Raw genomic sequence first — 65,344 nt, forward strand, 5'->3', positions numbered from 1 at the left:
CCATTAGCGCGTATTGATGGTATTGTACTGATTATGAATAGATTCGGAGCATTTGGAGGCCGAGTCCAGAGGCAAGAGCATTGCGGGGTAGAGATTTGACCGGTTCGAGGTAAGTAACGATTGTAAATCTAGTCCTGAGGGTACGAAACCCCGGATTTTGTATCATTCTACTTTTGTTTTTAGTGACGCACATGCTAGGTGACGGGCGTGTGGGCGTGCACTGTTGGGGATTGTGACTTGGTCCGTCCCGTAGCAACTGTAAAGTTGCATACTTTGTTGAAACTATATGATACTTATATGTTTTAGAAAGAGTTTCTGTAAATTGGATTGAATGCCATGTTTGGGCCTTGCGCCAGTGCTGTTTGGACCCTTAGGGGCCTTTTCTTACTATCCTCTCATTGTTTTTGATTGAAAATCTATACTCAGTCATGTTTATACTTGTTTAACGTATAACTCAGTTTTATGACTCTATTTTGATGCATATAAATATTTTGGGCCGAATGCCATATTTTACTGAAATGCCCGAGTGGCTTGAGAGGTTTATGACTGAGTGAGGCTGAGGGCCTGATTTGTGAGGATATTTATGGGATCGGGCTGCACGCCGCAACATGTTTGATATCGGCTGAGGGCCTGATTGTGAGGATGAGTGTGAATCGGGGCTGCCCGCCTGCAGCATACTTTATTATTATAGCACGTGAGTTGTCCGTGCAGCATGTGAGTTATCCGTGCAGATTATAACGCTTGAGCTGAAGGAGCCCCTCCGGAGTCTGTACACACCCCCAGTGAGCGCAGGTACCTACTGAGTGCGAGTGCCAAGTGCTGAGTGACTGGGAGGCATGAGTAATTATGAGGTATGCCCGAGTAGCAAGAGTGATTGTGAGGTATGCCCGAGTGGCACGAGTGACTGTGAGGTTTGCCCGAGAGGCTGTATATGAGTGATGTTTTGCCCGAGGGGCTATTTATGATTTCATCATTTTTGCTCACCTTTGCATTTTTCCTCTGTCTAAAAACTGTTGAAAAATATCTTTAAATGATTTTTACTGGAACTGGGTTTGAACGAGATGTTTTGATTCAAATCCTGATTTTTAAAAGCATGTGGTATTTTACTGAGATTTCCTGATATGAATGTTATATGCTTTGTTGATCGTCACTACTGCTCAATCTTTATTTATTGTTGTTACTTACTGAATTGGCGTACTCACGTTACTCCATGCACCTTTTGTGCAGATTCAGGTGTAGCTGGACACGGTAGCCGTTATTGATTGTTCTGGTTGCAGATTTTTCTTGGAGATAGCAAGGTAGCTGTTTGGCGATCGCAGCCCCTGCTCTTCTCCCTCTTATCTTCCTCTAGTTGTATTTAGCTATTTTTCAGGCTGAGTTAGCCTTGATATTGTTAGACAGATTGTAGTAGATGCTCATGACTAGTGACACCCTGATGTCGGGCTTTTCCTTCCGCACTTTTATTTTGATTGGAACTCCTTACGAAGGTTTTTATGTTAAATAAAATTAAAATTATCTTTGAAATGAAAATATTGGTTTGTTTTGAAAATGAGTCGGTTTGCCTAGTTCCACAATAGGCGCCATCACAACAGGGGTTAGTTTGGGTCGTGACAGGTCGTTACATGTTGCAGGTGTAACAAATGATACAAAACTTTGCCGATGCAGTTTTGTATTAATTAGATATTTATCATTTTGCTTAGTAATTATGTGACACCCAAAATCATTTTTCTTCCAGTTTTAACTTTCTTTCTCCACATTAAAACTCAAGGTCTTTAAATACATTTATTAATAAATATTATTATTATTATAACAAATAATATATTATTTATAAAGAACATTTAAACGAAATGAAATGCAAGGGGATTTAACATACATTACCTTTTTCTTTCTATCCAGAAGAGTCTAAATACTTTTCCTCATCTTTTCTTCTCTAATGTTTTTTTGAATTTGATTGAAATTCAAAAAGTACACATATATTATGATTGTTCTTTATCGCCTACGTTAAATAAATTTTATATGTGTGAGCACCTAATTTTTGACTATATTTAAATTTTTATCACTTTCTACTATGTAAATATTTTTATAAATTTAATATATATATTTTTAGCATTGTTACACTTTTTTTTATATAGGGTAAAAATTAATAATAATTTAAAAGGTCAATTATTACTATTAGTATTATTTTTATTTTTATTTTTATCTAGTAGTAAAAAATAAAATGAATTAAAAAACCAAAAAAAATATTATTAAAGTTTTTAAAAACATTTCGGATGGGAATTAAAAAAATAAGAAAAGTATAAATATAGAATTAAAAATTAAAAATAAAAGTAGGTGGAAATTGTTTAATAAAAAAGTAAAAGAAAGTGAAAGATTTTAAAAATAAAAGTAAAAGAAAGTTGAAATTTAAAAAATGAAAAGTAAAAGAAATATGGAATCAAAAAATAAAAGTAAAAGTAGCTGAAAAAAAAAGTGGGAATTTAAATATAATAAAGTAAAAAAGTGAGAAATTAAAAAATAAAAGTAAAGGAAAGTGGAAAATTATTTTTTAAAAAAAATAAGAAAAATCGAAACTGGGAATTTTTTTAATTAAAAAATAATAAAATAATAAAACAATTTTAAAACAAAAATCTGAAAAAATGTTGAAAATTTTTCTATAAATAGAAGAGAAATGTGAGGAAAAAAAGAAGGAGAGATAGAAAAAAAATAGAGGGGAGGAATTTGAGAGAAATATTTTTGCTTCTTCTATGTTAAGAGAATTTCTATTCGTGTCATTCTTTGTTCGTCTTTCTTTCGGAAAAAGAAGCAGCATAACCACCCAAAAACCATCCTGAAACCCATAAAAATTCAGCCAAGACCCAACCTCGCTCTCCCGTTTGCGTGAGGTTTAAGAGGTCCTGTTCGAGGTCCATTTTCAGCGAGGTTCTCGTTTATCCGAATCCGGTTCCGTCGAGGTTGTTCGAATTCCATTCGACGTCCTGTTCTCCTTTGAGTTGTAGCTGGCAATTTCCTTCTATAATTCAAACTTGAATTTTTTTTTTATCAATATAGTGAAGAAAGTTTTTCACCTCAAAGGTTTGTTTCTTTTCCATTTCAGTAATATTTATTGCCATGCTCCAGTCATATCTCTTTGAATTATAGTTATTTGTTGACTTTATTTGGTATGAATTTTTATTATAATATTCTGGTTTAGTTGTTTTTCATGATTAGTTGATGTTTTAATTTTCATTATCAGGTGGTTTGATTGTTGAGCAATTTGGGATTAAAGGTATTTTATTTTTGATTTATATGAATCTAAAGTCATGTGTAGTAGTAGGAAGGCACGTATTCTCTGTTTAAATTTGAGATAGAATAATTTGCACATGTTAAAGCAAAGATGTCTTGGTCAGCACATTTTGTATAGTTGGGTCATGAGTGTTAATTAGATTTAAAGGGAGTTGGGTTTGTTTAATGAAGTATGTACTACTGAAAATGGCTAATTGACAGTGGACTAATGGAGTAGCTTGGTGAACTAGTAACTGAGCCTACTTTTTAGTTGGTTTTAAAGGACCAATTGTACTACGATCAATTTTAATTTATCTAGGCCAAAATAGTTTCTGTCATGCCTAATTTAGTAAGAGAAAAAGCTAACTCATTTTTCACAATTGATTTTCATAGCTCTTGATCTTACAAAGATCTCAAACTCGTAAGGAAAAATAAATTATGAACACATGCTAGTTGCTTTAGGCGCGATTAATAAATCATCGTGACTATGGGTACGGTTCCCGCGGCATGATCACAATATGTAAATCTCAATTCAACTGCGCGTTTCTCGCGACTTGACCATAACTTCAAAAATAATAAAATAAACATGTTGTAAATCGTGGGTACGTTTCACGTGGAGCGATTCGCAATATGTACTAAAATGATAAGTGTACGACATCGTAACTTGTTCAAAAAAAATTAACTCCATAAATACTAAAAAGCGGTTAAGTAAATAATTAAAAGCAGTAAAGAGTAATATGCACAATAGGTCTAAACATGTAATAAATCAGATAATTAGGCCAAGTATTAATTGTTAAGCGACCGTGCTAAAATCACGGAACTCAGAAGTGCCTCACACTTTCTCCCGGGTTAACAGAATTCCTTACCCAGCCTTTTGTATTCGCGGACCATAAATAGAGTCAATTTCCTTGATTTGGGACTCTAAAATAAACTGGTGACTTGGGACACCATAATAATTATTCCAAGTGACGACTCTTATTAAATAAATAATCTCATTTTGAATAATGTCATTTAAATTGAAAAAACTCCATATCCCCTATCTCTCGGGAAAAAGGAGGTGTGACAGCTCTAGCGACTCTGTTGGGAAACCGAACCTAGAATCTCTGGTTTAGGGTTCAGAATTCGAGCTTAGAATGACTGTTATACTTGGCTCTTATTTCTTATCTGATTTTTTACGTGTTTGAGCTTAATGTGCTAAATGTCGCTTTTTACTGCTTTGATATTATGTGAACTGTATATAAACTGCTACGAAACCCTTCTTCTCTTTGAATCTTCTAAATCCTCTGGGAAGTGTGCGCTTCGCGTGGCTTCTTTTCTGTTAGAGTCATATCCTAATTTTAGAACGAGGTTCGGACAAGTTGCAAAGCCGGTGAAGCTTCTGTATTCCTGGTACGCTGCCCCTCCCCCTCCCCCCGGCTTGAAATGTCCGTTCGAGTAAGTCAGGTCTAGAACAATACACCCAAGATTCAAACTTAGAATGATATAGCCTCATGCTGAATCCCTAGTAGGTATGTTTGTTTGCATCACGTGCATTTAACTTTGGGGACTGAACACAGGGGTTGGGTCCGTCTAGGATAGGTGTACCCAAAAATTAAAAGACCATCCTGATATATTTTACGTGCTGCCTGTGCATTTATTTGCTTATGCTTGTATGTTGACCGATTTCTAGAATAGGGAAAGAAAATCAAGAAAAATCAAGAGTGAGGTAGGAAAGAAAAATGCCCGGTTATGAAAATTTTGGTATTCAAAATATCCCGAAACTCTACCGAAATTTTGTAAAAAAAAAAGTTATTTCAATATAAGTCATATTTTCCTATGCGTCAAAACTTACCGAACTACGCGGGTTTGATTCTCACAGGATGTGAGATACGTAGGCAACCCTCTTCGGGTCCAGCCCCACTTTTGCAAAATATAACAAAAAATATGAAAAGATGTTGTCATTTTGTCATAAATAAATTTAGGTGATGCCGTTTTTGTCCAAATAGCCAGAAATATCCTGATGGGACCGAAAGGCCGCTTTGCAAGAATAGCCACATATGGCCCTTTTCTAATTTTGGCCACTTAACAAGTACAGCCCTAAAATCTTCCCTTCTGAAGTGCTGAAAGGTCGTATTTGCAAAGGTGGCCTTGAGTTGTTTTAAGTTATATTTCTGCAAAAATAATTTTTTTGGTCAGCAATTAAGCAAAATTCACATGTTTTTAACTAGTCACCCTAATTTAAAATGTGCAGAATGAGCATCGTTGAGAGTATACCTTTTCGAGTCGTACATGAGATTCCACTAAGGCTCCACATATGGTGGGATGACCTGGGGGAGGACAGCAAGCGTTCTGTGACCAAAGCTCTAGGTGGGCTCATCGGTCTTCTGAAGATTAAGCCCGGGGTTGATATAATTGAAGCTCTGGTACCATTTTGGGACCCGACATACAATGTCTTCCACTTCTCCCACTTTGAATTGACCCCTACACTGGAGGAAATAGTAGGTTACGCTGGTTTTGACGGGAATCTCAGGCACCAATATCAGTAGCACCGAGAATTGTAACCCCCGCAAGTTTTTGGACCTTTTGAGCATTAACCGGCAGGTTAAAGATGAAAATTTGGCCAAAGGATTCTGCACACTCCATTTCTTATATAGTCGGTATGGAGACCCCCGTGGATTTGAGGCTCTAGATATTGGTTTAAGTCATCAGGTAAGGAAAGACAAGTGGAAAGCCCGTAGGGGTTTAGCCTTCGTGGTTGCATTCTTAGGCACACTGATATGCCCAAGGATTGATGGACACATAGAACTGGGACTTGCAGGAATGGCTGACTTTATGGTCAAGAAGGCCAACGGTACCCTTATACTGATTATTCTCGCAGAAATATATCGAGCTTTAACCGTCTGCCAAGCTAGTGCAAAGTTATTTGAAGGTTGTAGCCTTCTTTTGCAAATGTGGCTGGTAGAGCATCTCTGTCGTCGCCCGAGGTACATGAATCACAGACTGACCGGACTCAATTGCATTGAAGAGTATGAAAGCAGGGTGAACAGCTATGAGTTATCGGAGGGTACTGAAATATGGTTCGCATATCTGGGCTCTTTAACCGCAAGGCAAATTGAATGGACTTTCAGCTGGCTCCCGGTTAATGAAGTCATCTACATGTCCGCCGAAGTGTGTTTTCTCTTATTGATGGGTCTTCGAAGCATTCAGCCATATGCTCCGCACCGGGTCCTCCACCAATTAGGAAGATATCAGACAATCCCTCACGATGAAGATTTGAGTGCACAGGTCATTGAGCTAGGCCCAAGGGCTGCATTCCCAGAAGAAAGGGTTCGCCAGGTTTGGCACCAATGTAGGTTTTTGGAGCCACATACTCGGGTGCGGGATTTATCTTCTGGTGAAGCCGAGTCTAATTACACGGCATGGTATGGTAAGAGAGCCCGGGTCGATCAAGAGCCGGAACAACCTGCCAAAAGGCCTCATGTCCAACAATTCACTGACGGAGCGCAAGAATAATGGGTTTGGTTAGCTAAAGAAAAGGAATACAGGACCACTATAAGCAAACTAGAAGAACAAATCAAAAATATCAAATTTGATAGTAGTTTGAAGGATGCTGAGGATAAAGGAGAAAAGAAGAGGTTGGCTCAGGAAAATGAAGTCCTCTGAGCTTAAATCCAGAAAATGAAAACATTCGCCGAGACGCCGGTAAGAAAGTGAGAGAGATAAAAGAATTATAACCAATCTGAGGCTGAAAGTGAATGACTATGGGGCTGATTTGACAAAGGCTGAGGAAGAATTAGCTAAAGCTCAAGCAAAGTTAACAAAGAATGCAGAAGAACGGACAAGGTTTGCTCACCTGTTAAAGCAAAAGTATGACAGAGGAGTCACAATCTTAAAGGGAAAACTAACTACCCTCGAAAATGAAATGGTTCAGCAAACCAAGGATTTCAAAAAAGAAAGGGAACACTGCTAAGCCTTGATCTATCAATTAGAAGAGAGTGTGCAGAAATTGCAAGACCAAGACAACACAACCACACAGGTGCTAGAAGCCCGAACACAGCAAATTGGGCGCTTACTTCAAGAAAAGGGTGTCATCGGAATGAGAATTAAGAAAATAGCCGACTATGTTGCGATGAAGTGTCATGAGTGCGAAGATATGACCAGGTCTATATTTTTTGCTTCCGTGATGACCTTTGTTCGCCAGGTGATGGCTGACCTAGATCACCTTTAGGAGGAAATTACACGCAGGCTCGCACCGAGACATGCTGATGTCCCGCGGGCCCCCGGAGTAGCAGTGAAGGCTCTTATGTATTCTTACTTTTTTCGATTTTTGAGTCTGTATTTTAATTTTTCTTGAGTCTGTTCATTTTTGTCAAGTCTGTTTTATTGTTTTATTTCTAGGCTGTATGTTGTTTTAGTCATCAGTACTTCCAAGTCATTGTAATAGAAAAACTCAAAAAGATGTCTTTATTAATGAAATATTGAAAAACCCAAAAAAATTGCTTTTCTTTATTTCGCATTTATTTTCCGAACTACGTAATGATCTGATTCATTCAGTGTCATAATACGTAGTCAATTCCCATAGGATTCGATCATATCCATAAAATTAAAAAAAAAAGAGAAAAGAAAGTGAGTGAAAAAAAAGGGAAGAAAAGAGCAAAAAATAGTAAAAAAGAGAAGGAAAAGAAATTAAAGGTTGGAATTTGAGAAAGCCTGGTCCAATGGTAGAGAACTACCAAGTTCAATCCATGGGTTTCCTGAACTGATCCCCAGGACGGGCGCAACCACCAACATCCTCATCCCCGTGACTAATCCATTTGTCCCTCTCGGGTACCCCCACTATGTCAGCCAACTTTACCGATATGCCTTCTGAGGTCCGCCCCCAAGCACCGTTTACAGGGGTACCCCCAATATTGCTCACTACACCACCAGTTTTTACCATGGCACAACCTTCAACATTCACCTTTCGAGGCCCGCAATTTCAGCCAGATACAACTCATGTTACTCCCAACTCATACCCTCAGCATCCGCAATATGAATCCCCAATGGAACAAGAAAGAATAATGAGAAACGCCGAGCAGGAAGAAATGGCTCGGAAGATGAGAATCCTAGAGCAAAGCCTAAAAACATGTAGGGCTTGAGTGGCCAGAAGAGTGTCTCCTACTCCGATTTGTGCATGTCTCCACATGTTCACCTGCCAGTTGGCTTCAAAACTCCAAAGTTTGAAAAATATGACGGGCATGGAGATTCGATCGCTCATCTGGAATGATACAGCAACCAGTTGAGGGGTGCTGGTGGAAAAGAAGAGTTATTGATGGCTTATTTCGGGGAAAGCCTGACTGGAATCGCTTCAGAATGATACATGGACCAGGAAATCTCCCACTGACACATATGGGATGCTTTGGCCTGCGATTTCATCAGACAGTTTTAGTACAATGTTGATATAGCTCCAGACACGAACTCCCTATCTAACTTGAAGAAGAGAACCATTGAGAGCTTCCGTGAATAAGCTATTAAATGGCACGAGCAGGCTGCTAGAGTAAAGCCGCCTATGGACGAGACCGAAATGGTTACAATGTTCTTGCAGGTCCAAGAGGCCGATTATTTTCAGATATGATGTCTACCATGGGCAAACCGTTCGCAGAGGCAATAAAAATCGGAGAAATGGTAGAAAATAGTTTGGAAAGTGGCCGGATATTAAGCCAATCTTCTTTGAGAGCTACCTTCCAAGCCATCCAGAACGGCTCGGGAGGTTTGGCTAACCGAAAGAAGAGGGAGGAAGGAGCCATGATGACTTCAGGTTCAAGAGGGCCCCGTCGATCACGTGATCACTCTTACATGACGCCCAGAATTCCACAACACTATTATCCCCACCAAGATACAGTCTATGCCGTGGCACCGCCTCATTATGCAGTGATAAATGCCCAACCCTACACACGGCCACAGCAGCACTACAACCAAGCTCGAGCTCCACCTCCCAGAAATAACCACCCTTACCAAGCTCCATATAGCCCCCCGTCCACCACAATACAACCACCAACATAATCCACGCCCTCGTGAGCCACCTAGGAGAAGCAATTTAACCCCTATTGGTGAAGCCTACTCTAGCCTGCTCCAGAAGTTGATCCAGGTGGGTCTGTTGCAACCGGTGCCCCCTAATCGACAAAATCCAGAATCCCCATCATACTGGGCAGGTACCAGGTGTGCTTACCATTTGGGGGTAGAGGGTCATGATACAGAGGATTGTTGGACCCTAAAAAGGGCGGTTGAAAATTTGATTGAACAAAAACAAGTTATGCTAAGGGACGAGAAAGTACCTAATGTGACTAACAACCCACAACCGACTCATAACAATGGACCGGTCATTGGAATGATCTGTGAGGATAAGGAATTCAATCCAGTTTTGAAAGCCATCATTGCCATTGCTAATTCAGAAACAGGACCCAAAGCTGTGGTAAAACAATCCAGAACTGAGAAGAAAATCACTTCAATTCCTCAAGTTGTAGGAAAGGCTGTAGAAACAAAAGCTAGGGCGACACCTGCTAAGAACACAATTATCTATGTTCCTAAAGCCCCAAGGAAAGAACAACTCACCTTGAATATTCCCAAGAAATTCGAGCCAATAAAGGTCATGTTGAATATGCCGAAGCTATATGTACCAAAGGGGACTTATGTAGCGTGGGGGCCGATAATTTCACCAAGGCTGACTGAGTTCGTGGTTATCAGCCGCGCACCACAGGGGCCCATGAGAGACCCCACCGCAGTTCCCTGGAATTACAACAAAACAGTGGTCACTTACAAAGGCAAAGAAGTCATGGGAGAGGTGAACGAAATGAGTCAACCTGGGAAGTACCACAACCCAGAAGAGTTAAAGTTGAACAAAGATAAACGGTTTCCACCTAAAAAGCCTGTGAGCGCTGAGGAAGCAGAAGAGTTTTTATGAAAAATGAAAACTTCAGAATATGCAATAGTTGACCAGCTCTGGAAGACTCTTTCCCAGGTCTCGCTTATATCTCTGTTGTTGAGCTCAAATGAACATCGGAAAGTACTCTAGAAGACATTGAACGAGGCATACGTCCCAGTTGAAACTTCTGTTAAGCAATTGGAGAGAATGGTTGAACGATTCTTTGAGGTCAACAAGATTTCTTTCAGCCGCGACGATTTTCCCCCAGAGGGAGCCGCCCACAACAAAGCCCTTCACCTGACCGTCAAATGCGAAGGCTACTATGTGAAGAGAGTCATGCTATATGGTGGCTCTGGAGTCGATATCTGCCCTCTTTCAACACTCCAGAGAATGGAGATTGGAACGGAAAGAATTCGACCTAACAACGTCTATGTATGGGCTTTTGATGGCATCAAGAGAGATACCATAGGGGAAATCAATCTAATTTTGACCATTGGCCCTGTGGATTTCGAAGTAACTTTCCAAATTCTAGACATGGACACCTCATACAATTTTCTTTTGGGAAGACCATGGATTCACGTTGCCAGAGTTGTTCCCTCCACTCTCCACCAAATGGTCAAATTTGAGTACGAGAATTAAGAAATTATTATCCATGGGGAGGACGAGCAGTCCATCTACAGGGATCCTTCAGTCCCGTGCCATGAGGCCAGGGAAGGCAGTGAACATATTGTATACTAGGCTTTTGAGATTGTGGTTGTCGGTCAATGTGAAGAAGGGACCCCATGCCCTCAGCTTTGCTTATCTAATGCCTCAGTCATGATCTCCACTGAAATGATTAGACATGGGTACAAGCCCGAAAAGGGGCTCGGGGTATCTCTACAAGGCATCACAGAGCCTGTCACTTCGATCGCCAATGAGAAGTTTTTCGGTGTGGGTTTCCAAGCTATAGAAGCTGACAGAAAATAGGCAGATGAGCGCAAAAAAGAAGGGTGGGTCCTACCCCAGCCTATTCCACTTCTCGCCTGATCATTTGTCAAGCCCAAATATGTGAAAGAAGAAGAAGAGGCCTTCACGGCCGAAGAGATTGATGATATTTGTGAAGCCATGAAACAAATGTTGTATGAGGCTCACATTGTCCAGCCAGGGGAAGGCACGAGCACTGTCGAGGTGCAGTATATGGGGCCAGATGCCAAGCTTCGGAATTGGAAAGCTACCTCATTCCCTATCAGACGGGAATCTCGGTAGTCCAATCTTGCCATCTCTTCTACATTACGAGTTATTTTAGGGTGTAACTCGAATGTTTTTACTTTATTGTATTTTAATTTGGATGTAAACCCTCATATCTTCAATTCAATGAAATAAAATCAGTATTTCATCATCTATAGATGTCTCTTTTCTTTTATTCTGATATTGCTATTTTTCTTATCTTTTCCTTTTTAGTTCGAATAATGCGGACTTAAATAACATTACATGCTTGCGGACTTCATGCCCGGATCCTAAAACGTTATCTAACTGTGAAATAATGAATCAAGAACCAGAATATGATGAAGATGAGGCTTTTAGGGAAATAAATCGAGAATTGGAACAATTTGAGAATAAGCCATAGCCAAACTTAAATGAAACTGAGCCAATTAATTTGGGCAGTTCAGAAGAGATCAGAGAAACCATGATAAGCATTCACACTGAGGAAAGAACTAGAGATGCATTGATCCAACTTTTGTTTGAATTTAAGGACGTGTTTGTATGGTCCTATGATGATATGCCAGGACTGAGCGTCGATTTAGTGGTACATAAATTGACGACCCATCCCGGCTATCCACCTGTCCAATAGAAGCAGAGAAAGTTCAAAATAGACATCATTGATAAGATCGAAGAAGAAGTCACCAAACAACTAAAAGTTGGTGTGATTCGAGTGGTCCGATACACCACGTGGTTGGCTAATGTGGTTCCAGTGCCGAAGAAATATGGGAAAACCCGAGTGTGTGTCGACTATTGGGATCTGAATAAAGCAAGCCCCAATGACAACTTTCCATTGCCAAACATCCACATTCTTGTTGACAACTGTGCCAAACATGAGATACAGTCTTTTGTGGATTGTTACGCTGGGTATCATCATGTTCTGATGGATGAAGAAGATGCAGAAAAGACAGCTTTCACCACACCGTGGGGCACTTACTGTTACAGGGTCATGCCATGCGGTCTGAAAAATGCCGGGGCAACCTACATGAGAGCTATGACTACCATCTTCCATAACATGATGCACAAGGAAATTGAGGTGTATGTGGACAATGTGATCATTAAATTCAGAATGCAAGAAGACCATGTGCGAGATCTGAGGAAGTTCTTTGAGCGTCTGTGCAGGTATGATTTGAAACTGAACCCAGATAAATGTGCATTCGGAGTTCCATCTGGGAAAATTCTGGGGTTTATAGTCAGTCGTAGGGGTATTGAGTTAGATCCGACAAAGATAAAGTCTATTCGAGATTTACCACCTCCGAAAACCAAGAAAGAGGTCATGAGTTTGCTAGGGAGGTTGAATTACATCAGTAGATTCATCGCTCAGCTTACTACCACGTGTGAGCCCATATTTAAGTTTCTGAAGAAAGACGCGTCGAACAAATGGACAGATGAGTGTCAAGAAGCTTTTGATAAAATCAAAGAATATCTGTCAAATCCGCCAGTGTTGGTTCCGCCTGAGCCCGGAAGAACTTTGTTCTTGTACTTGACAGTCCTGGAAAATTCTTTTGGCTGTGTCCTCGAGCAATATGATGTAACCGGGAAGAGAGAGAAAGCCATATACTACCTGATCAAGAAGTTCACCAGTTATGAAGCCAAATATACCCTGTTGGAAAAAACCTGTTGCGCTTTGACTTGGTCGCCCAGAAGCTCAGACATTATCTTTTGGCCTACACCACCTATCTCATAACCAGAATGGATCCTTTAAAGTGCATATTCCAAAAACCAATGCCCACGGGAAGGTTAGCAAAATGACAAATCCTGCTCACTGAGCTCGACATTGTTTATGTCACCTGCACGGCGATGAAAGCTCAAGCCTTGGCGGATCATCTAGCTGAGAACCCGGTTGATGATGAATACCAACCCCTAAGAACTTACTTTCCATACGAGGAAGTAAACGCAGTTGAAGTAATTCCAAAGGACACTAATGCTTGGAAAATGTTCTTTGATGGAGCTGTAAATGCAAAAGGTGTCGGGATTGGAGCAATTCTGATTTCGCCCACAGGTCAGCATTATCCGGCCACAAACCGCCTTCGTTTCTTTTGTACAAACAACACCGCTGAGTATAAAGCCTGCATTATGGGCATGAATATGGCAGTTGATATGGATGTAGAGAAATTGTTAATCATGGGGGATTCTGACTTGATTATCCGGCAAGTCCAAGGCGAGTGGGAAACTCGAGATATCAAACTTATCCCGTACAAGTAACATGTGAAAGACCTTAGCAAACGGTTCAAGTCTGTTGAACGTATATTCCTCGATTCCACAATGAGTTAGTTGATGCACTATCTACCTTGGCCTCAATGTTGTCGTACCCGGGAAATATCCATATTGACCCGCTGGAAATCCAAATTCGAGAAAGACATGGTTATTGTAATGCAATTAAAATAGAACCAGATATTCAACCATGGTATCATGATATCAAAAGGTTTTTGAAAACAAAAGAATATCCCGAGCAAGCTAGTGGAGATCAAAAAGGAACTATCAGAAGGCTTGCCAGCATTTTCTTTTTGAGCGGAGAGGTCTTGTACAAAAGAACTCCAGATATGAATCTTTTGAGGTGTATAGACGCCCGAGAAGCTGAAAAGATCATGAACGAAGTGCATTCTGGAGTATGTGGGCCTCACGTGAATGGATATGTCCTTGCAAAGAAAATTCTCCGGGCAGGTTATTACTGGATGACCATGGAAAAGGATTGTTTCAGTTTCGTCCGGAAGTGCCATCAATGCGAGATATATGGTGACCTAATTCATGCACCGCCTTCAGAGTTACATCCTATGTCAGTGCCTTGGTCATTCGTTGCTTATGGCATGGATGTTATTGGGCCAATCGAGCCGAAAGCTTCAAATGGACACACATTTATCCTGGTTGCCATTGATTATTTCACAAAGTGGGTCGAAGCAGTCACTTTCAAAGCCGTCACTAAGAAAGCAGTGGTGGACTTCGTGCATTCCAACATTATTTGTCGTTTTGGTATTCCTAAAACTATCATTACAGACAATGCTACAAATCTGAACAGTCAATTGATGAGGGAGATATGCGAACAGTTTAAAATTACACATCGCAATTCTACCCCTTATCGGCCCGAAGCTAATGGCGTCGTTGAAGCTGCAAACAAGAACATCAAGAAGATTCTCAGGAAGATGATTCAGAGCTCCAGACAATGGCATGAAAAGTTGTCTTTTGCGTTATTGGGATATGGCACAACCATGCAAACATCAGTTGGGGCTACTCCTTACTTATTGGTCTATGGCACTGAAGTTGTAATACCCGCAGAAGTTGAGATTCCCTCTCTTCGGATCATTGTTGAAGCTGAGATCGAAGACGAGGAATGGGTCAAAACCCGGTTGGAACAGTTGACTATGATTGATGAAAAGCGGATGGCTGCAGTTTGCCACGGTGTACCAACAAAGAATGGCCCATGCCTACAATAAGAAAGTGCGTACCAGGAAATTCGAAGTGGGTCAACTCGTTCTGAGACGTATTATCCCGCATCATGAAGAAGCAAAAGGAAAATTTTCTCTAAACTGGAAAGGTCTGTACATTATAAGAAGAGTATTGCCAAAGGGAGCACTGTATTTGGGAGACATTGAAGGAAATGACCCCGTGATAGCTGTCAATGTAGATGCGGTCAACAGGTATTACATTTGACCCCTTTGTCACAGCTTTAATATGCTCTGATTGGGATAACGAAGACTTTCATTCTCGCTACCCAAACACTACCAATCCTTGCAACCCCTTTTGAGCCGGTTCTCTTTTTCTTTGATTACCCTCTTTGGAACATGGAATTTGTTATTAAAAAAAATGACAAAATAAATGATGAAAAATGAAAAGAAAAGAAAAATGAAATAAAATCAACAACAAAGTTCCTTGAACTACGTTCGACTTGATTCCGAAAGGATACATAGGCAGCCTCCTTCTGGGGGTTCAGTCATACCAAAATAAAAATCCACATTTCTCCAAAAAGTTGAAACTCGGGTAGAGGTTACAATGATTCGGCGATGGTTTCGCCTGAAAGGTTCCGAAGTTGTAATTCAATCCAAATCCTTTTTACCCAAATCATTTTTAAATCCTACCGATCAATCAATGAGAGAATCGAAATGGGAGGATATAGTTACTTGGATCTGATGCAATCAAATGAGAGAAATAAAATGAGATATTCTTATTGGTGAAAACCCTCACGAGCACCGTAAGGCGATGGTAAGAAGACAAATTAAAATGAGAGAGTCTTATTAGTGAAAACTTGCAAAGAGCACTATAAGACAATGGTGAGAAGAGAAATGAGAGAGGTCAGTTGGTGAAAACTCGCAAAAGGTGCCACTGATTGAAAAAAAAGGATTCCCACACTTACTGGCATCGACACAGTCCGGGAAAAATTTCTCGGTTTCAAGGCAAAGGTTTGATGAATTTCTAAGAGTTGGACAGCTTACACAGATCAGGCTCCAGTCCAAAAGGTATGTCATGTTCATTGAAGTCTGCATGTACTCCAGATAAGTCCTTCTTTCCTTTCCCCGAAAGGGATACCTTTTGTCTAAATTCATTTGTTCATTCCATTGTTTGTTTTTCTTTGAATCCCTTTCGGTCTAACTCTGTTCCTACACTAAGACAAAGAAGGGATGGTAAGACTGATTTACAAGGTTCTCATTTGATACAAGCTAATATGCAAAAGGCACCCAGCCTCGGCAGGGGCATCAAGTTGACCCCGACTGGCCATAGTAGCCGATGCTTCTAAATTAAAAAGCTCTCAAAAGAAGAAAATCAAATTGAAGTACATATGAGGGCGAAATGAAATTGAAAAGGTTTAGTCCCACGTGGCTAACCGTCATGGAAATGTGTGAAAAGCCAAAGGTTTCCCAACGCTCTGAAATTGAAAGCTTTGGAAAAAAGAATGTCAAATGCTCACAAAGGCAAAACAAAGATTGAAAAGGTTAGGTTCCACGTGACCAACCGTTATAGCAAGGTTTGAAAAAGCCAAAGGTTCTCTGGGGCCAGAAATGCAATCGGTATTCAGGAAACAACCAGTCACAATTGAAATTATCGTCAAAGAAGACAACCAAAATCAAATGACTGAAACACTCAAGGCCGCAAAACCAACCACCGTTTCAAACTGACAAATTGTGCTTTGTTTAAACCATAGGAAACAGGTGCAATCCAAAGCAACCTTGCAAGAAGCAGGTGCAACCAAAAGAAACCGCACAGAGACTAAAATAGCTCTGCAGCAATAATAACCCCAAAAGGGAAGTTTTCTCCAAATTCTTTCCCGCATTTTACTCATTCTCTTAAAATAAAATAAAAGAGAAGAAAAAAAGAAAAGAAAGAAAGCTCCAAATCATGGTAGTATAGGGTCTCCAATCCCTAGCTGCATTTTCTAACATAGGGTCTCCACTCCCTAATTGAAGTTATTTTGGACATAGGGTCTCCACTCCCAAGTCTCCTTTCCAACATATGGTCTCCACTCCCTAGTTGAAGTTATTTTGGACATAGGGTCTCCACTCCCTAGTTGATGTTATTTTAGACATAGGGTCACCACTCCCTAGACTCTTTTCCAACATAGGGTCTCCACTCCCTAGTTGATGTTATTTTAGACATAGGGTCTCCACTCCCTAGTTGATGTTATTTTAGACATAGGGTCTCCACTCCCTAGTCTCTTTTCCAACATAGGGTCTCCACTCCCTAGTTGATGTTATTTTAGACATAGTGTCTCCACTCCCTAGTCTCTTTTCCAACATAGGGTCTCCACTCCCTAGTTGATTTTATTTTAGACATATTGTCTCCACTCCCTAGTATCTTTTCTAACATAGGGTCTCCACTCCCTAGTTGATGTTATTTTGGACATAGGGTCTCCACTCCCTAGTCTCTTTTCCAACATAGGGTCTCCACTCCCTAGTTGATGTTATTTTAGACATAGGGTCTCAACTCCCTAGTTGCATTTTCCAACATAGAGTCTCCACTCCCTAGTTGATTTTTATTTTTTAGACATAGGGTCTCCACTCCCTAGTCTCTTTTCCAACATAGGGTCTCCACATCCCTAGTTGATTTTTATTTTTTAGACATAGGGTCTCCACTCCCTAGTTGATATTTCCAACATAGGGTTTTCACTCCCTAGTTGATTTTATTTTAGACATAGGTTCTCCACTCCCTAGTCGCTTTTCCAACATAGGGTCTCCACTCCCTAGTTGATTTTATTTTAGACATAGGGTCTCCACTCCCTAGTCTCTTTTCCAACATAGGGTCTCCACTCCCTAATTGATGTTATTTTGGACATAGGGTATCTATTCCATAGTCGCCTTTTCCAACATAGGGTCTCCACTCCCTAGTTGATTTTTATTTTTTAAATATATGGTCTTCACTCCCTAGTCACCTTTTCTAACATAGGGTCTCCACTCCCTAATTGATTTTTATTTTTTAGACATAGGGTCTCCACTCCCTAGTCGCTTTTCCAATATAGGGTCTCCACTCCCTAGTTAATTTTATTTTTGACATAGGGTCTCCACTCCCTAGTTGCCTTTTCCAACATAGGGTCTCCACTCCCTAGTTAATTTTATTTTAGACATAGGGTCTCCACTCCCTAGTCGCCCTTTCCAACATAGGGTCTCTACTCCCTAGTTGATTTTATTTTATACATAGGGTCTCTACTCCCTAGTCTCTTTTCCAACATAGGGTCTTCACTCCCTACTTGATTTTATTTTAGACATAGGGTCTCCACTCCCTAATCTTCTTTTCCAACATAGGGTCTCCACTCCCTAGTTAATTTTATTTTAGACATAGGGTCTCCACTCCTTAATCTTCTTTCCAACATAGGGTATCCACTCTCTAGTTGATTTGATCTTAAATGCAGGGTACACCACTCCCTGATATCTTAGCCAATATAGGGTATCCCATCCCCTGGCCACATTTTTCCAACATAAGGTACACCAATCCTTATTTGAGACATCCTTTTGACAATAAAGAAACACATTCAAAAAATAACAGCATGACTTTTTTGGGGTACACAACTCCCGACCTTATATTGCTTTCAATAAAGAAGTAGTTTAGAATTTTTTTACAATAACTCACGAAATTTTCCTAGTGCAAATTGGGGCATAAAAATTTCGTTCGTTAGTTTGTTTCGGTGTCTGAGTAGGTTTTACCTCGAGGAACAGGGTTCGAGATGACCAAAAGAAGAAGTCTCAATTCAGAATAAAAGAAAAGAAAAAATAAGTGAATCCAAAATGCAAAAGCAGTTGAAAAGATGTGGAATGCTCAAGACATGGCTGAAGCCACGAGCATTGAAGTCCTGTTTTTATTAGAAGAAGCTATAGAACAATGAACTAGAACCTACAGCTAGCGAACATCAAGGTTTAGATTAGAGCCTGCATAAAGAGCCAGTCAAGACTCAAGATCAAGTTTCAGAAGACTCATAGATAGAAATCTTGTAACTAATAATTGATAGGCTTGTTTAGTTTCTTTTTTATTTTGATATAATAGCAGGACAGCGGACTGGAGCCTCGACGGAATGTCACCCGACTCCTCAACTCATCATTCCACCACTCATAATTGAAGATTTATTTAATCAATATGGTGAAGAAAGCTTTCCACCTCAAAGGTTCGTTTCTTTTCCATTTCAGTAATATTTATTGCCATGCTCCAGTCATATCTCTTTGAATTATAGTTCTTTGTTGACTTTATTTGGCATAAATTTGTATTATAATATTCTGGTTTAGTTGTTTTTCATGATTAGTTGGTGTTTTAATTTTCATTATCAGTTGATTTGATTGTTGAGCATTTTGGGGTTAAAGGTATATTTATTTTTGATTTATATGAATCTAAAGTCATATGTAGCAGTAGGAAGACATGTATTCTCTGTTTAAAATTGAGATAGAATAATTTATACATGTTAAAGCAAAGATGTCTTGGTCAGCACATTTTGTACAGTTGGGTCATGAGTGTTAATTAGATTTAAAGGGAGTTGGGTTTGTTTAATGAAATATGTACTACTGAAAATGGCTAATGGACAATGGACTAATGGAGTAGCTTGGTGAACTAGTAATTGAGCCTAATATTTTGTTGGTTTTAAAGAGCTAATTGTACTACGATCAATTTTAATTTATCTAGGCCAAAATAGTTTCTGTCACGCCCAATTTAGTAAGAGCAAAAGCTAACCCATTTTTCACAATTGATTTCTATAGCTCTTGACCTTACAAAGATCTCAAACTCGTAAGGAAAAATAAATTATGAACATATGCTAGTTGCTTTAGGCGCAATTAATAAATCATCATGACTATGGGTACGGTTCTCGTGGCATGGTCACGATACGTAAATCCCAACTCAAGTGCGCGTTTCACGCGACTTGACCATAACTTCAAAAATAAATATGTTGCAAACCGCGGGTACATTTCACGTGGCGAGATTCGCAATATGTACCAAAACGACAAGTGTACGACAATGTAGCTTGTTCAAAAAAAATAACTCCATAAATACTAAAAAGCGGTTAAGTAAATAATTAAAAGCGGTAAAGAATAAAATGCGCAATAGGTCTAAAACATGTAATAAATCAGATAACTAGGCCAAGTATTAATTATTAAGCGACCGTGCTAAAATTACGGAACTCGGGAGTGCCTCACACCTTCTCCCGGATTAATAGAATTTTTTACCCGGTCTTCTGTGTTCGCGAACCATAAATATAATCAATTTTCTCGATTTGGGATTCTAAAATAAATTGTTGACTTGGGACACCATAATAATTATTCCAAGTGGTTACTCTGATTAAATAAATAAACTCATTTCGAATAATGTCACTTAAATTGGAAAAACTCCTTATCCCCTATCCCCTATCCATCGGAAAAAAGGAGGTGTGACAATATGTTAGACCCTATTTTATTTAGCATATGAACATAAACCAATTGAAGAGTTTAGAAATTTCAGCAACACTGCCAAGCTAATACTCAGTTATTTTACAGTAATGCAAGTAATAACACGACGTTCGTTAAAATGACTAAATTGTTCACGATGATAAAAAATTACTGTTTGTGATGTAATCAATTTATATATGCTTATGGATAAAAAATTATCTATTTTATCTCAAGTAAACAAAATCCAATTAAAAACAAGAATCCACTAGTCAATTAATAGTAGGGTAAAAAAATTATTATCTCTATATAATTCCCAATGTTGTGTCATATATGTTTTTAGGGTGTCAAATTTCTCTTAGCGCTATTAATTCTAAATAAATTGAAATGTGTCACATTCTAATTAGCTCTACTCTACAAATCGTGGGTCGGGCCTCTTTTTTTCTAAAAGAATTGGATATTCCCTTTATCTCTCAAAAATAGTTGTAAGTGCACAAATAGCCGCTTGGAGCACTGTTGTTCAAGACAAGACGAAAGTTCCAAAGTACATAAGAATAGCCATTTCAGAGTCAACTTATGACCTGCAGGACTGAAGTTTAATATTCCGGTATGAAGTTTAGATATACGAGTCTGAATTTGAGGACTCCCAAGCCTAACTGCGTACCCATAAAATAATGTTTAAGATCATACTTAGCAAAACAACGTCTGAAGTTGGCATACCCCAAGTCTAAAGTTGGCATAGCTACACAATAATAACTTAAATAGAGATAGAGGTCAAAGTGGACAATAATAGAGGGTTTAAGTGTCCGGAATCAAAATGTGGTTCTTTTGGACTCAAACAATTAAAATGTATGGAAAAAAAAATTGGTGACCATAATATATATAACGCCCTTTTATAAGGCGTTATACCTTAATGGCCGTTTGCCCAGTTAAGTGTAGCGCCCTTTTTTAAGGCGCTATATATATAACGCCCTAACTTACCGCGCTATATATATTATGTGGCTCACCAATTATTCTTCTGAGCTTAACTGGCATAATAATAATTCAACCGGGTACAGCGCCCTTATTTAAGGCATTATACCTCAAATAATTGTACCCCCGGATTGGTTTTTGCCTTATTTAAAGAGGTTAAGGATTTTGTAAAAATTCATCCATAAATATTCTCAAGTCTTTTGAAATATTTCTTCGTTAAGTTATTTTGCATTTTTATCATAATGTCTGAAGAGCGAAGAATTAGGGTTTCATTATATTGGGGGGTTGAGGTTGTGGTGGCGAATAACTCGGTAAGCTATAGTTTATCTCCACAGTGTCATGTTAAATTGTCACTTACAATGGAGTACGATACATTGGTATTGTTGTCATGTAAAAAATGAGTGTGAGCAAACGTTCGGTGAATATTAAAGTAAGCGGAAGATATCTGTATTCTGTCACTCCGCAAGAGATTGCTTGTTATGCTGAGTTTAACATCGAAGACGATGAAACTCTGAGAGATTTTTTGAGGACTCCGGATGAATACCGGGAATTTCTTGTGATAAAAATGTTAGAAATGTACGTCAAGGCTGAAGATGTTCGCAATAATGAGGTTGCGCAAAGTAGGAATATCCCTCAGTCGTCCGGTTGTTATTTTGGAGCAGTTTTAACCGAACAGGTTCCGAGTGAAAGAGTTTGGCCTGATCTAAACTTATCTCCACGGGCGAATGAGGAGCGAGGAAATAATTTCTCCCCTAGTTTACATAATCTACAAGCCGAGTGGTAAACTTTAATTTTTCTTTGTGTTACGATGTTTATTTTTGATGTATTGAATTTGTATTAACACTCATATATTCCACAGGGGGTACCGGCCAAATATGAATTTTACAAGTTATGAACCAACGCCCAGTTGGAATATGCCTAGTTTTGGTGTGTTAGATCATGGTGGTCCATCCGGAAGTCATCACCAACAGGATAATATTCATCATGGGATATCAATACATTATGATTTGTAAGTGAAGTGATAAAGCTATATGTAAAGTTTGGATCAATTTGAGTAACTCATTATTTTGTTGGTTGTGCAGTGAAAACGAGCAACTTGAAGGTCTTGTCCTTACTCAATTATCCGAAGACGACATATTTAATCGGGATTTGGCAGATGCGCAGAGTCAGGAAGAGAATAGTGATTATGACAACAATGTCGATAAGTCTGGAGATGACACACATTTCCCTGATGAGGGTGATGAGGAGGAGGAAGAGAATGTTGAACCTGATTTGACGAGGGAGCATGTTCCACCTCCCGTTAGACCAAGAGTGTACGAGTCCCACGTGCTGTTTCATTCAAGGGAGATTCCCTACCTTGCTCATTTGCCAAGTATGCCGGATGTGGATGCCCTCACAACGGATATTGACAAAATTCGGACACCAATGTGGGATGAATCTAGAGCAACGGTGCTGTCAAATGGCATGTTTTTTTCTGATAAAGCGCGCTTAAGCAGGGCGGTGCAAATGTACAGCGTAAAAGAGTATCGTGAAATCACGGTAGCAAAGTCATATCTGGATGTATACAAGGTTATTTGCCGTAGATGGTTTAAGGGTTGTAATTGGATGCTGCATGCGAGGAAGAAGAAAACAAATATGTGGGTTGTGGATAAATATATTGGCACCCACAATTGTGAAATGGACACATTCAGTGGGAATCATTTTAACTTGAATGTTGACTTGATTTCTCTTGTCTTGATTCCACACATTGAAGCGTCCATAAGGTACAAGATCAAAGAGTGTATAACATCTGCCCTCTAGGAATATGGGTGTTCCATTACCAAAAGAAAGGCATTTCTCGTGCGCAAACGTACGTTTGAAATTGTGTATGGTAGCTGGGATAAGTACTTTGCATCTCTACCCAAATACATGGCCACATTGTAACACTTTAACCTCGGGACTGTTGTTGAATGGAAGCTTGAGCGGAGTCCGAAAATACTAGAATATATATTCAGATGTGTTCTGGGCATTTAAACCAGCAATTGATGATTTTGTGCATTGCCGGCCAGTAATATCCATAGACGGCACTCATGTTTATGGAAAGTATAATATTAAGTTGTTGATCGTCATTACAGTAGAGGCACTTGAAGGCCAACTTCCAGAAGGCACATCCCAACAAGGATTTGCATGATTTAATGTGAATGGCTACAACAGATCACCAAGAGTGTAAATTAAGGAGGCGCATGGAATCGATCAGGCAGGAAGACCAAGGAGCCTATCGTTGGTTGTTGCGACATGAGCTTGACAAGTGGACTTTGCATGCGGATGGCGGTAGAAGATGGGAAATTCTGACTACAAATGTGTCAGAGTCTTTTAACGGGTTATTGAAGTCTGCACGTGGATTGCCTGTCACTGCCATGGTGCGGATGTCATTCAAGTAGATGGCGGAGAGATTTGTTAAAAAGGCTAGAGGTGCATCGCCATTGATGGAAAGGGGTGTTGAATTTATGCCAATACCGATGAAAAGATTTGAGAAATATAGGAGGCGAGCACATTGACATTCATATTTACAGTATTGCAACGAGCAAAATATTTTTGAAGTTCGCACCGCTATCCATCAAAACCGGGGGAATAATACACACACCGTAAATGAAGCCAGAAGGTTATACTCTTGTGGAAAATGGTCCATCTAACACATGTCGTGCTCACATGCCATGAAATGCTTTCAACATACAGGTTTCGCGGCAACCAGCTACGTTGATAAAGAATATAGTGTTGTTGCATACCTAAACACCTATAGTGGACAATTGCAGCCAGTGGGTGCTGAGCATTATTGGCCGCCGGAACTATTTAAAATGGTGTGTAACAAGGAGTATTTGCATCAACGACAAGTACAAAAAAGAACGTGTATACGGAACCAAATGGATGTTGGTGATACCGTTTATGCGCGTAAATGTGGCATATGCTCGCAATTAGGACACGACCGTCGTAAATGTCCTTCAACTAGTTTGGGTAGCGGTAGTAATTCAGCTCCGGTGGAAGTTCATGCAATGTGCCCAATTATCAAGAATACTCGTAGTGTTGTATTTCAATAATTTGTTGTAATAAGTGTATGTACATGTTCATCTTGTAGAATGTATGAAATAAAATTATGTTTCCATTAGTGTTAAGTCTTATTGATATTTAGCATTAATACTTCAGTACAGCAATTTAACATACACCCCAAGAAAAAAAAAATTGCCATTCGCCATTATCGTCGTTGTTTGGTACTATTTCATTGTCACTGTCTTCATCTTCTCCGTCAACATCGTGTGCATACCCTTCGGGACCGAGGGCATCGCAATCTAGGCCCCAGTTGACACACATTTCTCGTATTTCATCGCTATCATCAAGAAGACCGCTTGCTTGATTTCTACAACAATATGGGACTCATACGTCCAACGTCTGTGGTAGAAACTTAGGTAGTCCCTCCCACTCGACAACTGTTGGGAAAACAAGATAATCATTGTCTCTATGCATTTTATCATTTTCTAACAAATTCCAGTACTGACCCTCCGTTCCTCCTAGGAAGTTAAGATCATCCATTGCATGATGAACAACTAATGCCTTTTCCATCTCTAGAATCTCCTTCATCAAATGTCGAATCACTTCTGGTTCATCTTTGTGTGTGTTTGTTTGGAAGGTTACAGACAGTGCATGTGGCATAACAAGCCCATGCCAGCGACATAGAACTTCTTAATCACACCATTTTGAGTTAAGGGGAACCCATTGTAGTTTTTCGCCCCAAATTCGCATTCCTTCAGGCTTTGTAGAATGCGCTTCGCCCTCAATAATGTGCCCTGCAACTTTGAGATCAGTGTGTATATTGATAAGCTTATTTTCCAAGGTACGCAAAATACCATATCACTTGTCATCAACCAAGTTAGTGTAGCAACCTAGCATATTTTTTTCAAGGTAGGGATCGATAGTGTTAAGACGTGTTCCATCGGGATCTGTTGAATTAACTTCACCCTTTTGCCTCTTTTTAAACCACTTGTTAAATGTTAGTGGCATTTTTTAAATGAATATTATAATGTTTATTCAAAAGGTCTTTGAAATATAGATGACTTGGTTCAGTTTAAGAAGTTGTTTTATACCCGAAAGAATTATTATCACGCGAAACATAGCGCGGTGAAATACAATGTTATGTGTATTGTCTTGTCGACCTGATAAAGCTGAAGGGGAAGGGACAATTATTTATGTAAGTATAGCGCCTTAGGTAAGGGCGTCATACTATAACGCCTTAAGTGAGGGCGCTATACCTTCCCGTCCATTTGAATTCAAATATAACGCCTTAAAGAGGCGCTATACTTAACTGGGCAAACGGCCGTTAAGGTATATCACCTTATAAAAGGGCGTTATATATATTATGATCACCATTTTTTTTTTTCACACATTTTGGTTCTTTAGTCAAAAAGAAATAGGAATCACGAAAATCGAAGACAATGATGTGAACAGCGAAACATATCCTGGTTATATCAATCTTTCATCAACCAAACAAGCCACGAAATAATAGACGTCACTGCTTTAGGCAGAAAATGAAATATGCACTAAAGCATGAACGGGACAGGCAAGACAAGTGATACAAAATATCGAGAAAACAAATGTTGTGTTCCTCCCTAATTGCACCAAGACCGACACTTTATTGGGGCTCAAGTGAAAAGGAGGAAGGGGAAAGTAGGTATTCACCTCTGTCATGTAATCATGTAAACGTCTTGTAATCATGTTATTATGGAAACACACTGTTGTTAAATAATGTCTAATACGAAATATGTATATACATGTCAAGCACATGATCCACTATCATTCCCTTAGCACATGCTACTGCACTAAGTTTGTAAGCCTCCGGCATAAATCTAAAACCATGGAGGCTCCAATATTTTTAATTTGCAACAAAATGGTATCTTGAGTCAACATAGCTCTCAACATCCCAGAGGAAAGACCCAAAAGTTACAGCCTCTAAAACAAGCCGACTCAGCCCTCCAAAACTGATCTTAAGAAGTTCATCTTTAGAAGAGTCAACAGTGCCTTGAGGGGTGATAACAATCTCAGGTCTACCGAATAGTGCTTCGGTGTGTTTCTCAATTATGCCTATGGCCTCTTTAGATCTGATGGTTGCATATCTCTGGAGTGTCTCCCCATCAAATGACATCACATAGTTTCTCAATCTTGAGGGCTTTATCCCATGGCCAAACCCTCCAGTACCCGCACTACCTGCAGACCATGATGACAATTCTGGATGGGATTGCGTTACCCTGAAAGAAGTATCACTCCTATCACCAGACCTAATCTCCTCCCCTCCCACTTGCCGAATGCTACTATCTTCATCGTCTACACCCTGAGGAAGGACTTTCATGGTCTTTTCTAGCTGAAACCTCTGATCCACTCTCTTGAGGAAATATCCATACATAACGGATGCTGCATAAACTTGGCCTACTCTAAATTTACTTATTTGAGCCACTGCAGAATTATCACCCAATCGACTTCCAAGAATGAGAGCCAGGTGGTTTTGAATCATCTCATTAGCTTCTGCGGAATGAAGACGCTCAAACTTATCATCTTGGCTGGGCCATGTATCAATTCGACCAGAAGGCTCAGATGAAGGTGGACTGATTGCAGGAACTAAAGATACATTGGCATCCATAAATTTCTGCACCACCAAAGCATACAATATCTCCTCTAAAGCTTTTTTCCTGTCATTAGCCTTAACCTCAGCAATTCTCCTGATAGTTTAGAAAAGTGACCATGCAACAAATTAGACCTCACAGCAGTGATAAATACCATAACAGAAGACAATAGCTTTTTTGGGGAAGATGAGTTTCAAAGAAGCCTAGGCTAACCTGTACAAGACAATGTCAGTACCGGTTGCAGATGGTTCTTCCTTCTGTTGCTCTGAGTCGCGTTCAGTTTGAAGCTGTTCAAGCTGCTGATCTACAGCAGCAGGGACAAGATGTGGGTGACTTGTCAAAATCTGAGAGAGAAATTGGCCAATAGGAGATTCAAGCTGAAGTGGAGCAATAGGGGCAGCTGAACCTCCAGACTCCGAGGGTGATAGAGATGCCCTGATCGAGGTACATTTTCTGCTACCAAAAGCCGCTTTCCTGTTGCTCAACTTCACATGAGAAATTGAGGGATAAAGCTGCCAATAACATGTCCAATAAATTAGGTGTCAGAGAGCATTTTCAGATGCATAAGGTTCTTAATTTATGCCAACTACTTCATAAACCAATTTAAATAGATAGTTTTGCTCAGATCACATCAAGGAAATCTCTTTATTAACTGAATGAAGATGTTTCATTGATATATCCAACTGGATAGATGGATTAAAAATAAATAACGTAGGATTACATAGGTCAATGCACGTTGAGCCACCTCCCTAATTGGAAAAATCAGCAGCAGAAGGATTCAAACAGATACATTTCATAGTCGCAATAATTGCATAGTCAAGGCATAAAATTTGTAAGGTTACCTTATACGACCAAAACTTATATCAAGCACAAAGGGAAATTTCAGCAACAGCCTAGCACATATCCAACAAATTTAGTAGAGATATCCAGGATCAACAATTCGACACAAAGTCCAGAAGACAGTATGAGATATACGTTTGGAAAAAAAAAGGAGAAACAAAGATAATAGAAGAATACACCATTTTTCTTTTTCGGCAAGTCCGTAGACACCATTTCACTAGACAGAAGGTGAGGAAAGAACCAGAGGTAAGCAGAAACTGCAACAAGACATCAGCCACACTACACTAATTCAGAAAGGAATGGCAATTGACGCAGAAAAAACTGGGCTACATCACTCTGTTTCACAAACCTTGGGATAATAGTCAATAAAAGGGATGTATGTAAACGTGGATATATCTTATTTTGGACAATCTATAGTTTTAATATGCTCTGGTGGCATTACATACTACCACCATTGTTCCAATATAACCAGCGGGCATAGGTATCCTAAGGCAAGGCAAAAGAAAATTCTCCGACGATAAGAAAAAAATCTAGTGCACTGTAAAATTGAAGAAAACTTCATCAAAAGATGACCAAGCCTGGTCATATCTCTAACAAGAATGCTTGCATTTTTAGTGTAAGAAATAACTATTTATTTATAAGGTTTCAGAAACAACAGTTTGCTTAAAGGTCAACCCCCTCCTCGTATTAAGTCTTAATAAGCCAAAAATTGGTAGATAACCTTAAGCTCTCTAAAAAGCATAAGGCCGGATATAACTTCGTCTCCAAAATTGGTTGGACTACGCTGAAGGTTTTCCACACCATCATCTCCACCATCTACTCATAGTAGAGAGAAAGAGGTACTTTTTTCTCCGATATTCAGGGGCATTCTCTTACACGTTTAGTTGTACTTCAGGGGATCCAATTAGTAATTTATTTGATATCCATAGACACCAAATACCATCATATGAAGAAGATATGTGTAAGCATCAATTGAGAATATAAACAAGCTCCCAATTGTAAACCTGACTGCTACGGTAGTGTAAAGATCTGCATATATAAACATCGTATTATTTGACTACATACAAAGTTACGCTGCTTTTACCGTTTCGTCCCCTCTTTCGATTTTAATTCCATTCATTTACCAGGCTTAAACCTTGAGAAAACCATCTGATAAGATGTCGTCATCCTTTTTGTCATATTCATTCTCTCTCAATTCCAAAGTTCATTTACACTGTCTCCTATCAAAAGTTGACAACATACAAAGGCGAACTCTGCTAACAGATGTATCCAACATATTTATGTACTTAATCCATCTTCAAAATTTACCAAAAAATTAGTGCCTGTGTTCTACCTCCACCACAAGGAAAATTCCTGAGCAAACAAAACTTATATTCTTTCGACAAGTACAAACAAAACTTATATTATTGCAGAAGATCTGGGCTTTCGGAAAGCTGAATATGCAAAGAGTAAAAAGAAAAAGTCTTTTCCGTAAATATTCCAGCTACTATATCATAAGAAACTAAAGCAGATAAAAATGATAAACAGAACTCAATAATACCTTGATCCCAGAAGGAGAAATCCGAAACTGTGACCCGAATCGAACAAAATCCGACCCACCAAGAGACGCCTTGGTGGGTCTGTAACAGATGCTGAAAGCAGACCCGAAAGCGGTAGCAGTTTCCATTTCTGTAGCAAAGGGATAGAGGAACAACAGCAACAATCAGAAAAACTAAAACCCTAAAACATTTGTAACAGCAAATAAAAAGAAGAATTAAAAGACAATTAACTTACGGATGAGAATAAGGAGCTGGAAATTCAATATAGAAAGCAGAAGCAGTAGATGGTATATTTAAACGTGGGGATTTAGGGTATAGAGCTTCTTTCTGGTTGGCGACCGACGCTTGTTTTTGGGAAAGTTCACCGTGTTAAACGCAAAGCTTAATCTATGGAGTAATATATAATGCACTCGCCCGCCGTCCCCACTCACCAACGTGACTGATTTATCTTTAACCGCAAAGAAACCTTGGACTTTCATCAAATTACACAGATGACACTGTTTCTAATTCCTCTCTTCTATTTTCCGTCTTTCCTCACCTTTTCCTTTTCCAAAATCAATTGTTAATATATGTATATTATGGAAGAAATTCGCATTGCAATTGATTTTTTTATCTTTTTCTTGTGCTTCACAATATTTAAATTTTTTCAAATATTTAATTTTCAAAGTTGTCCTGTAAAGAGCTTAGGAATATTTATTATATTTTTAATAAATAAAATAAGGTTAATATAAATATTTCTATTGTTAATTAATTCTAAAAGATAAATTTTTTAATAAGCGTGAAAACAATCAAAAAATCAATTAAAGTGGACCATAGGGAGTAATTGTTTGATGCTAATTTGTATTTTTGTTTTCTTTCTTAGAGCCCGTTTGGACATAAAAAATCTTTTTTTGGGAAAAAAATGATTTTTTCGAAATGTTTGACCATAAAATTTTCAATTTTCATTTGAAGATGAATTTTGGAATTTGTTAAAAATTTAAAAAACTCCAAAAAGCTATTTTTAAAATTTTCACTCACAACTTCAAAAACAATCCAAAATTATATTCATGTCCAAACACAACTCTAATTTTCAAATATCATTTTCACTTAAAAAATTTCAATTCTTATGTCCAAACGCCCACTTATTTTTCGATTTTAGGATGGAGGGCAAGGACATTTTGGTAATTGAGTAAGGGAGTTAGTAGATCTTTTTGATTAGTGGATATGCTTTGGGGTGGTCTTCTGGAGAGATCTGGGCCGGTCTTGTTTGAAATTGATGTTGATGGGTAACGATCGTGGTAGCCGTGAATTGTGATATATGGCTGATGACGCGTTCCATTTCCGCTGGTACTCCTCTTCTATGGCTTCATTCACTTTCACCACATTAAAAATCTAGGCACTGGGGTTTCGCCTCGTGGACCCATGTTACTCCGTCATTTTTCTTGGTACATATCTTTTGGCTTTATTCGGAATATAACTAAATAGTGAAATTAATTTAAATGGTCGTGATTTGGCCAAGACCCAGAATTTTATACGTAACCTGTACTGGATTTTGGGCAGCTAAGCAGATCAATATATTGGAATTTGGAAGTATTGATTATTATGGTTTATCCGTAAAATGGTATAATTGAATTTATAGCGTGATTTATAGACAACTGAATCGATTTGATCTCAAAATGATAAATAAATTGAATAAAATGCAAGACTTAGCATTGAAAATCGAGATAAATAGCAGATAGCTTGGTTCCGGAAGTAAGGCTTCCGAAAGCAGCAATAAGAATAATGTAAGACAAAAAATAAAGTACTATTTAGCTTAGGAATAGTGTGTAGCATAAGTTTGTAATTTTCGTGTCTTATAATGGTTGTTGTAGCCACTATTTATAGCTATACCTAGGGAACAAGGTCCTAGGATCAAGTCCCTCTTAAATGGCAATAATGAGGATCATTGATGAATATGATACGGCATGTCATGAATGCCAAAATACTCTGTAACGGCTGCGTATTTAATATTGAAGAATATTCTTCATTGAATGTCATTTGGTGGCAAACATTCATTTGCTCCCGTTGATAATGTTCCCTTAGGGATCTACCTGGTGCCAACCAAAGTTGTTGTCCTCGGTCTTGGTTTTCACTTGCTTCATCTTTCATCTGTCTCTGGTTCCACGTGTCACGCTATGATACAAACATTTAATATAAATCAATTTTACCCTATACAGATAGTCCTCCTACGTTCCGGTGGCACATCTTTGTGTCACCAGAAAGTTGGTGAAGATTCCTTTCTTAGCGAAAATTTTTCTGAACCCTTCTGAAAAGTTTCTGACGCTTGATAAGGCGCACGTCTCCTCGCATTTCATATTCCGAGCACGTGTTACTCCACGATTTACCAATATTTACGCCGGTTCTCGAGGTAATCATGGCCACGATTTTGGCCACCTATTCCTTTACTTATACGCCTCATTCTTCTTCTTTCACTTCCACAAGTTTCATAAACTCTCTCAACTTCTTTGCTTTTAACTTTCTTCTGTTTTCATCTCTCTTTGATATTCTTCTAAAAAAACTTATCGCCTCATTATTATTATGGCTTCTCATGCTAACTCTTCTAAGAACTCTGGTCTTCTTTTCAGTGGAGGTCCGAAGAAGAGCAAAGACAAAGAGGTTGATGTTGATGTTGATCCTCCCACGGTGAGCACCACCATTCCCAAACATCTCAACACATAATGATTTCGAAGAAAAGTTCCCTACTTCAAACCCTCACACTTAGGTTGTTGGCAAATATCCTTCTTCTATTCACCCTTCTAGTATTCGTGTTGTGCAGGAGGACTGTGATTGCCATGCCTTAAATATCATTCCTCCCGATCTGGTGGAGCGAGTGACCTTTACTAACAAGGGTTTTACGTATGTTTATACGTATCCCTTCATTTTGGGTCTATTTTCTTTGAGCGGGGGACTTGACCCCATGATTTTAGAACTGTGCCACTGGTACCAGGTTTGTTTGACACAGGTGGGCCCTTCGATGTGGCGAACGGTGGCTTATCTGTGGTGGTTGTGTTAGGAAACGAAGGTGCCCCTCACCTTGGCTCATATGATGAACCTCTACTCCCCCAAAATTTTTTGTGGGGGAGTAATAAATTTCAGTAAACGTGGTCACCACGCCCTTCTCACCAGCGTGGATGATGACAATGATCATGGATAGATGGAGCGGTTTGTCGTCATTGCTACCAGGGATATCATCCCGGTTACAACTCCATCCTTCCCCGAGTCCTGGACTCGTTCACGTAAGTTCACAGTTTATCCTATTCTCTGAAAATAGTCTAATTTATGTCTTTGTTAACCCCTCTTCATTCATTATTTCAGCAACTCGTTGGACGCCTCCAAGGGTTGAAGTCCTTGACCGGTGGTTCATAAGATTCTGGACATCACTATGCCCGAAACCTGCCGGTAGAAGGAATTAGCCCCCAAATATGGATGGAGGGCCAAGAACCCTGGTAAACTGACTCTGCCTTCATTTCATCTTGTACATAAGAAAACTCGCTAACCCTACCTTTTTGTTTGATTCGGGTCTCCCTCGGGGTTCTATCTCTATCCCTGAGGAGATGTTCTGGTCGATCATGCAGAGGTTACGAGGTTGTTGCAGGAGGCTTTCACCCGAACTGGTGCCCTCGAGTCTGCTTCCGGTGCAGGTGCTTCTTCTCAGAGTCCCCGTCCAGAGAACAAGCAACCAAAAAGGCGGCGTTCTTCTTCGGCCGAGGGTAAAAATAAGAAAGTAAAGAAAGTCGCATCTGAGCCAGCCACAACCATTGTAGTTATTGATGATGACGGGGAAGCCGGTGATGAAGAGGCTTCATCAGCTCAATAGAATGCTCAATCTGGAGAGCTTAGAACCCCAACCGAGGGCGATGTCTAAGCACTCTAGGAGAGTTTGACTTAGTGGAGAATGTTGATTCTTGTTTTTCGGTCCCAATTGTTGCTTCCGGTACTATGAGGCCGAGTACCGGGCCTCTTATGCCTTCGGTTGGTGAGCAACCAACAACCAACACTGTCTCTGCCGCAGTTGCTTCTCAACCTACAATACCATCAGCTTTATCTCCTTCCACGTCGGTCATACCTTCATCACCAGCAACTGCTATATCTCCCCCACCGGCCGCAGACTCCCGAGGGGAGGATGTCCCTCCTCCTCAGTCCCCTGACCATGGGAATTTGGGGCATAACTATTCGCCCCTTATGCAGATCCCCAGGGGAAAAGGAGTGTCTCCCTCTGTATCCACGGAGTGCCATCTACTATCTCGGCCGGTGGAACTCGTCAATTATCTGAAGTTGCTGGCTTGAGAGAAAGATAAGAAGAAAATACACTCTTTTTCGGGGGAATGTATGATAAATAACGCCATGCACAATGCAACAATGATATTGCACTTGTTCTCTTTACTGTATGTTTCTTCTTGACTTGCTATGACAGAGTTTCTAACTTGGGTATTTGATTCGCAAAACTTCCTTGCTTCCGAGGGCCTTCAGAAATTGATCCTCGATAAAGAGGGTCTTAAGTCTGAGCGGGATCAACTGCTGGACGAGAGGAACTAACTCATCGTGTGCCTCCTGGTATTAGAAGCGAAGGCCTCTGAAGCGAGTGATCTCGAGGCCCGGCTGCAGCTTAGCGAGCAAGAGGTAATGGCCCGTAGTCAAGAAGTTTCTCGATTAAATATTCAATTCCAAGATGCTAAGGCTAAGTGGTTTGAAGTTCAAGATGTTGTGTTTGTTACTGCCAAGTGCGAGACCACCTTCATTGAGCGAGTGAATAACTTGGAGGCAGCCTTGAATTCCAAGGCTGAAGAGGTTGTTGCTGCCGAAGAGAAACGTGCCCAGATGGAGGATAGGTATAAGAAGATCATGGAACATAATATGGCCCATATAACCACTATCTGTGATCTTGATCTTAGCCTTAGCTCCATGAGATCCGAGCAGGATGGCCTTTTGACCGAGGTTGATCGGCTTAAATCAGAACTTCAGCGCCGGAGGATTCCCTCATCATCAAAAAACACTCTATGTATCATATGAGGAGGAAAACCTTAGAAGAGGCCAAGGAGGGCGTCATTGATATTGACGATGAGATCGCCAAGGCCTGAGCGATGGAGTTAACTGCTTGAGGACACCTTCCGGTTTAGCCTGATGCAACTGACTCTTCTAGTTCCGGTTCCGAGTTCTTAGGAACCGAGGAGGAACTTGAAGAGAATAACGATGAAGACAAAGATCCTAAGCCGACTACAGATCCTCCTACTTCTCCGGGGGCTGCTGATGCTTCTTTTCCTCTAAGTTCTGATGGCGGCGTAGTTTAGCTTTTTGATTTATTTTCCTTTGTTATTTTCCTTTTGTATTTTTGTACTTGTGTTGCTTTGCACGTTTGATAAATAAAAGTGCTTTTTGTTTAAGCATTGCGCAAAGTTTATTCTTTTTGTGTCGAATTAGGCAAGGCTTCAGGTGTATTTTTCCCCAATAGTATTTGGATTCTGAGTATAAACACTTTCGGAACCAATCCTTTACTGTGAGGGTTTCATAAGAGAGGGCCCTTTTATGTTTAAGGTGCTCTTGAAGAGGATGTCTCCTGTTCATTCTGTCACTAGCATTTGAAGTACTTAGTTAACTTTCAAATGATAAAATCAATTCATCGTTTGGACAAGATACAAGATAAAAATAAAAGGACTTTATTTTATTCCTTCAATCTTCAAAAGTGCATAAGCATTCATTTACTGAAAGATGAGAAATTGCCATTTCATGTGGCTAATTTGTATAACTTATTTCTACGGGGCTGGTTGTGCAGTCCCTGGTCTCGATAAGACATTTTTATTCCCGGGTCTCGTAGTCCCGATTTTTATGGCAATCAGGTTGCCGTATTCTCATATTATTCTCCCAATGTTCGAATGCGAGGAATGCTAATTGGAACACTGGAAGTCTTTGATTGAAAAACACTAGTGAATAGTTGGATAATCTTTGGTTTGATAGCAAGCTTCATTTCCCGTTAGGAACTTTGCTATCGAGCCAAAGGTTATCCAACCACCCCCTAGTGGCTTGTAGAGAAAACACTTGTGAATGGTTGAATAGCCTTTGGTCTGATGGCAAGTTTTGCTTCCCATTAGGAATTTGCTAGCGAGCCAAAAACTATTTAACTATCCCGTAGTGGTTTGTTGCTTCAATGCCTTGTCATTTAACGGTCTTATCTCTGCTGATGACGTTTTCTTCGTAGAATGTTTTCCGTTGCTGCCTCATTAAAAACCCTTGCCAGAAAAATCCATTTGGGACAAAAATTGGGTGAAGCGAAAAAGATTGCAACACATACTTTTAGTACAAGCGGTGTCCATCATTATTAATACCTTTTGAGGTGAGTCACGTTATAGTTGCTCGGCAATTTAACTTCATCTTGGTTTTCTAGTTCGTATGATCCCTTTTATGGTGACAACTAAAACTTGGTAGGGACCTTCCCATATTGGCCAGCTTTCTTACGTTGAGCTTCCGGGTGTTTTGAGTCACTTTTCTCAAAACCAAGTCTCCCACTTTGAAATAAAGGAGATTGGCCCTTTGGTTATAGTACCTTTCCATTCTTTGTTTCTGGGCCACCATCTTTATGTGCGCCAAGTCTCTGCATTCATCAAGTAGCTCCAATCTGACCAGCAATGCTTCGTTGTTTGTTTCTTCGTCCACCCGAAAATACCGAAAGGTCGGTTGTCCTACTTCCACCGGGATTAGAGATTCTGCACCGTATATGATAGAGAAAAGTGTCTCTCCCGTGCTTGACTTGGCTGACGTCCGGTACGCCCACAACACTCCCAGTAACTCTTCGAGCCACTTGCCTTTGACCGCTTCCAACCTCTTTTTGAGGTTTTGAATAATCACCTTATTGTGACCTTTGAGCTCATGAATTATGGCCTATTGTCGCAAGCAATCTCCTTTGGTATTCTGAACCGGCAAATTATGTTTTCCCATAGAAAATTGACCACTTCGCACTCGCCGATTTTTTGGCAAGGACCTGCTTTAACCCACTTAGTGAAGTAATTAGTTAAAATTAAAAGCAATCTTACCTTCCCGAGAGCCGGTGGTAGCGACCCGACTATGTCCATCCCCCATTTCATGAATGGCCATGGGAATAGTACCAAATGCAGGAGTTCTGCTGGTTGGTGCACTAACGGTGCATGGACGTTGCCACTTGTCGCATTTATGAACGAACGTCTTTGCGTCTTGTTCCATCCGGGGCCAACAATATCCTACCCTAACTAATTTTAGCACCAACGAATCTGCACCTGAATGATTTCCGCAAATTCCTTCGTGAACCTCTCTCATGACGTAGTTTTCCTCCGAGGCTCCCAAACATCGGGCCAATGGGCCATGGAATGACCTTCTATATAATTGTCCTCCCTAGAAGTTGTAACGAGCTGCTTCGGTGCAGAGTGCTCGAGATGCCTTCGGGTCTTCAGGCAGCTTCTCGTGCTCGAGGTAATCGATAATCGCAGTCCTCCAGTCCCATACTAGGTTGGTTGTATTTACTTCATAATAGCCGTCCACACCCAACACCGAATGCATGAGCTGAACGACGGTATCAGAATTCGATCCCTTCATTTCCGTGGACTATCCCAAATTGTCCAATACATCCGTTTATGCATTTTCTTCTCTCGGGATATGGGTGATCGACCATTCCCTGAACCGCGTGAGCAAAGATTGAACCTTAACCACATATTATTGCATGAGCTCCTTTTTGGTGTCGATGATTTCATATACTTGATTTACCACTAGTTGGGAATCGCATTTGATTTCAATGACCTCGGAGTCTAGTCCATGAGCCAGTTCAAGTCCTACAATCAAAGCCTCATTATTAGTCAAAGGAACAGTTTTTATGGCCTGCCTCAAGACTTCTCCCGAGGGCGTGATTAAGACCACCCTGAGCCAGGACCCTTTCGCGTTGGAAGCTCTATCTATGAACAAGGTCCAAACTCTTGATGTTGTTTCTGACACCATCATTGCTTCTTTTATGGCCAAAGGCAGTAGCCCGGGACTAGAATCGGCCATGCAGTCGGCTAAAACTTGTGATTTGATCGCAGTCCTAGGCTTAAATTCAATATCAAATTTACTAATTTTAACTGCCCATTTGGCCAGTCAACCTAACAACTCAGGTTTGTGAAGGCCATGCCACAGGGGAAAATTTGTCACCACGGCTATCGGGCGGCACTGAAAATAAGGCATAAGCTTTTAAGCGACGACTATGAGAGCTAAGGCTAGTTTTTCGAGGTGCGGATAACGAGTTTCCGCTCCCGATAAAATTTTGATAACATAATAGATAGGAGATTGTGTACCTTCATCTTCCTGGACTAGAACGACGCTTACCGCTACCTCCGAGACCGCTAGATACATTAGCAGTTGTTCACCTTCCTCCGATTTTGATAGTAATGCAGGGCTCGATAGATATTGTTTGAGGTAGGGGTGGGTGTCGGTCGGTTCGGTTGGTTATTATGAAAGTACGGTTCGGTTTATCGATTTTTGGTTTTGTAATAATAATAACTAAATCAAACCAAAGTATTTACGGTTCGGTGCGGATTTTTCAAGGCTCGGTTATTTTTGGTTTAGTTTTTCGATTATTAACGGTTCAAGATTTTTACATCCGATGTAGACTATGGATCTTGAGTTCGGCCTCTGGCTAGCAATCCAGTTAATATAGATAGACATGTGCCATTGGAAGATTTCAAAATAAAATTTCCACTTGACAAGGTATACATTTAACAATTTGACAAACAAGGCAGCGTTTGATAGACATGTCTAGTCAATACTATGCTTATTGATCTTCTACTGCTTTGATTTTTTTTGTTCTTACTTTTGGAATAAAACGGCGCATAACTCCAATTCACTTAGTCACTTAGACCAATTAATAGGTGAAATAACAACTGCAAAAGCAAAACCAATTTTAAACAAACAAGGTAGCGTAAGTATTTAACAATTTGAGACAAAATTTTGGTTTTTAGGTTTAACCGAAAACCGAAATACCAAAACCGTAAACCGCATCGAAAAATCGAAATTGAATACTTTAAAAACCGCGCACTGATCGAATAACCGATTAAACCGAAAAACCAAAATTCACGGTTCAGTCGATTTTTTCGGTTCGGCCGATATTATGCCCACCCTTAGTTTGAGGTTTTTTAAGGAATGTTGGCATTCTGGAGTCCATTCGAAGTTGTTCTTATTCTTCAGAAGTGAGAAAAAGTGATGACATTCTTTCGAAGACCGAGAAATGAACATGCTTAAAGCGGCAAGTCTTCCGGTTAGCCTTTAGTCTTCTTTCACGCTTATCAGCTGGTCTGGAATGTCCTCGATGGCTTTAATATTATTGGTACTGACCTCGATCCCCATTTGTGACACCATGAAACCCGAAAATTTACCGGAACTAACTCCGAACGCACATTTTTTGGGGTTGAGCTTCATGTTGTGCTTCCTTAGGATGTCGAAGGTATCCTGAAGATGTTTTAGATGGTCACTTGCATTCAAAGACTTGACCAGCATATTATCTATATACACTTTCATTATTTTCCCTATTTTCTTTTCGAACATTTTGTTCACGAGCCTTTGATAAGTGACTCTGGCATTTTAAGCCCGAAGGGCATCACATTGTAGCAATATGTGCCAAAGTTTGTTATAAACAAAGTTTTTTTCTGATCCTCCGGGTTCTTCTTAATTTGGTTGTACCCATAGTAGGCATCGAGGAAACTCATCACCTCGTGTCCGGCCATGGCATCAATCAATTGATCAATGTTTGGCAGTGAGAGCGAGTCGTTTGGGCACGCCTTATTCAAATTTTTATAATTACGCACATACTGAATTTATTATTCTTTTTCGGAACTACAACTATATTAGCTAGCCAGCCGGGATACTTCACGTCTTCACCTCCCGGATTGAACCGATGTAAAGTAATCGAGTTACCTCTTCTTTGACAAACCTGTTTCTGACCTCGACAATTGGGCACTTCTTTTGCCTTACTGGCGGGATGCTTGGGTCCAGGCTTAGCTTATGCATGGCCACCTCTATCGGGATACATGTCATATTCGCGTGCGACCATGCAAAATAATCAACGCTAGTTTTAATAAATTTAATAAATCCTGACCTGAGCTCGGGGTTTACTCTTGTCCCCAAGTAAAACTTTCTCTCTAGAAATTTCTCGAACACTGCCACTTGTTCGAGTTCTTCCGCTCTGGTACCTGGAAATATCTTGGTACCTAGTGGGATTCCGATGGCTCCTCCCCTTTGTCATCTTTGTTTGGTTCGGGATCAGGCGTAGGTTCCTCTAATTATTATGGCTCGTGTTCCTTCCCTTTACTGCTAGAAATCGAGATTGCATTCATCTCCCTTGTCGCCGGTTGATCTCCTCTTATTTGTTTTATTCCCTCTAAAGTTGGGAATTTCAAAAATTGGTGATATGTTGATGGTACGACCTTCATCTCATGTAGCCACGGTCTACTAAGAATTATGTTGTAGGCCATGTCGCTGTCTACTACTTCGAATAAGGTAGTCTTCATGACCTCTTCGGCGTTCGTGGCCAGCAAGATCTCCCCTCGGGTTGTCACGCTTGCTAAGTTGAACCTGACGAGGAGTTTTGTTGGCGGAATGATGCTTCTCGTTAGCTTGGCTTGTTCCGACACTCTCCATTGAATAATGTTGGATGAGCTTCCTAGGTCAACCAAAACACATTTAATCTTGAAATTTAAAACGTTAAGAGAAATTACCAGGGCGTTGTTATGCGGCAGTTGAAGTCCATCGTCATCTTCTTCTGTGAAGGTGATGATCCTCGGCGACATCCCGGAGTCTCTTGCTATGAGTCACCGATACCTTTGTCCTTTTTGCTACCGAGAAGGTTACACCGTTGATCAAGTCTTCCCCTATCTTTGAAGGCTCTACGTTGTCTCGACTGAGACCGAAGTTATTCTTAGCTCGATCGCTTAAGAATTCCCTAAGATGACCGTACTTTAACAGCGTTGCTACCTCCTCGCGCAGAAGTCGATAGTCCCCAGCTCAGTGGCCATTAGTCCTATGGTATTAGCACCATAAATTAGGATCCCTTTGACTAGTATCGGATCTCATAAGCCTCGGGAACTGTGCTTCTTTAATGTTCCCCATCGCCGATACCAGCTCCACTACACTGACATTGAAATTGTAATAGCCTGGGATAAGTGGAATCTCGAAAACTCAACTTCTCTTTGTCCTGCAATGACCTGTTGTTTCGGCCGTGGTCAACCCTTCTATTGGGGGCGAACCTATCCACCGATCGGAATCCATTGTTGTTGCATCCTTCGGCCCTCTCATAGTGCAAGAAATGACCCTTAGAAGACTGTCGATCTGCACCAAAGTCTTCTTTTGATTTATCCCTGTTCTTTTCTTGATCCCGACCTTTGGTTGATACCGGTAACCCGAGATGATCATCTTCTATCCTTATCTTTGATTTGTAATGGTTATGGACATCCGCCCATGTAGTTTCCTCGAACTCGAGCAGGTTTTCTTTTAATTTCGTGGAGGCGTTGGAGCTCCTCGGGTTCAACCCTTTAGTAAATGCCTCATCTACTCATTCAGCTGGCATGGCCTGTAACAACATTCTTTCTTTATGAAATTTGATCACCAACTCACGCAGCAACTCAGAATCTGCTTGCGAAATTCTGAATTTGTCCGCCTTTTGGGCCTGGACCTTCCTGGCCCTGGCATGGGCCTTGATGAAAGAATCTGCGAACATCTCAAAGGAATCTATTGAGTGTTTGGGTAAGAGTGAGTACAATGTCAAGGCCCCCTTAGTGAGGGTTTCCCAGAACTTCTTCAGCAAGACCGACTCAATCTCATGTTGAGCCAAGTCGTCTCCTTTCACCACCGTTGTATAGGTGGTGATGTGCTCCTAAGAGTCCGAAGCCCTATCATATTTCGGTATGTCTAGCATTTTGAACCGCTTTGGAGTCAACTCTGGTGCTGCGCTAGGTTTGAACGGTAGCTAGGATTACTTCTTCATGTCCGAGCCCTTCAGCACTGGTGGTGCGCCCGGAATTTAGTCCATTCGAGCGTGGAATTCTTTTGTATTCTAGTCCATCCACTCATTTATTTCCCTCATGAATCGTATGAGCTCAATTTTGAAGGGATCATTGTTGTTGTTGTTACCGGATTCGTTGCCAATCCCCCCGGCTCCGTCGAAGACGACCTCACCCCTTGGGGTGTTGTTATCAACCCTTTGCGTTGTTTGATTTGCGGGAGCACCAGGAGGAATAGAGTCTCTTCCATTCGCGTTATTGGAAGCACCTAACAACACTTGCCTTAATTCTATCATGGCATGGTCTTGCCATGAGAGATGGCCCATGATAACCTTTTGCTCTTCTCTCAAGATCCTCACCATTTCCGCAACGTGTTTGTCTTCAGCATCATCAGGAGTCGGATCCCGTACGTGTCGGGGATATCGCCCACCATGAACTGGCGTTTCTATGTCCTCCTCGTTACAGGTGTCACTGATCAAATCTTCATTATGAGGCAGATTTTCTTGTGCCTCAACGTTGTGTGCGATATTAACATTGTTAGCTGCCATTTTTTTTTTTTACGATTTTTGCTAAGAAACAAAGAATCAAACATGTTAGTAATATATACAAGGATCAACTCAATTACACAACTGTCTAAGCCCCACGGTGGACACCAAATCATTTACCCGTAAAACGGTACAATTAAGTTTATTGCGTGATTTATAGACAAGCAAATCGATTTGATCCCAAAATGATAAATAAATTAAATAAAATGCAAGACTTAGCTTTGAAATAGAGATAAATAGAAGATATCTTGGTTCCGAGAGCAAGGCTTCCGAACGCAACAATAAGAATAGTATTAGACAGAAAATAAAGTATTAATTAGCTTGGAATAGTGTGTAGCATAAGTTTGTCAGAATTTTCGTGTCTTACAATGGTTGTTGAAGCCACTATTTATAGATATACATAGGGAACAAGGTCCTAGGATCAAACCGCTCTTAAATGACAGTAATGATGTCCATTGATGAATATGTAACGACATGTCATGAATGCCAAAATCCTCTGTAACCACTACATATTTAATACCGAAGAATATTCTTCATTGAATGTCATCTGGCGACACACATTCGTTTGCTCCCATTGATAATGTTCTCTTCGGGATCTACACGGTGCTAACCGAACCTGTTATCCTCGTTATTGGTTTCCACTTACTTCATCTTCCATATGTTTTCGGTTTTACGTGTCACGCTATGATAAAAACATTTAATATAAAACGATTTTTTCCTATACAATTACACCAGTAACCGCTTGAAGTTTTCTTCTCCCCTTACAACGTAAAATCATGAAAAGATTAAAGTAAAAGCTCTAAGGTCAGAGATAATTACAAGAGATATAATGAAAGAAAATAGGAACTTGAGAAGTGGTAAACAGTAATAACACAACATCTTTAATAATGAAGTTAATGGTAAATTTGATTTGGAAAATTTTGGACGTTCAATATCGATTAAATAATAAATCAATTGCTAATAAAATATGTATAATGTTGTTTTGATCTTTGTTCACTTTTTCCTGTAAAAGTTTGTTATTTTCATTATATTTTTTTTGTGTCGTGTTACTCAATATAATAAAATAAATATGTGATTCATTCTCTTATTAGGAGTATTCAAAGCTAAGATGAGATTGCTTAATAACAAGTGAGTTTTGCCCTGATAGCAGAACGCTTTTACAATCATCATATTGTTATGCTTAAAGTGAGTTTGCATTCGATTTTTTTTTATTTAACTATAATTTTAACTGTTTATGCCTAATATATACTCTGAACATTTTTGGTCTTAGGTTTATCAAAATAAGCAGAATTGTTAAATTGACAAAGACTAAAAGTATTCACTTTGACAAACTTACAAGATTAAAACTGCTCAGTAATATATTTAAGGGACCATTTTACACTTATTGAAAAAACATAAAGGACTATTTTCGTCATTTTCTCCACAAAAAACGAGTCCGGAACCAAAATGTGTGGAAAAAAAAATGGGTGATCATAATATATATAACGCCTTTTTATAAGGCGCTATACCTTAACGGTCGTTTGCCCAGTTAAGTATAACGCCCTTATTTAAGGCGCTATATTTGAACGCAAACGGGCGGGAAGGTATAGCGTGCTAACTTAAGGCGCTATAGTATAACGCCCTTACCTAAGGCGCTATACTTACATAAATAATACAACATTTTCAGAAGATAACTTTTGCAGAACAACAACTTTTTCAGGTCGACAAGACAATACACATAATATGGTATTTCACCGCGCTATATTTCGCGTGATAATGATTCTTTTGGATATAAGACAACTTCTTAAATTGAACCAAGTCATCTGTATTTCAAAGACCTTTTGAATAAACATTACAACATCCATTTAAAAAATGCCACTAACATTTAACAAGTGGTTCAAAAAGAGGCAAAATAGTGAAGGTAGTTTAACAGATCCCCATGAAACACGTCTTAACACTATCGGTCCCTACCTTGAAAAAAATATGCTAGGTTGCTACACTGACTTGGTTGATGATAAGTGGTATGGTGTTCTGAGTACCTTGAAAAATAAGCTTATCAATATACACACTGATCTTAAATTTGCAGGGCACATTATTGAGGGCGAAGTGCATTCTACAAAGCCTGAAGGTATGCGAATTTGGGGCGAAAAACTACAATGGGTTCCCCTTTACTCAAAACGGTGTGATTACGAAGTACTATGTCACTGGCATGGGCTTGTTGTTCCACAAACACTGTCTGCAACCTTCCAAACAAACACACACAAAGATGAACCAGAAGTGATTCGATATTTGATGAAGAAGATTCTAGAGATGGAAAAGGCACTAGATGTTCATCATGCAATGGATGATCTTAACTTCCTGGGAGGAACGGAGGCTCAGTACTAAGATTTATTAGAAAATGATAAAATGCATAGAGACAATGATAATTCTATTTTCCCAACAGTTGTCGAGTGGGAGGGACTACCTAAGTTTCTACCACAGACGTTGGACGTAGGAGTCCCGTATTATTGTAGAAATTAAGCAAGTGGTCTTCTTGATGATAGCGATGAAATGCGAGAAATGTGTGTCAACTGAGGCCTAGATTACGATGCCCTTAGTCCCAAAGGGTACGTACACGATGTTAATGGAGAAGATGAAGACCATAATAATGAAATAGTTCCAGACATCGACGATAATGGCGAATGATAATTTTTTTTTTCTTGGGGTGTATGTTAAATTATTGTAGTGAAGTATTAATGCTAAATATCAATAAGACTTAACACCAATGGAAACATAATTTTATTTCATACATTCTGCAAGATGAACATATACATACACTTATTATAATAAATTATTGAAATACAACACTACGGGTATCCTTGATAATTGGGCACATTGCATGAACTTCCACCGGGAGCTGAATTACTACCGCTACCCAAACCAACTAAAGGATATTTACGACGGTCGTGTCCTGTTTGCGAGCATATACCATATTTACGCGCATAAACAGTATCACCAACATCTATTTGATTTCGTATACGCATTCTTTTTTGCACTTGTTGTTGACGCAAATACTCCTTGTTACACACTATTTTAAATGGTTCCTGCGGCCAATAATGCTCAGCACCCACTGGCTGTAATTGTCTACTATAGGTGTTTAAGTATGCAGCAACACTATATTCTTTATCAACGTAGCTGGTTGCCGCGAAACCTGTATGTTGAAAGCACTTTATGGTATGTGAGCACGACATGTGGTAGATGGACCATTTTTCACAAGAGCATAACCTTCTAGATTCATTTACGGTGTGTGTATTATTCCCCCGATTTTGATGGATAGCGGTGCGAACTTCAAAAATATTTCGCTCGTTGCAATACTGTAAATATGAATGCCAATGTGCTCGCCTCCTGTATTTCTCAAATATTTTCATCGGTATTGGCATAAATTCAGCATCCCTTTCCATCAATGACGATGCACCTCTAGCCTTTTCAACAAACCTCTCCGCTATCTGCTTGAATGACATCCGTACCATGGTAGTGACATGCAATCCACGTGCAGACTTCAATAACCTGTTGAAAGACTCTGACACATTTGTAGTCAGAATTCCCCATCTTCTGCCACCATCTGCATGCAAAGTCCACTTGTCAAACTCATGTCGCATCAACTAACGATAGACTCTTTGGTCTTCCTGCCTGATCGATTCCATGCGCCTCCTGAATTTACACTCTTGGTGATTCGTTGTAGGATAATAGTGGATTGATCTAGTGGTAAGTACCCTTCACTTCCAACCAAGAGGTTGTGAGTTCGAGTCACCACAAGAGCAAGGTGGGAAGTTCTTGGAGGGAGGGAGCCAAGGGTCTATCGGAAACAGCCTCTCTACCCCAGGGTAGGGGTAAGGTCTGCGTACACACTACCCCCCAGACCCCACTAGTGAGATTATAGTGGGTTATTGTTATTGGTGGTGGTGGTGATGGTGGTGATCCGTTGTAGCCATCCACATTAATATCATGCAAATCTTTTTTGGGATGTGCCTTTTGGAAATTGGCCTTCAGGTGCCTCACACAGTAACGATGGTAGGCATACGGTTCCTGCCATGCAGGAAAATTCTGTACAGAACTTAAAATACCACCATGCCAATTAGATATTGGACAAATACCTAAACGTTGTCTGACAACGTGCTCCTTCAAGTGGTTCAAAAATAGTGTCCACGTCTTTTGGCTTTCATTGGCACAGATAGCAAAAGGTAGGGGAAATATACTTCCATTTGCATCTACTGCAATGACGACCAACAACTTAATATCATACTTTCCATAGACATGAGTGCCGTCTATGGATATTACCGGCCGGCAATGCACAAAACAATCAATTGCTGGTTTTAATGTCCAGAACACATATATGAATATATGTTCTTGTATTCCCCGACTCCGCTCAAGCTTTCATTCAACAACAGTCTCGGGGTTAAAGTGTTGCAATGCAGCCATGTACCTAGGTAGAGATGTAAAGGACTTATCCCAGCTGCCATAAACAATTTCAAACGCACGTTTGCGCCCGAAAAATGCCTTTCTTTTGGTAATGGTACACCCATATTCCTGGTGGACAGATGTTATTCACTCTTTGATCTTGTACCTTATGGACGCTTGAATGTGTGGAATCAAGACAAGAGAAATCAAGTCAACATTCAAGTAAAAATGATTCCCACTGAATGTGTCTATTTCACAATTGTGGGTGCCAATGTATTTACCCACAAACCACATATTTGTTTTCTTCTTCCTCGCACGCAGCATCCAATTACAACCCGTAAATTATGTACGCCAAATAACCTTGTATACATTCGGAGATGACTCTGCTAACGTGATCTCACGACACTCTTTTACGCTGTACATTCGCACCGCCCTGCTTAGGCGCGCTTTATTAGGAAAAAGCATGCCCTTTGATAGCACCGTTGCTCTAGATTCATCCCACATTGTTTTCCGAATTTCGTCAATATTCCTTGTGAGGGCATCCACATCCGGCATACTTGACAAATGTTCAAGGTAGGGAATCTCCTTTGAATGAAACGACACGTGGGACTCGTATACTCTTAGTCTAACGGGAGGTGGAGCATGCTCCCTCGTCAAATCAGGTTCAACATTCTCTTCCTCCTCCTCCTCATCACCCTCATCAGGGAAATGTGTGTCATCTCCAGACTTATCGACATTGTTGTCATAATCACTATTCTCTTCCTGACTCTGCGCATCTGCCAAATCCCGATTAAATATGTCGTCTTCGGATAATTGAGTAAGGACAAGACCTTCAAGTTGCTCGTTTTCACTGCACAACCAACAAAATAATGAGTTACTCAAATTGATCCAAACTTTACATATAGCTTTATCACTTAACTTACAAATCATAATGTGTTGATATCCCATGATGGACATTATCCTGTTGGTGATGACTCCCGGATGGACCACCATGATCCAACACACCAAAACTAGGCATATTCCAATTGGGCGTTGGTTCATAACTTATAAAATTCATATCTGGCTGGTACCCTTGTGGAATATATGAGTGTTAATACAAATTCAATACATCAAAAATAAACATCGTAACAAAGAAAAATTGAGGTTTACCACTCGGCTTGTGGATTATGTAAACTAGGGGAGAAATTATTTCCTCGCTCCTCATTCGCCCGTGGAGATAAGTTTAGATCAGGTCAAACTCTTTCACCCGGAACCTGTTCGGCTAAAACTGCTCCAAAATAACCACCCGATGACTGAGGGATATCCCTAATTTGCATAACCTCATTATTGCGAACGTCTTCAGCCTTGACGTACATTTCAAACATTTTTATCACAAGAAATTTCCGGTATTCATCCGGAGTCCTCAAAAAGTCTCTCAGAGTTTCATCATCTTCGATGTTAAACTCAGCATAACAAGCAACCCCTTGCGGAGTGACAAAATACGAATATCTTCCGATTACTTTAATATTCACCGAACGTTTGCTCACACTCATTTTTTTACATAACAATAATATCAATATATCGTACTCCATTGTAAGTGACAACTTAACATGATACTGTGAAGATAAACTATAGCTTACTGAGTTATTCGTCACCACAACCTCACCCTCAATATAATGAAACCCTAATTCTTCGCTCTTTAGATACTATGACAAAATGCAAAATAACTTAAGGAAGAAATATTTCAGAAGACTTGAGAATATTTATGAATGTATTTTTACAAAATTCTTAACCTCTTCAAATAAGGCAAAAACCAGTCCAAAGTACAATTATTTGAGGTATAACGCCTTAAATATGGGCACTATACCCATTTGAATTATTGTTATGTCAGTTAAGCCCAGAATAATCATTGGTGAGCCACATAACATATATAACGCACTAAATTAGGGCGTTACATATATATAGCGCCTTAAATTATGACGCTATACTTAAGTGGCATACTATAGTTCTTATAAAATGCGTTATATATATTACTATTGCCAGTTTTCCCCCACACATTTTGGTTCTTTTGGACTAAGTACGAGGTTATTTGAGTGCAAAACAACCACATTTTGGTTCTTTTGAGTGTAAAAGGACCTATTTTGGTTTCGGACTCCAAAAAAAAAAAAACACCTTGCTCTTTCTAGTGTACTAAATTTCTGCTCAAGTGTTTGAAGCTATACTCTTTCTCTGCAAGGCACAGGCGCAAAATTCGTAGCTATCGACGAATTCGTTTCCTCCGGAATAGAAGAGTATTACGCCGTGAGGAACTGCCGGAATCAAGTATGAAGCTCCGGTACGCGATGGTTTGTTCGTCGAACCAGAACCGGAGCATGGAGGCTCATTGCCTGCTGAAAAGGGAAGGGTTTGATGTAGCTTCGTACGGGACGGGGCAACACGTGAAGCTTCCAGGTCCTTCTATTAGGGAACCCAATGTCTACGACTTCGGCACTCCCTATAAACACATGTTCGACGACCTCCGCCGCAAAGACCCGGAACTGTACGCCTTTCTGCTTCTCTATGCTCTCCTTTTGTCTTCATTAGCTATATCTTTGCCATGGTCAAAATTGCCTAGTTACCTTCTATTAGTGATCGTAAGAGCATTTGTCCCCCCTTCACTTGCAGTTAGATTACCCTAATTTTGTGTACTGATTTGTAATCTCATTGGAAGAATTGATGAATTTCACTGGTGCTTTAGGGTTTGGATTGATCTGATTGAAGGTTCTGGATGCTTAATTTCTAATGCTAATTTCCTACCCTACATAGCCTATTAGTATAATGGATTGGGAGGACTTCATTTAATTGGATTATGTGTTTTTTAATCAAGTTCTGTTAGTTCAAATGTGATAACATGCATGTAACAGGACTAACTATTGGGAAAACATTTGTTTTCTTGCGAATAAATTTCAACATATACGAGATTAAACTATTAAGTACAGGTTAAGCTTGCAATTTGTGGAATATAAAAACCTCATTGTCTTCTACTGATTAAACCTTCAAACTATAAAGATTAGGTTACTTGTTCCTTTGTAGGACAAAAGTTACAACCTTTACTCTTTTCCATGCCGAAGAAGTGGTTATTAAACTATATTTATTGGATATATATTGCTTTATTTTCAGAATCCTCTCATTTTAATTGGGATTGGGGGTTGAGCCTCAGTTGCATTTTTCCAGGTACAAGCGAAATGGAATATTGCCTATGCTAAAAAGGAACTTGGGTGTAAAGACTGCACCTCAACGTTGGCAGGAAAATGCTGCTGATGGTTGCTTTGATGTCGTACTTACGTTTGAAGAAAAAGTTTTTGATTTGGTGCTTGAAGGTTGGTAATACTCGTTTGCGTTTCTGTTTATTTGAAAATGATGGATTGATAATCCTACTAAATGGTTGCACTTAAATGAGCTCTGGCTATCAGGTTGCTGAAGAATTTGAAAATTTTGCACATTAGTAAGGTTAGAAAAAAGATCAATATTATCTCGGATCAGACTTATTGGATTCCATCTCCAAGCCTTCAGTACCGAAGGGTGTGAACTTTACTAACAACCTTTATGTAGCATCCCAGTTGACTAATAGCCATGGAGCATCTGAGGAATAATTCTTAATGCTCATAAAAACCTTTGAATAGCCATATACAGTACGAGGGAAAGTTGCCAAGCGTTATCCTTGCAATTGCAAGATATTTACCTACTGAAGGTAAAGATTGGTAGAAAATGTTCTCTAGCTGCAGTAAAATCGTGACTTGGTCATTTGGGTGAGAAAAAGTTCAATAATCTTATCTCTTGTGGAGATATTCTTGGCTTGCTTTTCTGAGGCAAAAAAAAAGGAAAGTATAGTAGTCTAAGCCACATATTTTACTATCTCTGTCTGCGAGTGCTGAAACCTCTGCTTATAGACTAAAATGACGGTCGTAGGAGAGTAAGGAAGGTAGTTGGAGATGCAAGAGAGTTTAGGGGCCAGGGCCTTTCTAAGAACTAGCAATGTAATTTAATCTCAAAGGGAGTTGCAATAGGGAATGATTTTGCTACTGCTAGATATAGTACTCTTCCAATGTTTACTCGTGTTGGAAAAAATTTCTCTCTCCGTCCCAAATAATTTCCGTTTCTTGACCAAGGAAGATGTAAGCTGGGATGTACAACAAATTGTTACTTCACAATGCATAGTTGGAATTCTTCATTTTTAGTTTTCTTGATGTTGAATATGTTGTCATTAGACGAGAGATTACAGTGTTATTATCTTGACATCCTTTCCTTTGTGTGTGTGTGTGTGTGTGTCTTTTCTTCTTCTTTTGTTCCGGACATTCAGTGGGATTGTTAGTAAAGTTTATCCTGTGAGATGCTATATTTTTTCCAAGAATATCAATGGAAATTTATAACGAGAGAAAAAAGGGTTCCATGTGATATTCATTGACTTAGAGAAGGCATATGATACTCAAGCAAAATCTTTTGATAGGTGCTTGAGAAGAAATGAAATTATATTAATTATGTAAATGACGTAAAAGAATATATACGAGGGAGGTGGTTACAAGAGTGAGAAGAACAAAAGGAGATACAGAGCAGTTTTCAATAGTGGTGGGTTTACACTAGAGATCTACCTGTTTCATTACTTGTTGACCATAGCTATAGATATGCTAACCAATAAGCAATAGAATATAGAATGAGGTTTCATGGCGCATGGTATTTGCAGATGATATTGTGTTAATTGACAAAGTTAGTGAGAACGTCAACAAGAAATTAGAACAATGGAAAAGTACTCTAGAAAATAAGGTTTTAGGACAATTAGAAGTGAGATTGAATATATATATGCAAGTAGTTTAGCTCATATAAGGTATTTTAAAAAATATTTAGCTCCCATAAGGTGGTTAAGTCTTCCAAGAGAATGGCATATAGATGAAAATATAACACATAGAACGAAAATAGAACGACTGGAACAGATAAGTGTACCGTAGCACAATGCAAATTAGAAGTTTTCTAGCAAAGAGAAAGGGAAGAACCACGTAGGATTATGAGACAATAATATTATATGTGGGTGAATGTTATGCTTCCATATCTCAACATATCTACAAGATGAGAGAGTGGTCGGTTGATTGATGCTGACATGAAGCTTGTGCTGCTCCAGGGTCTTTGGTACTGTTTCTGCTTAAGGTTTTATTAAATGAATCAAATGCTTTACGCTAATTTTTAAGTGCTTGAGCAGATTTTCATTCTATTCTTACTTCTAACTGCTTAAACAGATTTTTATTCTATATGCTAAAGTAGAATATATGATCTCATTTGTCCTTCTTCTCGGTCTTTCGTTTTTGTTTATTTCATTTGGAACTAGACGGCAATTTGGTTGTAGTCATTGACACATCTTGCAAATCATTGTATAGCAAAATGTCTGTCTTGTTAAAAGCAAGATCTTAATAGACATTCTTGTACTGAATCCATGCTATATATTCCTTTAAGAGCTGCCTAGACTTGATCTCATTCTGTGTTGTGGTACACCTGTCTTGTAATTCTATGATGGCAAAAAGTTTTCTACATTGGCAAGAGCACCTGAAATCATGGATGTTTTCCTCATTTGAACAAGTTTGAACATTATGTATTCTGCTGTCGGATAGTTTTACAATTGATCCCCTTACATTTCTTGGAGAGTGTTTTTGTTCATGCATTATGGATCTCAAGCATAATTGGTTCAACCATTTTCTGATAACGCAGATCTTCATAACCGAAATCAAGTCCTCTTGAAGCCGGTTCTTATAATCAATTTAGAAGTAAAAGATAACCATGAGGAGGCAGCAGTTGGAGGTCGCCTTGCTTTGCTTTTGTGCCAAGAAGTATGTGTTTTGCAGTTCTTGATAAAATCTCAAATATGAATTTCTTTTCGTCTTTCACCAACTTTATAAGTTCTTACTGCAGCTTGATGCGACTGAAAATTGGGAGGATACAATTGATGATATCATCAATAATTTTGAGAAACAGCACAGAAGGAAGCTCCTGTACAGCATCTCCTTCTACTGAAACGGCAGTGTCTTAGAATATTAATGGAACCATTATTTGTTTGGTGTCCGATCTGGAGGTATAGCCTTTTTGTGCATATAACCTTCCTGTTATGAGCATAACTGGGTAAGTGAAGAAAAAATTGCTTCAAAAGCCTTTGCTGGCTTTGATTATGTGTAATGTTCCTGCTTTGCGCTTCTCGTTAAGCATAACAATGTAATGTAACTTAATATTCTTTTGCCCGTAATTCTGTTTAAATTTAGGACATCACCCTCCTGGATTAGAGATCAAATTAACAAGGCAATCACGTTCCAACTTCTGTTCCTATAGTTCCAGCTGTTGATGTTTCAATCACTTTTTAGTTTTTATGTGCCTAAACGGATTTAACTTCGCGCGTTGTAGGGCCTTTTTTTTTTTTTTTTTTTTTAATGTAGTAGGGACGTCGACCGAGGCACAACTTTTTGCTAGGTTTCAATATCCTCAATGTTGTCGTCTTATGCTACTCTTATATCAGTACCAGAAGTAGTGTCCTGTTGCGTGGTAAAAACATTTGTTAGATACACTTATAAGATCCAAGGACTTGTCGTTATATATACACAGACAAGGATCTTATAAGCAGATGAAGACAAGCTTTTATGGATTTTAATTAGAAATAACGATTCTCCATCCGAGTTAGAATTGGAGAAGCAATGTTATACTATTAAGAAAAGCAGCAGACAATGGTTAAAGAAGAATGGGGTCGTTTGGTTCAAAACAAGGTTATTTCGGAATTATAACCAGGAATGCAGTATAGATAATTTCACTTTCTATATGGAATAGATAATCCATGATTTTGGTATAAATCTTATTCTAGTTTTAGCTAATATCCATAATTAAATACTGGATAAATCTAATCTCAAGTTTTATTTGGGATAACCCTTAATCTCAGTAACCAAACGGCAAAAGATTTATGAGAGAATTAAAAGGAAACACTCAATAACATATTGCTACGCAAAAGCAGAGATTGCAAAGGCAATAAAGTTGAAATATCAATTTGGCGTGTTAACTAGAGAGGGAGATGAAAGGAATCTTGAGAGAATAAGTTGATTTGGCGAACGAAGCAACCTAGTCTACAACAATTCATTTTCATGGACAAAGAGAGTATATACTGTAAATAGTTCGTTTTCTTTTTTGTAGTTAGCAATTAGGTTAATGTTGCTATCAGAAAACACATGGACCTGCACCATAAGGATCCTATATCTATCTATATTTATATCTATATCTATATCATTATAAAAGTATGAAGACCAAAATAACTTTAAAATATTCTTTTTAAAATATACATGCTGCACAAAATTGTAATTTATAAGATGTTTCTTTTTAATTTACTAAATTACCAAACTAAGAAAAAGAGGAAACCCTTCAAAGTCCTAAAACTAAGGAGCGCCTACGAATTCATTGGATACCTACAAGGATTAAAAGACAAAAACTTCAAACTTACAGATAAATCAAGTGAAGTTTTTAAGTAAGTATTTCTCTTTTAAGTGGCCAAAAGGAAAAATTAACAACAACAAAAAAAAGGAATATCATCTATCATTGTATCTATGCATAAACAGTGTAATGTAATTGGTAACTCATTTTGTTACATTTACTATCTTAGTAAATCAATGTAATATTTTAAAAAGAAAAAGAAAAAAAGTTTTCAATAAGAAATCACATTATCTATAAATAAATTTTTTAAATAAATAAAACGAGACAAGTACCAATTGAGAAGGAATGAAACTGTTTAGTAAAAAAAATAACTCCTAAATATAAGAGAAAACTAAAATTCATAATGTAAATAAAAAATAAAATACATCGTCAAAAAGAAATTAGTTTGTCTTCTATTCTTAGAAACATATACAATATAACATAAATATAAAAGTAAAATATCTTTCAAGAAATATTCTATAGCGAGTAACACGTGCAATATACGTGCTGCGTGCATTAATTATAATACCATAATTTTTAATCAATAGAATGGATAATGTACTGTAAGTTACAAAGTTTGTTTTGGGAAAGTGGAAAACAATCAAAAAATTAAACTGCTATCAAGAAACAAAAAAATCGAAATCTTATCTATAAGTAAGGTATTCTCTAATTTTTCATAGACATGGTTATTCACTCAAAAGAATTAAAGACCCTTGTTTATCTAGACCAAATGATCACAAGATGTTTAAAAATAGGTCACTAAACTCTCTATTTTATTTAGTAAGTAGAATTTATGTGTGCATAGTAAAAACAATGGACGAACTCGTGAAGATCATGTGCAAAATGCAGCGAAATTAAGCCACAGTTCATGACTAAGAAAAGCAATTCAATTGATAATATTAATTTTTATGATGCTAATGATGTTGACTTTTCAATTGCAGATTTTAAGGTGAATTAAACTTTTCATTCTTATTGTAGCCATAATGTTTTTTATTTTACATGTAAATGGTTCACTGAGGTAAAAAGAAAATTAAAATATTAAATATACGTTCTAGATTTTAGAGAGAATGGCTGAGTCATATTCACTAAAAGAGAAACTTAAGATTTTTATTTAATTGAAAACCGGTAAAAAAATTAGCAGGTATGTGTGTTTGAGAATTTTGGATTATTCAAGTTAACAGATTTTCTCTGATCGTTTTGTTATTATTTTGATTAATAAATTCTTTAATTCTTTTGAATTTAATTAAATGATTGTTAGTTTTAGTTATATTAGAATGTTAACCTTTTTTTATTATTATTCTTGAAAGAATATGTTGTACCTTTTAAGTGAAAATTAAACAATATATGCAAATTACAAAGAGTAAGTATTCAAGACAACACAAATGAATCAATATGGATATACTTACAAAATAAGAGAAGAGGATGAGAAAGAACTGAAATCACAAAGTTAATCAATAATCTTTTACATGCTAATAGATATATAATTTATGTTAAAAGGAAACATAATAGCAAAAATATTTACTACTCTACTACTTATGAAAGTTGGAAGTCTCACCCTTTGTTGAGTGGAACTTCTTGTCTCATAAGATCTGTGTAGAACCTCAGCGGAAATGAACGAAGTCCCTAGGGATCATACAAGCTCGAAGCAAGGATCACCGGCGTGTTGAAGAAGGGGTCAAAGAACTCATGTTGTTCCTCGTCGTTTCCGTATACTTACTCTCTGCAAAATGAGGGGACTATCTGTATACGAGTGAAACCGGGCCCATGGGACACCCCGGTTTCCAATAAGGTAAATCGAGCAAGAGACGTGATGATAAGAAACCTGAATCGAGGCGAGGGTCTCATCGATCCAGGGTCCGGGGACATAACGCCCACCCTCGGAAATATCGGGGCCATGACTTCGGGATCGGTCCAAATCCCAAAAGACTTCAGAGAGCATTGTCAGGCAACCGAGCACGATTAACAGAAGGCCGTGATATCCGTGACCAGTCGAGTATCACGGCGTGGATCTCGGCACGTACCAGCAGAAATCCGGTGATTAGTTAAACGGAAGATTTTTACTTTTTATGGAATTGTACCTAGGGTAGGACTTCCCTACTATATAAAGGGGGTCTTATTATTCAATAGATATGGTAACACGCATAACAAGGCAATATACTATTATTTTCTCTGTTATTCAAAGTTCTTATTCTTGTTCTTCAGTGCTTGGTCATTGTGAGTCCGAGATCGAGTGTAGATATTTCATTAAGGTTGTTGTTAATTTCGGAATCACCCTCCTCAAGTGGTTTGATAATTTATTACTTCATTTATCCGTTTAATCTAACACAATTTATCATTTGTATCAAATTAATCCATGTATCCTTAAAACCATAAATAAATTTAATTGTTATCCGTTTTTTAGGGTAAACAGTTTCGCCCACCGTGGGGCTAAGGATAGTAGTGGCAATGTGATACGAATTTTCATAACGCACCCTATTTTTCACTTGTTCTTTGAAGTCTTTAATTTTAGGTCAAAGTTTAAAATGTCGAACTCCCAATCTGCCTCTTTGAACGTGGATGCTGAGTGTGGACACCATGGCGAGAACAACAATGTGGTACCCAGTAACGAGGTGCCCCTGCCAACCCCAACGGAGTTTCGGTCGCGGACCCGATCGACGCTAACTCACATGTGGCCATCAATACAAACCTGCCTACCGATCTTGAGAACAACATCCGTGGGGGAGTTCGATCGGTAGCCCAAAATACACACGGCAGTGAAGGTGATGTGATCAACTTTCGAGTAATCTTCGAAATGTTGCAGGCTCAACAAGCACCGATAGCCCTGTTGCAGAACCAGAGCTGCGCCCCCAGCAGAGTCGAGCCTGAACCATCTCGGGAAAATGCTCGTAGAAATGAACCAATTGTAGAAAGGCCGAGTGAAGCTGAACTCGGGACCAACCCTGAGATTATAAAGATGCTTGAGGAACTGATAAAACATGTGGAATCGGGAGAAAAGAAAATAGAAGCCAATGACAAAAAAGTAGAAACCTACAATTCCAGGATCGACCAAATCCCAGGAGAACCACCGATATTGAAGGGCCTGGATTCCAAGAAGTTTGTTCAAAAACCTTTCCCTCCGAGCGCAGCTTCGAAGCCGATCCCAAAGAAGTTCCGCATGCCCAAAATTCCTAAGTACAACGGAACAACTGACCCAAATAAACATGAGACCTCCTACACGTGCGCCATCAACGGGAACGACTTGGAAGATGATAAGATCGAGTTCGTCCTGCTGAAAACGTTCAGACAGACCTTGTTAAAAGGAGCTATGATATGGTATCACAACTTACCCCCTAATTCTATTGACTCGTTTGCTATGCTTGCAGACGCCATCGTGAAAGCACACGCCGTGGCCATCAAGGTCAAGACCAGGAAGTCAGACCTTTTCAAAATGAAGCAGAGAGATAATGAGATGCTCAGGGAATTCGTGTCCCAGATTCAAATGGAACGAATGGACCTGCCTCCGGTCGCGGACGATTGGGCTGTTCAAGCCTTCACCCAAAAACTTAATGCTCGAAGCTAATTGGCTTCACAACAGTTGAAGCAAAATCTTATAGAATATTTGGCGGTAACTTGGGACGATGTCCATAACCGGTACCAATCAAAAATAAGGGTCAAAGATGATGAGCTTGGGGCCCTTTCCGGGTCCGTTTATCCCGACAGAGCTAGTGATGAATCCAGAAGAGACATCGATCGTGAACCAAGATCAAATAGAGACCGGTATCAATCATACAATGGAGACCGAAGAGGTAATGGTCTTGAGAGAAACCTTGTGAGAAGTGAAAGAGGAAGCGTCAAGGTTATCGGAGTACAACTTCAACGTCGATGTTGCTGCCATTGTATCTGCCATCGGACGCATTAAAGACACCAAGTGGCCTCGACCTTTACAGTCCGATCATACCCAAAGGGACCCCAACCTAATGTGTAAATATCATGGCACTCACGGCCACAGAACTGAAGACTATCGACAACTGAGAGAGGAAGTGGCCCGGTTATTCAACAACGGGCACCTCCGAGAGATCCTGAGCGATTGAGCCAAAAAGCATTTCAAGAATAGGGACTTTAATAAGCAGATCGAGCAAGAGGAACCTTAGCATGTCATTAACATGATCATTGGTGGGATCGACGTCCCCCAGTGGCCGATGTTAAAGCACACCAAAGTGTCCATCACAAGGAAAAAACGGACTCGAGATTACGTGCCAGAAGAAACTGTATCTTTCAATAACGAGGACGCTGAAAGCATAGTGCAATCACGCAATGATGTACTGGTAATATCTGTACTCATAAATAAATCTTGAGTTAAGCGTGTGTTAATTGATCCAGGTACCTCGGCCAATATCATTAGATCATGGGTCGTAGAACAGCTAGGTCTACGAGACCAAATTATGCCTGCAGTCCGAGTTCTTAACGAATTCAACATGACATGTGAGACCACTAAAGGGGAGATAACCCTACAGGTGAACACCGCCGGAACCGTTCAAGAAATGAAGTTCTACGTGATCAAAAGAGACATGAGATACAATGCTCTGTTCGAGAGGCCATGGATTCACAACATAAGGGCAGTACCCTCGACACTTCACCAGGTACTGAAATTCCCAACACTGGAGGTATTAAAATGGTTTACGGAGAGCAACCAGCCGCAAAAGAGTTGTTCGCGGTCGATGAGGTAGTCTCGATATCCGCACTCTCAATATCAAAGAACCCGAGTTCAGTCACCAAGGAAGAAACCAAATAGCAATCACCGATATCGGTACCGACTGAGCCAAAAAAGCAGGGGACGGGCGAGGATGATGACTACAGAGTTCCCAGGTCTTTCATAGCCCCCGACGATACCTATGCCACCAAATCAACAGTCGAGGAGCTGGAGTAACTCATATTGATCTAGCACTTGCCCGATCAGAAGGTATACCTGGGCACGTAGTTAAGTTCCGAGCTCAGGAAAAAACTCATTGAATTCCTTATAGCTAACATAGATTGTTTTGCCTGGTCCCACCTTGACATTAAAGGGATCCCGTTGGAAATAACTACTCACAAGTTGAGCATGGATCCAAAGTTCCACCTGGTCAAACAGAAAAGGAGGCCTTAGTCCGAAGTCAAGCATGCATTCATCAAAGACGAGGTATCTAAACTCCTTAAAATAGGGTCCATTTGGGAAGTTAAGTACCCGGATTGGTTAGCAAACGTAGTAGTAGTCCCTAAAAAGGGGCATAAATTAAGAATGTGTGTAGACTATAAAGACTTGAACAAGGCATGCCCCAAGGACTCTTTTCCTTTGCCCAACATCGATCGCATGATCGATGCGACGATCGACCACGAGATCCTCAGCTTTCTCGATGCCTATTTCGGGTACAACCAAATCGGATGCCATTCGGACTAAAAAATGCCGGTTCCACTTACCAACGCCTAGTAAATCGGATGTTCGAAGAGCAAATAGGAAAATCAATGGAGGTTTATATTGATGACATGTTAGTTAAGTCCCTGCGAGCAGAGGACTATTTGAAACATTTGCAGGAAACCTTTAACATATTGAAGAAATACAATATGAAGCTGAACCCGGAGAAATGCGCATTCGGAGTCGGGTCCGGGAAATTCCTCAGATTCATGGTGTCCAACCGAGGAATCAGAATCAATCCCGATAAGATCAAGGCCATAGAGGACATTACCGTGGTGGAGAATGTCAAGGCCGTTCAAAGGTTAACCGAGATAGCCGCCTTGGGTCAATTTATTTCAAGGTCCTCCGACAAGAGCCATCTATTCTTCTCGTTATTGAAGAAGAAGAATAACTTCTCATGAACCCCAGAGTGTCAACAAGCCTTGGAAGAACTCAAACGGTACCTATCGAGCCCGCCTTTGCTTCACTCCGAAGGCAGACGAGCAGTTATACTTGTACTTAACGGTATCCGAGATAGCTGTAAGTGGAGTCCTGGTCCGGGAAGAGGAAGGTATGCAATTCCCTATCTATTATGTTAGAAGGACTCTAGGCGAGGCCGGAACTAGGTATCCTCACTTGGAAAAATTGGTACTCTCTTTGCTAAGCACCTCTAGGAAGTTAAAACCGCATTTTCAATGTCATCCCATATATGTCGTGACTATTTACCCATTGAGAAACATAATGCATAAAATCGCGCTATCAGGACGATTGGCCAAATGGCCTGTGAAAATCAGCGGATACGATAACGAATATCGACCCCGAACCGCCATCAAATCTCAAATTTTGGCGGACTTCGTGGCTGACTTCACACTGGCCCTAATACCCGAGGTAGAAAGGGAATTGTTGTTGAACTCAGGGACTTCCTCGGGGGTCTGGACCCTTTTTAAGATGGTGCCTCGAATGCAAAAGGGTCCGGACTTGGCATCGTGTTGAAGCCACTGACGGGTAATATAGTTAGGCAATCTATTAGAACTGTAAAATTGACTAACAATGAGGCCGAGTATGAGGCCATGATTACAGGTCTCAAACTGGCTAAAATCCTGGGGGCCAAGGTGATCGAAGCTAAGTGTGATTCCCTCCTTGTGGTGAACCAAGTCAATGGGACGTTCGAAGTCAAAGAGGAACGAATGCGAAGGTACCTGGATAAACTACAGGTAACGCTACATCGGTTCAAGGAGTGGACCCTGCAATATGTACCTCAGGATCAAAATAGTGAAGCTGATGCTCTTTCCAACTTGGGATCATCGATTGATGACGATGAGTTCAGCTTGGGAATAGTCGTACAATTCATGAAATCGGTAGTGGAAGAAGATCACGCTGAGATAAACTCGACAAGCTTAACCTAGGACTGGAGAAATAAGTATATAGATTACCTAAAGACCGGGAAACTTCCCTCGGATCCTAAAGAATTGAGAGCTCTGCGCACAAAGGCGGCCAGGTTCAGCCAGTTCGAAAACAACACCCTATTTAGGAGAACGTTCGATGGCCCACTCGCCATATGCATGGGACCGGGAGATACCAAATATGTCTTGAGGGAAGTTCACGAAGGCACCTGCGGGAACCATTCGGGTGCTGAATCATTGGTTCGTAAGATAACCAGAGCCATGCAATGTCAGGGAGGCTTTCTTGAGTTGGAATGCCTGGAGAGTTGGGAAGTCCATCAAAAGGATATGGTCTATGATTCCTGCTTGTATTTTGCAGTGCAGATGGACAGAAAGGAATCAAAGATGTTTTGATGGCATTTCAACTGCCAACCATGCATTCAAGGCCAAATGTTTAGTTAATCTTTTTAGTTGGGTTAATTTTACACCTATATATAACCCTGACTCTTATTTGGAATTTATCGGCGCCTTAGCCTTACAATAGTTTTTTGTCATTGGGCTGATATTTCCCTATCTTTGTAACCTAGGCATCCCCTGGATGCATCTTGTTAATGAAATATAACTTATTTCATAAAAAAAAGGCTTGAAAGCACGCGTTGCACTCTTTTTTCCTTGAACCGGTTTTGTGCCAAATGGGTTTTCCGGCAAGGTTTGTAATGAGGCAATAGTAGATCGTGCTAACTTAGAATTGAAGACCGGTTACGAACCGGAGCCGAGGGTCGCATCAACAGTATCCGAGCCCTCTCAACGATCGACCTCAAATACTGGGGGCCATCACCATCGGATAATGATTTTAGTAAGGAAGGAAACTTTGTGCTTGAACAATGTGGGATAGGTAGATAGGATTTATTATAAGGACCAAACGGTCAAATGAACCGTGCGCACATAGACCACTTAAGCCATAACACGAAGCTTGTACACATTTACAATCTTGTATGTTGCGCATAGAAATAAAAGAAAGTTTCTACCTTGCAGATACATATTTTATCCCTTATTACTATTACATTTTATTCTTGAAGGATAGATATTGAGCCCAAGGGTAGCCTCTATCCGGATCCAAGAGATCACCCCTACTCGGGGAATGTCGTCCAAAGCAAACTCGGATGGCTAGGGCTATCGAAACTCGGGGGCACAAAAACCTATTAGGCAGTGCCTAAAACTTAAAATGCTACGACCACCCCTACTCGGGGACTGTCGTCCTAGGCAAGCCCAGACGGCTCGGGTATCGAGCCCGGGGGTATAAAGCCTATTAGGCAATGCCCGAACTTAAAAGGCTACAACCGTCCTAGAAACGGCTCGAAGACATCCGAAGCCCATAATCAAAACATAAGGCCTTCAAAAATTCCAAACTAGTTCAAAGGCTACCCTCGGCAAAACTATAATCTAAAAATATTTAATTAAGCACTTTGGGGAAAGCTTCCGGTCATACCAAGCCCCCACGAATTTCAAACAAAATTACATCGAGAACGAGCCTTGTTCGAACCAGTGGTTTAAAAGGCTTTTTCGGGGCGAGGCATACCAAAAACGCCCCGAGGTGATAGTTTGGGGCGAAAGTCTCAAGAGGCGTACGCCCAGCAATTTGGGGCGTACGTCCTGGCGTTTGAGGCGCATTCTTTTAGTGAGGCGTAAACCCCAGAGACTTTTATAAATTAAAACAAAATTTGTTGAATAAGTCCTTCATATAATACCCAAATTCTCAAAATTCAGCTTGGTAAATACTCAAAAGTTTCAAAACAGAACTGAAATGTATTAAATTTAAAAGTCAAGATTTTTTTTATTGATTGAAGCCCTAATTCATGGTCTTTCTCAATTCTTTATCTTGTTCGCTAGTCTGCTAATATCTCCCAAAAACAACGAATATTCAATTTCTTTTTTACAAATACAAAGAGAACTCCATTTTCCTTCATAGTAGCAAGTTCAAAATCCAAATTGCAGGTTAATCATCCTTTCTGTTCCTCCATGTAAAAAACTTTATTGTTTTCGACTCAAGTTACTTGTGCTTCTAAGCAGCATATAATAGATTATTTTGATTAGTTTTTTGTGGTGATGAAGCACATCTATATATATATATAGTTTTCTTTAATTTTTATGCAATTTTACCTGTTTATAAATATTTACTATAATTATATTATTTTATAAAATATTACAAATTAAATACCTATGGGGCTTACGCCTCGCTGAGGCATATGTAAAATGCCTCGCTTTATACCCACGCCTTTTAAAACACTGGTTCGAACCTCCAAACAAGACCCTATTACTACACATTATATCGAGAACGATCCTTGTTCGAACCTCCGAACAAGACTCTATTACTACGTTTTATTTCGTGCTAAGGCATTTGAAATCTTTGCAATCATAAAGAAGAAACCAAAAGAAACAAACTCGAAAATTTCCAAGGAGAAAAAAAAATCCTTATATATATTCTAATAAAGATCTTTACAAAGGCCAAACGGCCTCAACAAAATGAACAAAAATACAAAAATAAAAGAAAAATCTCTAAGGCACCTAAGCCTGATCTCCACCGGAGCCAGCCTCATCACCGGGGCCATCAGGGTCTTCTCCGCCCTCGGGTTTGCCGGAGCCCTCAGAGCCTTCCTCATCCTCGGGGACAACCAGCTTCTTGGCCTCGGCCTCGAGCCTTTTAGCATTTTCGATCTTGGCCGACAAGTCGAAAACCCAGGCACGAACCTCATCGAGAGCCTCTCTTCGGGACTACCACTTCACGTACTCAACAGGGGCTTTCAGGGGGTCCTGGGATGCCTCAGCATTAGCTCTGTACTGAGCTACCATCTCTTCAGCATCAGCCCTGGTTATTTCCGTCACTGACTTGGCTATTTTATGCTCCTTGCCAAGGGCATCAAGTTCAGCGATGATCGAGCCCAATTGAGATTAGAGGTCTTCGGTTTTTTGGGCCTGAGCCTCAGTTTTCTCCCTCGCCACTCGAAGTTGGACCTCCACCGAGGCCAGCTGCTCCCGGGCAACCTCCTTCTCCAAATCTAATCGATCAATTTTTCCTTTCACTCTTCGGCCATAGCCTTGACCTCGTCCATCTCGGCTCAAAATTGGTTGATCTGGTCAACCTTCTACTGAGCCTACAGGTTTTGACCATTAGTCGCCATGTCTAACTCGTTATCTCTAACTTCAAAGATCTTTACTTGTTCCACCAGGTCGGCATGTTTCTTTTGAGCCGCATCCAACTCAGCCCGGAGATTCTTGACTGCTTTTTCACATTGCTTGCTGAGAAGCTTATATGTGTCCCTCTTCTCAGCAAGCTCCTTGACTTCAGCCTCGAGCTGGTTAACCTCAGCCCGGTATCAGAGAAAGGCTTCATGATGGAGTACCGAGGCCTGCAAATATATGAAAAGGAAAAGGCATGAGAGTTATCAAAAACTAAATTTAAAGACAAAAGAGTGTAATGACACCTTACCCGGTTCACCGCCTGTTATGCTTTGTTGAACAAGCACGACGCATCCACCTCCTTCATTTTCACTTGATCTTTTTCGGTTACCAGGCATGGGAGGTAGCTAGCTACTCCGACAAGGGCGGAAAGAACCCGGGCATCCTCCAGGACGGTGATGATAACTGATGGCTTTCGGCCGGGATCCATGCTCGGGGTGGGGAACCGGTTGATCAACATTGGGCTTGAGTTCGGCCCACCGACCTCCGAGGATGAGCTTTTCCTCGGCACCTCTAAATCACCCAATCCGGAGAAGTCTTCTAGAGCGGTTGAGTCCACGACATCAAAAAAGCAATGAAGGGGATCGTCCGCACCATGAGCCCCTTCGCTGGATCGCTCCTTCGTCGCTCGAGCTTCATCAAACATGGACTCTATAAACGAAGGCGACCTCAAAATTTCTATAACACCAGGCGGGGCGGAACCGGCATTTCGAGAGGTCTCAGCCCTTACTTCTACACTAGCCTCCCAAACCTAAGGGGGATTACCCTCTGTTGTTTCCTCCTCGGCTGCCACCCACTCCTCGGGGATGGACGACTCGCATGCCACAACAAGTTCGTCCTCCTCGGGCTCGTCCCTATGCCGGTAAAGTGTGTCCGAGTCAGGCACTCGGGAGCCCGGCTGCCCCAAAGTAGAAGGATCAACAGGCAGGTCTTCGCCCCCTACTAAGGGCCTAAGCTCAATGGTTTTAGGCAAGCCTGTAAAAAGAGACGAGAAGGAATGAGAACATAGTGCTGAAAAAGAAAGCCTGGTGCTACTTATTCAAGAAAAGAAATCTTACCAGGGGAACGGGCCTCCCAACGGCCCATCGAGAACTCGCGCAACGAGCACTTGACATAAGGCATCTGCGAACAAATGCCTTTGATCCAATCCTTGAACTGAGAAATAACGTTTAGGACTCTAGCGAAGGCTGCACCACATCAAATACGGATGAGGAAAAGGGAGGTAAGACGTAAAATTGATATCTAAAAGAAAAAGACACTTATGTGCTACATTCCACTTCTCGAGGAATGGCCTAAATTAAGCAGGTATCAGGTCGGTGGTCCTCACCCGGACAAAGCGTCCCTGCCAACCCTGATTTCATTCCTGTTTAGACGTATTATGCTTAATGTTTTAGTTTGTTAGATTAATTTGAAGTATTATTATGCAATGAAAATTTAAAATGAAACTATGAAAGCCTTTGAATTTAACACTCGAGAAGATGGCCAAGAAGGTCATATTGATTATGAAGAATTTACTAAGACAATGCAAAACCTTTGAAGTTCTAGATTTATATTTAATAATTAAACTTTGAATTTACTCCTTTTCATTAATTTAGTTGTTGTTAAATATAAACTTTAATTTGCAAGTTTGAACTTGTAAATTATAACTGTAATTTTTTCCATCTTCATTGTATTCTATTATCTTAAATTCTTAATGAAATATTCAAATA

At 39.8% G+C, this 65,344-nt stretch overlaps 3 protein-coding genes across 3 annotated transcripts; 2 read left to right on the forward strand and 1 right to left on the reverse strand.

The window, feature by feature from the left end:
• Positions 1 to 10,348: 10,348 nt before the first annotated feature.
• Positions 10,349 to 10,780, forward strand: LOC142179912 (uncharacterized). Its single transcript, XM_075250804.1, has one exon. The coding sequence runs from the start codon at positions 10,349 to 10,351 to the stop codon at positions 10,778 to 10,780; it is 432 nt and encodes a 143-aa protein (XP_075106905.1).
• A 15,114-nt stretch (positions 10,781 to 25,894) lies between these two features.
• LOC107822791 (UV-B-induced protein At3g17800, chloroplastic) lies at positions 25,895 to 29,746 on the reverse strand. The gene is made up of 4 exons (XM_016649353.2): positions 29,436 to 29,746; positions 29,203 to 29,330; positions 27,036 to 27,334; positions 25,895 to 26,918 (listed from the first exon to the last, which is right to left on the reverse strand). The coding sequence occupies exons 2-4, from the start codon at positions 29,326 to 29,328 to the stop codon at positions 26,078 to 26,080; spliced, it is 1,266 nt and encodes a 421-aa protein (XP_016504839.1). The 5' UTR covers positions 29,329 to 29,330; positions 29,436 to 29,746; the 3' UTR covers positions 25,895 to 26,077.
• Positions 29,747 to 48,269: 18,523 nt separating this feature from the next.
• Positions 48,270 to 52,487, forward strand: LOC107822792 (uncharacterized). The gene is made up of 4 exons (XM_016649354.2): positions 48,270 to 48,684; positions 49,359 to 49,504; positions 51,879 to 51,997; positions 52,080 to 52,487. Exons 1-4 carry the CDS (start codon positions 48,470 to 48,472, stop codon positions 52,179 to 52,181), a joined length of 582 nt encoding a protein of 193 aa, XP_016504840.1. The 5' UTR covers positions 48,270 to 48,469; the 3' UTR covers positions 52,182 to 52,487.
• The last annotated feature ends 12,857 nt before the right edge of the window (positions 52,488 to 65,344 follow it).

The sequence above is a fragment of the Nicotiana tabacum genome, chromosome 4 (genome assembly GCF_000715075.1).
Source record: "Nicotiana tabacum cultivar K326 chromosome 4, ASM71507v2, whole genome shotgun sequence".
In the NCBI taxonomy this organism is placed as follows: Eukaryota; Viridiplantae; Streptophyta; class Magnoliopsida; order Solanales; family Solanaceae; genus Nicotiana; species Nicotiana tabacum.

Coding starts and splice junctions, on each gene's coding strand:
- LOC142179912 (XM_075250804.1), top strand. CDS start 10,349: ATGGTTGAACGATTCTTTGAGGTCAACAAGATTTCTTTCAGCCGCGAC.
- LOC107822791 (XM_016649353.2), bottom strand. CDS start 29,328: ATGGAAACTGCTACCGCTTTCGGGTCTGCTTTCAGCATCTGTTACAGA. Junction 27,335..29,202: donor TTTCTCCTTCTGGGATCAAG/GTATTATTGAGT, acceptor TGTTATTGGCAG/CTTTATCCCTCAATTTCTCA. Junction 26,919..27,035: donor ACTGACATTGTCTTGTACAG/GTTAGCCTAGGC, acceptor CTAAACTATCAG/GAGAATTGCTGAGGTTAAGG.
- LOC107822792 (XM_016649354.2), top strand. CDS start 48,470: ATGAAGCTCCGGTACGCGATGGTTTGTTCGTCGAACCAGAACCGGAGC. Junction 48,685..49,358: donor CGCCGCAAAGACCCGGAACT/GTACGCCTTTCT, acceptor GCATTTTTCCAG/GTACAAGCGAAATGGAATAT. Junction 51,998..52,079: donor CTTTGCTTTTGTGCCAAGAA/GTATGTGTTTTG, acceptor TTCTTACTGCAG/CTTGATGCGACTGAAAATTG.